The sequence below is a fragment of the Aegilops tauschii genome, chromosome 7, assembly GCF_002575655.3.
Source record: "Aegilops tauschii subsp. strangulata cultivar AL8/78 chromosome 7, Aet v6.0, whole genome shotgun sequence".
Lineage (NCBI taxonomy): Eukaryota > Viridiplantae > Streptophyta > Magnoliopsida > Poales > Poaceae > Aegilops > Aegilops tauschii.
In genome coordinates, this window is record NC_053041.3 from 152,139,068 (window position 1) to 152,211,156 (window position 72,089).

A 72,089-nucleotide genomic window follows, 5' to 3' on the forward strand; every position below is an offset into this window, starting at 1 on the left:
GGGGTGTCGTGTCGGTGTCGGGGGTCGGGGTGCCGGGTCGGGGTCGGGGTGCCGTATCGGTGTCGGGGTCGGGGTGTCGGGTCAGGCTCGGGGTCGGGGTGTCGGGGTCGGGGTCGGGTTCTCGGGGTCGGGGTGTCGGGGGTGTCGTGTCGGGGGTCGGGGTGTCGTGTAGGTGTCGGGGTGCCGTGTCGGTGTCGGGGTGCCGTGTCGGGGTCGGGGTGCTGTTTCGGGGTCGGGGCTTCGGGGTGTCTTCTTCTTCTTCTTCTTCTTCTTCTTCTTCTTTCTCCTCCTCCTCCTCCTCCTCCTCCTCCTCTTCTTCTTCTTCTTCTTCTTCTTCTTCTTCTTCTTCTTCTTCTTCTTCTTCTTCTTCTTCTTCTTCTTCTTCTTCTTCTTTTTGCTCCTCCTCCTCCTCCTCCTCCTCCTCCTCCTCCTCCTCCTCCTCCTCCTCTTCTTCTTCTTCTTCTTCTTCTTCTTCTTCTTCTTCTTCTTCTTCTTCTTCTTCTTCTTCTTCTTCTTCTTCTTCTTCTTCTTCTTCTTCTTCTTCTTCTTCTTCTTCTCCTTCTCCTTCTCCTTCTCCTCCTCCTCCTCCTCCTCCTCCTCCTCCTCCTCCTCTTCTTCTTCTTCTTCTTCTTCTTCTTCTTCTTCTTCTTCCCCCTTCTACTTAACCTAAACCTAAACTAAAAACCAAAACTAATTAAAACTAAACTATTTAAACTAATTAAACCTAAAGTTAAACAGAAAAAAAACAAAAAAACAGAAAAAACAAAAAAACAGAAAAAAAGGGAGGAGGGGCTCACTTTGGGGGAGGGCCGGGGCGGGGCCGGCGACGGAGGGCCGGGGCGGGGCGGCGGGGGCCCGGCCGGCGGGGGGCCGGGGCGGCGGGGGGGATGGGGGGCGGGGGGCCGGGGCGGGGCAGTGGAGGAGGCGGCGGGGGGCCGGGACGGCGGGGGGCCGTGGCGGCGGTGGGGCGCGGGGCGGCGGGGGGCCGGGGCGGGGGGGGGGGGCGACGGGGCGGTGGGGCGGCGGGGAGCCGGGGCGGCGGGGCGACGGGGGCGGCGGGGGCGACGGGGCGGCGGCGCGCGGCGGGCGGCGGCGGCGGGGTGGGAGGAGAAGGGCGAGGCGAGGACGAAGTGAGTAACGGGCGGGGGGTACCTGTCGTTAGGCAAGTGCCCTCTTTGCCGTCCGCCAGCCTTTGCCGTCCGCCTTTCTGCCTCTTTGCCGTCCGCTAGCGGACGGCAAAGAGGTCGGCCGTTAGGATTTTTTCAAACGAGCGGGGGGTGGGGGCCACCACACTCTTTGCCGTCCGCTGTCGGACGGCAAAGACCTGGCAGATGGCAAAGAGCTTCTTTGCCGTCAGCCTTTTCTTTGCCGTCTGTTTATGTGTAGCTGATGGCAAAGAGCTTCTTTGCCGTCAGCTAGCAGACGGCAAAGATCTGGCAGATGGCAAATTAGCTGATTCCAGTAGTGGTAACGGAACGTGGTTAAGCTATCGGGTCGGGTTTTGGATCCGATAACCCGTTAGCAGCCCCGACCAATGGGAAATTTCCACGTGTAAAATTCTTATTGGCCGGACGAAACACGTGTCAGCTCGTCAGTGGGTCCGATAGGCGCCTATGATATCTCAACACGTGCCACGGCCCACCACTGGCCCATTTAGCTTACAAAGCCGGCCCGTTTGACTTGGTCAAAAGTTAACGGGCTGGCCCATGAAAAGGTTGTTAATGGTCTCTTCGCAAATAGCCCATTTTACGGCACGTTAACTCACGGTCCGTTAGGCCCTAAAGGAAATTGGCCCAACAACGTCATGTGGGCAGTCGAATATAACACCAGCCCATTTCACTTTCGGCCCATGTATGGCCCACGACGTCTTTTGGCCCATATGAGGCCTTCGTATCTTTCGGCCCTTTACAGGCCCACGGTGACTCTAGCCCATAATGAACAGTAATTTTCTTTATACCCGTTAACGGCCCGTGATTTACATGGGCCGTTTCCAGCCCGTGTTAGCTTTCGGCCTATTGACGGCCCATACGTTCTTGGGCTCCTTTTCGCCCTCGATTACTTCCGGCCCGTTACTGGCCTGTTCCCCTAATGGGCCAAATTCGGCCCATGGCAAGAGTCGGCCCGTTACTGGCCTGTTCCCCTAATGGGCCAAATTCGGCCCGTGGCAAGAGTCGGCCTGTTACTGGCCTGTTACCCTAATGGGCCAAATTCGGCCCATGGCAAGAGTCGGCCCGTTTCTGGCCTGTTAACCCGTTGCGCCGTTTGCAGCCCGTCCTATATTCTGGCCCATTAACGACCCGTTATGCCTGTGACAGAATTAAGCCTTTCCTGTCCTACGGCCTGTTAACGGCCTGTTACCGTGTTGGGCCGATACCAATTACGCCCGATTACGGCCCATGTAGACCCATTTATCCGATGGCCCGAGGCCCGCCGATTACAGGCCCATTTATCGACGGCCCGTAGGAGACCCATGGATCCTACGGCCCATATATGGCCCATGGTAGTTACGGCCACTAGCAAACCAGGGAAAAAGAAGACTAGGAAATAAATAAGGCCGAAACTAACGCTAGGCTATTAAGGCGATTGCACAGATTACATCCACTCGGCATCAAAGATCGCCACCAGTGCAAATATAGGGAACACCCTACACTATACAAAAATGGCTTGCTGTTTTCTTCAGCCGGTGGCTGCATGTTAAGAATAAATTTTGTATCGCACCAAAACAAATTACAACTATATAACAAAAGGAAGGTTGGCATAAAACTTAACAGTCTAGCAGATAAATGCACCACCAGAAGATCAGAAGCTCAGTTCATTTGACCTGACTGTTACGTTTTCATGCTGTATTGTCCGTGGAGCACCATAACCCTCACCTTCATTTCCCCTAGGCTCCTAAAAAACATAGCAAATGTCTGATAGTCTGGTTTCAAAACCATGCATATCTTGATGACATTGAGGAATGTTTCTCCTTGTTTCACAAAGGGTCCCTATTAGGGAATGGACTTGTGTCTGGAGCGCAGATGCAACATTGCTTTGAGCTTGCATATCTTGATCATGAGGCAGTTTGGACGATATTGCCTTTACAGTCAACCCAGTATTACGCAGGAACGTGCTTTTGGCACTGTTAGTGGACAGGTACTGACCCACTGCAGCAAGAGCTGACATTGCGGTTATAGTTGCCTCGCCACCTTCAGAAGGTAGCGGTTCCACCATTTTTTCCATAGCTTGCTGAAAAGTTGAGGTTTTACATTAGTAGTACCAGAACAGAAGATATTAAGGAGGCAGCAAAACCAAACAAAATAGCTTTGGTCTATATACAGAACTTATTTTGTGAACCCATGTAAAATATTAGTTGTATTTTATTGCAAAGTACATAATAAAACCAGGTTCCAAACATATGACCATGTAGCATCGCTAATGTATTGTCTATTTCTTCACATTGTATTGAGGGCTAAGGATAAAGAGACGAAGTTTATAATACGGTAAGCATAGTATGATATCATTCATATCACAAAACAACTGAGAACAGACAAACACGCAATTGTAACATTGTGTGGGCAAGTCCAGCACGGAACTAGATTACGGGTCAAGATCAAAGGAAAATCACTCCTCTCTTTTAAACCTTGTAAGGTGCAATGTTACGCTAAGACAATTGTGTATAAAATTGAAAAGAGTAATAGACATTGGCTGCAAACCATGCAGTTCAAGGCACAAGTCAGAGTAAGTAGTAGTTAAAAGGCATGAGGATTAAGGACTTACAACAGCGGCTTTGACTGGTGTAGTCATGCCCTTCTTCTTGCTGGTGTGACAGTCCTTGAAGATTTCCACAGCATTTGGTTCAGGTACTTTTTGGTCCTTGCGGGCTTTCCTCTGCATTTCAAACAAGTCAATATAGATCTGATAATATGGTACAGCAAAAAGAGTGAAACAGCAGCTAATTACAAGAGCCTCGCAGTGTGCAATATAGCTACGAGATCCTGTCGTCTGTTGGAATTTCACTTTCGTACGGTTGGCCTTGTTCTTTGAACAGTTCACCTACAAGAAGATAGATTTGTGTGGCACATGCGTAAATAGGACTTCAACATGTGATCTGATCACATATATATAATGTACCTGGTACTTCGGATCAGACCAGTGTTTAACAAGCCCCCTCTAGTCTTCATCCGATATATTTTCCACTAGAGATGTTTGGGAAAGTTCACTGTTAGCCTTGCCTTCAAAGTGAGGTTTCCTCAAGTTATACCGATACTGTCGCAGAGCAGACTTGAAAACATGGGTGCAAGCTTGTCTGGTTGCATCATCTTGGCTATCCAACTTGAACCTCATCTGTTGAAAATTATGGGAGTCTCATTATTAGCAACCTAGAAAGTATGGGACGGAGCAAGGCGATATTACTAGTTTCCATACATAACCATACTTACAGATAAATGGTCGAGGAAGGTGTTGAACTGGGTTTTGTCTTTGTCATTCCTGTACTGAATCCATGTTGGGAGGATAGGTACATGACACCTAACGGCAACCGCTGCCTCTGATACTAACTTGGCTGACTCTGTAGCATCACGTGGCCTTTTTAAACCTGCCTCAAAACGGATCTCCATTCTTCCTCCTCTAGATTTAGTTAACCTATCGAGCATTATCCTTGATGTTTGTTTCCTCTTGCGCCTAGGTGCTAGTCCAACAACGAACATAGGAAGTGTTAGTGTACATCAAACTGTGAGACTACATATAAAGAAGCATGCAACTGTAACTTGACTCCAGCAACTACATTCTTGCTGTTGAAGCTCACAAGGTTCATCTGATATTGCCAACTCATCTTGTGTCAAGAGTGATTGGGAAGTAGTGTCAGGTGGCAAGGGAGCTTGGGAACGTGCTGCTAGCTCAGTTGACGCACGAGTAAGTCGTGCAGCTGGTAGTACTGTGGTAGGTGTTGCAAGAACTAGGGTTGTCTCTGCTTGTTTGGTGGCAGCTATTTGTTTCTGTTTGGATTTTTTTGCAACTCGTGTAGCATGGGATGCCGTGTTTGTAGAATTTTCCGCTAGACTTTGACCTTCTATTGCACCATCAGTACCAGCAGAATCTGCAGGATTCATCCGCTTCTCATTCCTTGCCATTCTGTGTTTCTTCCTCTTTCTCTGTGCCATGTTAAGTCAAGCCGACAAGAAAAACGAATAACAATTTAGTTCTTCAGAACAAATTGATGCGTGATGCAGACGAACTGAACTTTGATGTTAGACAACCACATGATAGGAGGATGTAATATGTATGAAAAACAGGACGGAAGAGATAACCAGAACTATGATGTGTAAACTAAGAAGAAGACATTTCATCAAATTAGAAGCAATGCAATGGAAGGTAGACACCATATGAAAGATGCTACAAATATCGCTCTGCCAAGTTAACAGTGTCTCATCATAAATGGCATTTAAACAAATGTGAAGCAGTACAGGAAATAAGTCATATGCAAGATGCAAACAACATCACACTACCATGTTAGAGGTCTCTCGTCATTAGTGCCATTGCATATTCACAGCATTGCATATTCAGAGCTTATGATGTGTAAACTAAGGAGAAGGCATTTCAACAAATTAGAAGCAATGAAAGCTAGACACCATATGAAAGATGCAACGAATATCACTCTACCAAGTTAAAACTGTCTCGTCATAAGTGCCATTTCAACAAATTAGTAGTACAAGCTAGAAAAGAATGTGAGATGTAACCTATATCACACTCCAAAGTCAAACATGTCTTATGATAAGTGATTGTTGCAGGTTTACACAACAGTAGTAATTTGATGTAAGAACATGGTGTGATAGACAGATATTGTATGTTCTAGAAACAGGAACTCGTGTCTTATTCAAGTATAATGTGTAATGTAAGTAGATGGAATTCAACAAAATTAGAAGCAATAAAAGCTAGACATCACACATAACATGCAACCACATATAACAGTGCCAAGTTAGAGGGAGCACCGGTGATGCTGCACTAGGGGAGACGTGCTCATCATAAACACAGCTTTGTTGAGTTTCTATGCATGTGTTGTCTTGGAAATCATCTTGGGGGTGTGGAGGAGTAGAAACTGTAGAGGCCCTCCGTTCGGAAGGAGCACCTTTATCCGCTGCCTTGCTAACTTCCTTCCGCTTTATTGATTTTGAATTGTCAAGTAAAACCGACAAGAAAAAGCAATAAAATTCTCTCTTCAGAACTCATTCATGCATGATACTGACAATCACTACTTTGATGTAAGGCAAACACATGATACCAGGATGGAATATGTACGAAAAACAGGACGGCATGGCATGTTCACAACTGTTTGTGTAAACGAAGCAGAAACCATTCCAGCAAATAAGAAGCAATGCAAGCTAGACACCACATGAAAGATGCAACCAATATACTCTGCCAAGTTAAAAGCGTCCCATCATAAATGGAATTTCAACAAATTAGAAGCAGCGCATGCTATAAATCATATGAAAGATGCAACTAATATCGCACTGCATATACTAAAGGTGTCTCGTCATGTTGATTGATACGGGATACAAAAAAACAATAGTTTTATGTAAGGACATGCTTAATAGACAGATGTACTATGTACTAAATACAGGAAGGCATGTCACATTAACAGGTATAATGTATAAGCTAAGCAGACTAGCACATGCAGTTTAACCAGATTGGAAGAATTACAATCTAGACACCATATGCAACATGCAACCACATATCACGCTGCCAAGTTAGAGCAAGCACCTGCAATGCTAGTGTAGGGGAAATGCTGTAATCAACTACAGAGCTACGTTCACTATCTTCATCTAGCATTTCTGTTTCTTGAGAATCATGTCGGGAGGCTGACGCTGCATTCTTTAAATGAGGAGTAGTCCCCTTGCCTGCCTGCCTCGTCATAAGTGATTGATGAGGGATACACAAGAACATTAGTTTGATGTAAGAACATGGTTAATACACAAATGTACTAGTATGTACCAAAAACAGAAAGGCATGTCATATTCAAAGGTATAATGTGTAAGCTAAGCAGATGCAATTTAACCAAATTGGAAGCAATACAAGCTAGACATCCGGCTGGAGTGGTGAGCATGATCATCTAGGACCTGAGAGCCTGGTGGGAGGCGGGCTGCTTTGCCACCATCGCAGCTTTTTAGTTGGCCTCCAGGTGATGTCTATCTTTGCTGGGCTTGTCACTGGCTCGGCCAGTGCCCTGACTAGCTATTTGTCTTCTGGTGCTATAACGGGATGGTAGTTCATGTAAAAAAAATATCTTTCCTTATCTTACCGACTTCGGCCTTTCGAATACAAGCTAGACACCATATGGAACATGCAACCACATATGACACCGCGAAGTTAAAGCAAGCACCTGGGATGGTGGTTCATTGCGAGTGAGGTCATCAACTCCAGAGCTACGTTTACCGTCTCCATCTGCTGACACTACACCCTTTATAGCGCTGTAACGTGTCTTGCCTACCCGCACACGAAGCTGGAGCGACTTCTCTCTTTTCTTTTTGGCTTCTCTCCTGGCAGCAGAGTCTGAAATACCCTTGCATAAAAACACAATAGTGAGAGTAAGGGTGAAGTGTGTGCAGAACTAGTGCACTGTAAAAGTAGCAGATAGTAGGTGGCTGAAAAATAAATGATAGGAGACATATGATAGCTCTACAACATTGCATGGAAAACAAAATTAGATTCTACTCCGTATGATTTTGTAATATATGAGCACAGGAAATGTAGGTACTCCTCCAGCACACCACCACATGTGGTCATATCTAAGATAACAGTCGACTGAAAATAAATAGGTCAGTCGATTTTTTTAATGAACCGTCCGATCTATAAGGAACGGGCAGATGGCCTTCGTCTACCTCCCGCCAGTCATTGTTGACGATCTTTCTCGAACCGCCAGCGACCACCGGCCCAGACCCCTGCCTCCGCCGCCCCGCCCTCCCATCGACCTCACACCACCGCCGTGCTTGGCAGCGCCCCCAGGCAATCCCTTTAATCCCGGCCGACCTCCAGATCGGGCGCCGGTAGCTCTAGGCCGCACACGCCCCTAAGATAAACACCAAGGCGCTGCTTCCCCGACGTAATAGGTGTACTAGCGCTTGTTATGCCGGGGAATGCTTCCGTTAATTGGGATTCAACTGGCCAGAAATTGAAATTCAGGGGGGCGACGGACCTCTAGCTAAGGTGAAATAGTAGATGAGGAGAAACCTTGTGCATCGCGAGTTACTAGGAACATCTAGTATCATGAAGAAGCGGTCAACTAGTGTCTTCTATGGGATGAATACCGTGCAAGCAGAGACGTAAGATTTGCACGAATAAGGGAAGAGGAGTACGTTTTTCGGTTGCCGGTGTGGTCACCTCCACATGTCGCGCCGATCTTCTTCTTTTTACTGGGGAAACCGATGTTCTGGAGGGTGCAGGCTTGGACGAACCCATGGCCAAATTGTTGACTGTGTTGCCGTGGCCGTATGTCGGCGGAGGGGAAGCAGATCCGAGGCGGCGAAGGACGGCGTAGCAGGAACAGCTCCGGTGCGGTGGAGGGTGGCGAAGTTGGAGCGGCAGCTGTGAGGCGCAGGACGGCATGGTTGAACTGGTTCGGGTACGGACGGCTCGGCCTCGGCTTCAACTACTAGCCGTGGAGGGCGTTGCGGTTGAGGTTGCGGTGGACGACGACGTCGGGGTATCGGCTCCGGCGTCATGAAGGAGGGCGGCGGTTGATGGGTGGGATGGGGTGGCGGACGAAGGACACCGGGGTTCGCGGCTGGTGGAGAGGTAGTTTTGGCGCCCACGGAGTATGAATGGGGAATGGAACGGGTGGGGGGAACCATGTTTCGGTCTGGGACGCGCTTGTTTTTGGCTTTTTTGAACAAAAGATGCGACGCGCTTGCTTGAAATTTGGGGAAAGTACAAACTTTGCCCCGCTCTTAAATTTCGGACCTACTGCGGGTCGGGGGTAGGATGGTAATCCCAGGTGTCCCAAATAGTGGGCGGGAGCGATTTCGGCCGCGCGCATGTGTGCTTAGGCGACCATTGTGTATGAATGTTTTTCGGATGCGGTTGCGTGGCGTCTAGATGAAGCTACAAACCTACCCCGGTTTAGACCTTTGGACGTCAGGCCGGTAGGTTTCACGGGTCGGAGTTATTAGAAAAGTAATTTCCTTGTACTACCAAACATTGGTCTCACGCAGTTTCGGGCGAGTAGAGGCTCTTTTGGTGCTTCATTCGAAATTTTGAAACACAAGCATTCACGTTTAGAGTACTCTTGAACTATGAGGATTGACCTAAATAGACAACGTTATATTTGACCTTTTATGTTTGAAAACCTCATTAAATTATCCGCTTCTTTTTGAAATTTTGACACTTGAAAATCCTATAACTACGATTATTTTGGAATGGAGGAGCTAAATTTCAATCTATTTTGTACACGACTACATATGCTATTATGTACAAAATCAGAGCAAAGATTGGTGCCCCCATAATTTAGGTATGGTTTACAAATGCCATGATATCAAATTCAAATAATTGAATGGACTTCATGTTGAATTCGATTTTTTAAACCACCTTAAGTTGAATTGAAATGTATGCTAGTTCATAGGTAGCTATTTATAATGTCCATTGTGTAACTTTCAGATGTATAATGTGCTTTACACACACAACATGAACTATACTCACGTTTATATTCGATTGCTAAAGCGATGCATTGTCTGGAGTTCAAAATACTAATTATGTGGATCAATTGTGTCGAATAATAACATAGACATGCTCAAATTCGATAGAATCTAGATGTCTGATGGATCAATGACCGCTCCTTACGCGAATTGCAAATATCATGATCTCGTCCTAATATTTGGATAAAATTTATATCTTTACGCGAATTGTGTAGAGCAGTCTTTTACGTGTAGTTTCACTCTCTATCGGTGGTCTCTCACACATGCTCACACACTCTCTCCCGAGGTGTCTTTCTCGCACACATGCTCTAGATATAACCCTCCCTCCCTCTCGTAACCATTTACAACTGTTTTCACTAACCTTTATCACAAGCACTCTTCCTCTCGCAAACATACACACACACAATCCTCATCGACCCTTTCTATATACATGGACCTGCCTACGTGTCTCATGTACGCACATTATCTTTACGCCTGTCTCTCACGCATTGTCTCACACCTCTCTTCCTAATCGACGAGTATGATTCTAGCAGAGCATTCTGTAGGAGGCCCCTTAAAGTTAGGTTGGATGAATAGTAATATCAGAGAAAAAGGGGTTACCTTAGTCCGAGAACCTAGGGTTACAAATCCTAGCCGGCTTTGTAAGTGGACATAGAGCCCTTCACAATTCTGCTATCTTTTTCTTGTACGACTAGTCATCCATGGGTCTTCCTAAATGCGTCACGGGCCGACCAATGTGGCGCAGGTTGGAACCGAACGAAGGGCCTCACCTCAACCCACTGGACCTCACGCGGTGACACACCCTCTGCCCCCACGTCTCATTATCTTCTCACACCCACACATACCAACACAAACACCACACACACAGACAATATCTCCTGGTGCCTCTATTCCCTCCCCCCTTGCATATACACACTCAAGGGAATGGAATCTCTTGTCGTGACGTCATATTCGTCTCTCTCTCTCTAGACCACTGTCATTTCTCGTGCTATCTCTCCCACGCCCCCCCGTCGGACCCTCTATCCATGCCTCTCTCGAATACGTAATACACACACATACCTCTCTAGGCCCCTCCAAATGCATCAACTACACATTCACACATGTTACATCACGTACCCCATTGATCTAAAAAGCCCTCTCTTCATGTTTATTTCGCATACAACATTCCTTTTGAATAAAGTGTGGCCAAAAAATTATTTTAGAGTTTCTACATATATACAACATTACAAAGTTATATGGAGGAGTACGAACGCTAATTTGCATTGCATGGTGCCCACAATGATATTTATTCCGCACTGTGAATTTGTATATTTTTATACTATATACAAAGTTAGTCATAATAAAGAGAAACGAAGAGCATCTCTCTCTCCATCGCATACCCCCCCTGTACGCCCCTTTCACGTTTGCACACAAAACTATCTCCAGGTCATCTAAAAGTAAGCCCCCAGAAAATTCACGCATGTTTCATCTTTCTCTCGCAATATATGCAATGACGATCATTGTATTTGAAGCAAAACCACGATACATACATTGGACGTCAGAATCCACTCATTACGGTCACCATTTATGTTTAGTGGTTATTATACAGTCACGGGCTCACCGTACAACTCTGTATTTGCTGATGACATGACTAGTTGACCAGTTAAACGCTCCACGTGGCACGTCTAGTGTTGCATCACATTATCTCACTACCATCGTGCCCACCTGTCGACTTGTATCTACTCTACATCTACACTCTTATAAAATACATAAAATACACTCTTATAAAAAATAGAGTTGGTGATGACGGTGTGCCTGCCATCCTGCAATATAGGTCGTCCGATTTATATCTGACGGATAGGAAAGAAACTATGGCAATTTTGCAAAAAGGTACCCACACACCTCTCAACATTTGCAAATAAGGCCTTCCCTCATTCATCCTTTTCTCTCACAAGATAAACAAGTCATACAAATGCATCTTGATGTTACGTGCAACGCACGGGCATCTTGCTAGTAAGAATGAAAACAAACGACAAAAAAATATTTGGACGGTGGTTCGAAGTCATGACCGCGGGCACAGCGGACAAGGTGGCCTTGTATTGGTATGCTAAGCCGTCTGTTTTAACACACAGGAGCTGGTGTGGTGATTATACACACACTCACGCATGCACACGAACTGCATCTACGCAACACTCACACAAACACATGCACCCACGCACGCACGCAACACTCACACGTACACACGCAGCTACACACGCACGCACGCAACACTCACACGCACACACGCACGCATGCATGCACACACCAGTACACCACACGACCAACACACACTCTCACACTCAAGTGCTCAACCTACACGTGCATGCGCACTCATCAAGCCCTGACAGACACATACACAACCAGGTGATTCCCGCGCACGGGTTGGAGCCTTGTCGCGCCTGCGTAAATTTGTGTTTATCTGACCTTTTGCCTATGCGAACTGACAGGTGGGACCCACAATGAACATGGTCAATTTAACTAGTCAACATGGCGCCACGCAGACTATTTGGCCGGTCAACAGAGTGCAATCCAATGCTGAACTGTGAGCAAGTGACCGTATAATCACCGCAAAACGTATACAGTGACCGTAGTCAGCTTATTCTGAAGTTCAGTGACTGTATTACGCTTTTCTCTCTGTAGGCCCTCCAAAACTACATCTGTACACGTTCTCGCATGTTACATCTAACAACTATGCAATACAGCACTACTAATACACTCTAACACAATAAATCATATGTGTTTTTAGTTCTACTAGATATCATATTGTTACTTATAATTATTCAGTTTGCATACATTAAAATTGCCTTTGAAATGTATGGCCAGTATCATCTACTGCGCGGGAAAAATCTCGCCCTTTCCTGTTTAATTGGGTTTGTATCGATGGATCGTTCGAAACAGCAAAACTATAGTACTATACAGTACTACAAGTGACAGTTCATTGGGCCGTCGTGTCGTCTACTCCTCCGTCGTAAGAGTGGAGCGCTCGCTTTCATAAATATTCTAGTCCCTTTCGCCGACATGTGGGACATCAAGCTACCGGGTCCACCTGCCATACCGGAATACAGTGCAGAGTAGCCGGGGTGAAGCACCCAGTCATGGGGCCGGCGTAGTAATGAGCAATGAGGCGTCAAATCACAAGCTGCACCTTTCCCGCAGTTAAGTTGGAGGGACGAAGCAATCATCATTTCACTCGTTGCTGAATCCGCTTCTGCCTCATCTTCTTCAACTTAACCACGTGTTGCTTCTGTCGTTGTTCTGCCTCATGTGGGACGCGGATCGGCTTGGTAAAGCACTGACACGTGGGACCGCATGTTAGCAAACCGCCAGGACAACGTCCTCCGAAATAAGAAGCCTAATCCTAGACTTACAAAGGGCTACGTAGCTGCTACGTATACTTTCCATCTAATCTATATATGCACCCCTGATTTTCAGGTGGGGTGGGCCTAATCCTCTCCTTTAATCCAATCAAATAGTCCCACATCACATCAGTTCGTAACTTTACGTAAACCATTACGTGGATGTAGCATTGCTCAAATAAGGAACCTCCCCCGCCATCCGCGCGGCAAAATCACCTCCTTTTTAGTAATCTTGATTCTATAATTTTTTAGATCAATATAATTGAGATTTGTATAGATAGCACACAGGAGCAAAACCAAGTGGTACGGTTAAGGGCATCCACAATGTGTAGCCAAATGTGAAAATAGCTTTTGGCATCGTGGGAACCATTGTGGACGGTGTTGCCAAAGCCAAAAAGATGGAACCGAAGCTCCCTGATTGATTGATTGATTGAAGGAATAGAAAAATGCAATGTCTCTCCTCTTTCTCCCATGCTTGGACGCATGTAGTACAGTATAGAGCACAGAGTCTACTCCCCTGTCCCTTCTATCACAAATCACAAAGCAGTGAGGCGTCAAATCACAAAAGCACGGACGAAGCAACCATCATTTCAACTCTTCGCTGACTCCGCTTCTCCATCGTCTTCTTTGAGAAACCATCTCACCGCACTAGTACTCCTAGTAGTACTAGTAAAGGACTTCCTGGATGCAAATAAGGCGGTTGTCTCGGCTTGCAGGCAGCACTTGCGAACGACTTACCGTGGTCTCCCTCAATGGTGTTCTCCGTCGAACGCACTTCGCCAAACCACCAAAAAAAAGATATCATCGACGTCACCGCAATGGGGAAGGAAGTCAAATATAGTTACTACCTCCATTTTTTTGTACACAAGGCCAGTATATCGAAATTACAATTTGCAAAGGGCCACTAACACTAATCGAGGCAAAATTGATGGGGTTAGCAACCAAGGACATTAATATCCCCTGCATGCATGGGGAAGTGAGAAGGTTGGTTTGCATGGCGCTGTATTAATCAAGCGATGAGGAGTGAGATGGTTAGCTCTTTGGTCTTTGGAGAAAAAAATACGCATTAATTGACACGTGAAACGAGGATTTGTAGCGATTAAATCCCGCAAAGGAAAACCCCGCCTTTCTTTTTTAACACTAGTACTCCTAGTACGTACGTACTTATCCTGTTTGGGTCTAGGCCTTGCATTGCCAAACTTCGCCACACATTTTTGCCAAGCTTCCTAAAGTTTTCAAAATGAGAAGGAGGTACACTTGCGCACGGCTGTCGTGGTCGCACCCTCACACGGTCGCTCCTGCACGCCGCGGTCGCACCGCACCCTCACACAGTCGCTCCTGCATGCCGCAAACCCAACCAAGGGAACGCACCCTCACTGACACGTGCTGTCGCATGTGAACAAACCAAACTCAGCCATCCTATCGCTGACACATAATTTTCGTTCATAGAGTATGTTTATCCAATCGCATGTTGGGGAGTATCCATACGGCCCGTGCGGTGGTCTGTTGGGGAAGAAGAAGAGGTGAGGAAGAAGGAAAGAAGGGTTAGGAGACGTATGATATTCATCCAACTGCCTGAAATGGTAGACTGGCCCAAGTCAGGCGACTTGCATAACAAATATATGTTTTTACACAGCAAAAGATCCATAAAAACAACAACATAAAGAAAAACTATCACTGCTCGCGGAAAGAGACGACCTCGTCGTCTTTGGCTGCCGGCGCGAACCAGCCGTCGCTGCCGACGTGTGTCTCCGCACCGTGGTTGTCCTCGGCCTCCAGCGGAGCGTGCGGGTGCTCTGCACGGACGAGAGAACAACCCGGTTCAAGTCGAGGACGTCCGGTTCCGCCTGTAGGAGGGCCTCGATGGCAGCGGCATCCGCGCACTCCGCGTCGAGTCAAGCCTCCGCCGCCCGGTTCAAGTCGAGGACGTCCGGTTCCGCCTGCAGGAGGGCGTCGATGAGAGCGGCATCCGCGCGCTCTGCGTCGAGTCAAGCCTCTGCCGCCCGGTTCAAGTCCAGGACGTCCGGTTCCGCCTGCAGGAGGGCCTCGATGGCAGCGGCATCCGCGCGCTCCGCCTCAAGTTGAGCCTCCGCCGCCCGGCGCACATCCACGACATCCGGTTCCGCCTGCAGGAGAGCCTCGATGGTAGCGGCATGCGCGCGCTCCGCGTCGAGTTGAGCCTCTGCCTCCCGGTCCTCCTTTAGTATCGCCATGTTGAACCTCTGGTCCGCCTGCACCATGGGGGACTCGGACGCCGGCACGAAGTCGACGTCCATCGTCTCATACCCATCGGGGGCCTTCTGCGCCGCGACCTCCGCCATGAACATTAGATCGGCTTCCTCCTCCTCGTAGCTTGGCTCCAGAGAACACGGGGATTGGCGCCGACCGCCGCCGCGATTTCTGCGCGGAGCTCCGGCGTCAGCATCTTGTACTAAGTGATCTTGCGGCGCACCATGGCTTTCCGGCGAACTAGGGGACGCTTGATGCGGGCTAGGGGATCGAAAGGCGGGGGAATGGGCTGGAGATTTGGTGTGGTTTTAGGGCCGTGGCTGGCGTAGGCCGAGCAGCGAAGGTTCTGGTGTGAATAGTGGTTCCGGTGACGACTGGTCAATCGGTTTTGACTGTACATCGCTCTTGTCGCGTTCGCGTTGCAGCCCGGCACGCTGGACCCTCCACGTCGCTCACGGAATGGAATGTGCTTCGTATTGCGTTTTCACTTGCTTGTGAGACCGCAGTTGAGAGCAAACCGACGTCCCTCCCCCTCCCCCGCCCGCGTCATTTATTATACCACCACTCCGTCCGTTTCATGCGGAGTAAATAAAAACAGAGGGAGTATACTACGGATGAGGATCCCCTGACGTGGCCGAACCCATTGAGTAACTGACATGCGGGGCCTAGCAAGCATGAGGTCCGCCAGTAAGTGACCGAAAGGCAGGGTAAGGCAGGGATACCTACGTCAGAGGATCCACTTCCACTATACTACTTTGACTAAATGTTAGAGTAATAATATATGACATGCACCTTACACAAATGTTAGAGTAATAATATATGACATGCAACTTACACAAAGCATACAGGGTCTAATGCGTTTTTCGAGGCTAACTTTGACCAAATGTTAGAGTAATAATATATGACATGCAACTTACACAAAGCATACTGTCAAATTCGTATGTGAAAGGAGTTTCCAATGATATAATTTTCACATTATACATCTCATGTACTATTAATCTTGTCAATAGTCAAATTGGAAACCATCTCGAGTACAAATCTAGGAGTACGTACGAATCTAACAATATTGATTGGGCGTTGTTGAATGTTGATACCTTTTTTATCACAGTAGAGATACTTTGACTACACATAAAACTTATATGTAAACTAGAAAGGATAGGGGGAGTATATTGTACGTTCAAAAATGAAACGAACATTGAATACCCTTAATATATGATTTGCGGATGGTATGATCACTGGTTCAAAATTTTGAATCCGCCTTAGGTATCACGTGCCCCCACTCGTTCCCTCTCGATTTCATCTCGGGGTCCGGAGATCTATTGAAAGAGGACTAGGGTGGGTACATGCTAATGATACTCGGCGGAATGTTCAAATGAGGCATGCGGGAGGATGGACTCGACTGGAGGGCGACATGATCGATGGAGAAGAGGGTTGGAGAGGAATGAGAAATAAGCAAACGCCACATGATTATACTTGAACGGCTCAAATAAACAATAAGTTGTGTCGCTTGGCCTACATAGTGAAAGGCCTAATGCGCAACGCGGAGCACTGACGCTCGAATATGGCCGGGAAAACAGGGAAACCGACGTGTGGGGCACACCCGTCGGGACGACGTAGCGCAGACTAGTCCAATGGAGGAGCTGGCCCACGACCTCCTCGCCACCGACAACCGTTCATGTGGGTCGTTGGGGCCAACAACGGGGCGCAGCTCCAGCACCGCCTCTGGACACGGCGACCGCGGTGAGCGACACGCTCATATCGTCGCTAGACACGGTCGGTTTCAGTGTGCCGAGGGTGGCGTTAGTGCTGTGGCACGACCAACGGTATGTTTGGTTTGTGCCCAAGGTTGCCCCATCAAAGCATTGGGTAGCCAAAATTTTGGTTGAGGTATTGGTTACCCATGATTTGGCCGACATTGGCAAGAAAAATGAACTAGAGTTGGCTAGAGTTCATTGGCATGCCAAAGAAATGGCAACCATCCAAACAAAGACCAATCTTTGGGTCATGAACAAAATTTTGGTTGAGGTATTGGTTGCCCATGATTTGGCCGACATTGGCAAGAAAAATGAACTAGAGTTGGCTAGAGTTCATTGGCATGCCAAAAAAATGGGAACCATCCAAACAAAGACCAATCTTTGGGTCATGACCAAAATTTTGGTAAGGTGCACTTTGGCCACAATCCAAACACACCCCAACACCCGGCTCGTCGAGGATGCACGGGGCGCCGCGACGAGTCCGCGGAGTGGTGTAGCGCGGCCAACTGCATCCTCTGGACCTGAGACCATGCCGGGTCATCTTGCTTTTTCAATGACATGCGGGGATCGCATGTGAGCAAAGGGCGTCTCGAACGTTGCCACGACCGCAGCTGACTACCCTGGCACACCTAAACCCTCGTCCCTCGCGCCGTCGCGCTGTGCGTTCCCAGCCGGCCCCAGCTGCCCGCATTCATGCCGTCCGTTCGTGTGTTGTCGTTAAGAGGCTCGGTGCCCGAGGAACCAACTCCAGCGACTTAGAGGAAGTATAGTAGAGCTGAGTCAGCAGGCTATAAGGAATAAACTAGTATATTTATGCTTAGTTGGAGCAAAGAGAAGAGGAGAGAGAAGGTAAGCGGGCTCGTTGTGAAGAGCCAGCTCTAGCACGTGCTCCTAGGCACTTTGTGAGAATGAAAGGTGGGCCACATAATAAAAAAGTAGTACACTCTTTTGATCTACTATTATACATGTTGGTTATAAGATGGGTTGTAGATGACATGGCATTGGCTTATAGCCAGCAGCTGGCTATACTATTAACCATGCTCTTAATGACGCACCCGGACGCTTGGCCTCACCGGAATGCGCTACTTAAAGCGGCAATGCCGAGCTAACCTCCACACCATAGCGCATCGTCCTCCTACCTGGCACCACATCCTCCATCACCGCAAGTGCGAACGCTCTGCGGGAGAGCTGACTTCGGGGATGAAGCTCGAGGTCGCCGCCCTCGCTCAAGTCACCTCTCGTGATGCAATAGCGGCGTAGCCGGACGTGGACGCGACCACACAAGCGGTGGCCACGCTGGCGGCCGACGACGGGAGCACCGTCAGCCATGCGTCCTACTTGCCGCCGTCCAACGTCCGGCACCGCCGAGGTCGGGGACTCCTCCGAGGATGAGTAGGGCATGGGAGGCGGCACGGCATGGTGTGCCAACTGGCCGGTCCGTATCCCGTGTTCTACTCTTCCTCGCCGGAGACCGCACCTTCACTTCACGGGTCTTGAACCCCGCCCCCGTACATAGAGATCGCAGATGGAGGACGTCGGTCGCCGCCGTAGAATAGGTTTAGGGTCGGGTTTCTTTTATTTTTCTGTCCTATAAAAGTTCGAAATGTAATGAAAATCTGCCGTGTTTGCAATAATCTCGGCCGGTGTATATGAACTTTCACAATAATGTACATGGTGGTGGGCCCCTCCCTCCCCCCAATCTACAATCAACAGCTCACACGTTTCACATTACGTTAATTACGTAACTGGGATTACGTAGGTGCAGCATTACTCGTCCTAAGAAACCCAACTAAGCGAACCTCCCAGCATCTCGCGCGGGAAAAGACCCGGTCGCGCCGTTTTAGTCGGGATTACCGGATTACTAGTAGTAGTATCGATGGATCGCGCGAAGCAACAATTTTTTTGAGGGGGCGAAGCACCTAGTTTAAAAGGAAAAAAGGCGGTACACTCACAGCACTCCTGTCGCGGTTGCATTGCACCCCACACACGTTCGGTCCTGCACATGGCTCATGCAAACGGAACGCGCTTCGGCTTGCCTCTTCACTGACATGTGGGCCTGCACTTGGAGAAACCGACCATGCGCCAAACTACCCCCGCCCACCGCGCGAAAATCCTCCCCCCCACACCCAAAAATTCCCCCCAAATCCGATTCAACCGCCCTTCGGCCAACTAGCCAATAATATTCCCCAAACCCCCCTCCCCCTGTCCCCCTCCACTCCATTCGCTCCGCCAAAGCCGCCCTTCCCGCCGCGCCGATACGTCGACGCCGCGGTTCGGCGATCCTCTCGCTCCCACAGTACGCTCTCGTAGACTGCCGTCCTCTAGCCGTGCCGCCACCTCTGGCTACGTTCTTGTGGAGGCGCACGACTGTCAGCGCCACCACCACTGGCGACGTTCGTGTGGAGACACACGGCGGTCAGCTTCTCCCACGGTACGCGCATTCTAGACTGAGGCCCCGTTCATGTCGGTGTAGCGCTGAATGTTAGCTGATAGACGCTGTTAATCTCACTGTTTGCCGAAGTAGTTTACTATCAATATGCTCTGCTTAAGAAGCTTCCTTGCCCTGTTCTGCACTCAATCTGCTTAGCTGAGATGGCATTCCAAGGACGATTAGTTGCTAAAATATCCTGCCATATACTTATTGTGACGTAGATTGCCATGGTCTAGTAGCCAATCTGTTAGGTGAAATAGCTCTACATCGTTTTATACTCGATCTTTGTTGCTGCAATGGCCTTTGATAGTTCGATGGCTATGTGCTCGGCCTCATTGACTGCTGAAACAGCCTGCCATAATTTGGCACTCAAATATGATTGCTGAATTAGCTTTACATATATTTCGTTACTTAGATCTGCTCGTCCAAATATCTTGCCATAGCTTTAGACATCGACCTAGGTATTTTTTTTCTAGACTTCATAAAAAAGCATATATGTTTTTCCTCTAATATCTAGTGGAAGAACTAATTTGTATGTCTAACAGATGGACAGGACTTGGATAACTTCTGCTCGAAGATTCTCCGTTGCATATGTCGAGGGGGTTGAAAACTTCATAAACTTTATCAGAGCTGAGTACGGTGGTCCCAAATCAGATGTGCTCTGCCCGTGTAGCAGTTGTATGAATTCAGTTATAGGACCCCAGTCAACTGGTTATGGCAGGATTTGCGAAATGGTTCAAGAACCATGTAAGCTTTTGAAGTGCACTGTCAGTTTTTTTAATATATTGAGTACATAAGATGATCAGCTTGTCTATTTTCTAACCATAGGTTAAGAAGATGCAGGAGGATGGGCAGGCAGTTGATGATGCCCTTTACTCACTAGCAATGGGTCCTGATACTCGGGTAAGACATTATGAATCTTGCGTTGTTGGAGATGTGCGCTACAACACCCTTGCACGAGACGAAGGCAGGAAGACACAAAACAGTGCCATCATGAGCACGGATACGTATGACAAAGAGACAATTGAAATGTATGCTAACAAAACGGACATTGTTCAGTTGCAGTATATCTCCAGGTTCGAGGATCATCGGTGCGTGGTTCTGTTGTGCTGTTGTTGGTATAACCTGTTTTCCAGGATCGCAAAACCCAGAGGTGATGATTATTTCAAATCCATCAATGTCAAAGCGGCCTACCAGACCAACGAGCCTTTTATTTTGGCAAATCAAGCAACACAGATATTTTTCTTGGAAGACACATTTGCACGTAGCGATGACTGGAGAGTATTGCAAAGGTTTGAGCAGAGGAATTCGTTTAATGAAGTTGCACAACAAGATGATGCTTACACGGCTCTTGATGTACAAGATAACACATATGTTCCTAATATCTTTGAGAACCATCACGTCAATGACGCCGGTGAAAAGATTGCCTGTCGTGCTGTGGACATACAAGAGTTCATCAAGAAGAAGCCAACGTTCGAGGACGCTGAGGACGAAGAAGAAGATGACACCGTGGGGAATTACGATTCAGACTGATACACATGGCGAAGATGTTGACGCTGCTGCTGCGGATGATGATTACATTGTTTTTGTCGTATATGCCTGTCAGAAGACGTTTTTTATCTACTATGTGAAATTGTGTTTGCTATGACAACTGAAACCTGATGAACATGTTGTTTAGTATTTTGCTGTGAGAACATCACTTGTTATGTATGCTGATTTGTGTTTGGTGATTGTATGACAACTAAAACATGATGACATTGTTGTTTAGTTGTACTCATATTTGGCTGTGAAACTTGAATTTGATGACATAGTTTGCTGTTGGACTGCAATTTGCTCGACGTCTTCGAATGAGAACAAAGCTGACCCGACAGGGCCTCTGCTATTTATTTATTTATATGAGGAAAAGGGGATACCCCCTGATTTCCATTAATAGAAATCATTAGATGTTCACAACACTACGCCTAGCCTGCTACACAGGTTTCATTCATTACTAGTTTCAGCAAAGTGCTCATGTCGTAGCCACTGAATACATCACGAGTGCTACATACACTGCAAATAAAGAGACAATCATCCTACAGAGCACATCGATTCCCCCACATCAGCAACTTCCCAGAAATACAAATCACACAAATCTTCCCTTTTCTGCACGAATCAAATTGGAAGATCATCAACCAAACTATTAAAAAAATCAGCAACTGAAAGCAGCAGAACAACACTTAAACATATTATTACCCCATGATTCGGGCATTTGTAGAAGACTCGGCCAGGGTTGCGGATTGTGGTTGAGACGCGACGAATGACTCTGCGTGATTTGCAGCAGTGGCACCACACCAACGGCAGCGGGTTGCGATGAGCAATCGGCTGCGGTGCGCGTGCCGGCGGGGGTGTGATGAGACCCATAGGCAATGGTACGGGTGGCGACTTGGCACATATCTGGTTGTTGCCTGCTGAAGAGCAGGTGGACGAGCAGCCAACGGACATGGTTGCTGCGGCCAGAGCTTCTGATGCTAGGCAGAGTAATTAGAGAAGAGGAGAAGCGAACGTTGGATATGTCAGTTTCATTACTTGCAGAGTAGCATAGCACCATATATAGTCATAGTCTAGGTTTGGATTCGAACCAGCTACAGGAGGGATCTCCTTGTTTTGCGAAAAAAATTATTTCTCCACCCGACAGCTGGGACCCACCGGCTGTATCTTCGCACGGAAGGAAGTGCCTCCTTGTTTTGCGAAAAAAATTATTCATCCCGTTGACAGCTGGGACCCGTCAGATTTTGTGACTGACTTGTGGGCCTACTAAGCGGACGTGTACGCACGGCTTTGTCAACTTAATCAACAAATGATTCTAGCAGCTGGACCGATGGATGTTAATCCAACAGTCGTGCTCCTTCTTCAACCTCTGTTCTTGCTCCTGTCTCCCGTGGGCGGCACCACGGCTGTGCTGCCGCGCACCCGAACCAGTGAAGTTTCCCACTCCTCTCCATCTGCGACTCCACTGCCCCGTCTTCCCCATCTCCGGGTCGTTCCAGTCTGGGTGCGCTCGGCACGGTGTGGTCAACATGGTCAACAACCGAGAGTCATCGGAAGATGACTGTACGTGAGAGGCTGACAGTGGGGACGCACCACGCCCATGGACGCATCCATGCAACGGAACGGGGCGAGGTCAACGTGGTCAAGGAATGACTTCCATCGGAAGTATACTGTACGTGGAGAGTCTCAGCAGGGTCGACGGCCGCAGCAAGTAAGTGCCTCCTTATTACGCGAAAAATAATGATTCCTCCAACTGACAGCAGGGACCCACTGGACGGGCCACCGTATTTTGCGACAAAGACGTTTGCCCCCTAACTGCTGAGACCCACCTGACGGGCCACCGTATTTCGTGAAAAAAATGTTCCCCCCGCTGTCAGCTCGGACCCACCGGAAGTGCCTCCTTATTACGCACAAAAAAATGAATACTCCCCCGGCTAGCTGGGACCCACCTTGGTGGGAGGCTGACTTGTGGGCCTACTAAGTTGACGGCGAAGGGCTTTGTCAACTTAGTCAATATGAACGATTCTAGCTCTAGTGACCGTACGATGTCCATCCAACGGTCGTAGTGCTTCTTCAACCTCTGGTCTTCTTGCTCCAGCCGCCCAAAGCAGCGCCCGGTCGTGCCGCATGCTCCTGCCTCTCGTGGCCGGCTGTGCTGCCATGGAGGCCTCACCGCCCCTACTATTCCCACCGCTGGCCAGGCCCTGCGGCGACGGCAGCCTCACACCGCTGCCGAACCAGTGAACCCTAGTACTCCTCTCCGCGCGGGCTTCCACTGCCGCGTCTTCCCCGGCTCCGCGTCGTCCCCTTCCTAGGCCTCGTCGTCGTCCACCGCCGTGGTGCTCTCCGCGTGGCGTGGTCAACGTGGTCAAGGAACGACTTCCATCGGAAGAGTACTGTACGTGGAGAGGCTGACAGCTGGGTCCAAGGCCACAGCCCATTTTTTTGTGATTTGCCAAGTAAGTCCCTTTGTCAGGCCTGTTGGGCTGCAAATCTTTCAAGACGAGGAGACCTTTCATTCGGCTGGCCGAGAAAATGGCCCAGCAGTAATGAGAAATGGGCTGTACATTTTTAAAACACATCAAAGCGGCAATTAGTTTCAAATATCTTTCTTTTTTCATTTCAAGATTTTAAATTACATTAATTTTTATGCGTGGAGAATTTGTTGGATTTTATATTGATATACATTATTTTTAAAATCAGTTTGAATGTGAGTCGAAATTTCGGGATTAAAAACAGTTCGGACCGCACCGAAATATGCCAAATTTCGTAGAATTTTTTAACCGTGGCCACAATATGGGCTGTAATGCTAACAAAAAGAATATGGGCTACAAAAAAACCTTAATAATTAGCAAATGGGCTGTAAATTATTAGAAATAATGGCAGATGGGCTGTATGCTGTTTTCCACAGATTTGAGGCTTTCCTAAAAAAAGGTTGACGCACAAGCAGTGACTGTTGGATGGCCATCCAACGGCCGTCGTGCTTCTTCAATCTATGCTCTTCCTGCTCTAGCCGCTCAAACAAGCGCCGGCGGGACTGCCTGCTCCCTCCTCCCCGCGGCCGGCTCTGCTGCCGCGCAGGCCTCACCGCCCCACCTTACTCCCGTGGCTGGCCTAGCCATCCCTCTACTCACCCACACGTGCTGTTATTCTCCGGCGACGGCAGACGAACCAGTAAACCCTCGTACAGCCGTACTCCCCTTCGCGTGGGAAACAACTGCCGAGTCTTCCCTACCTCCGTGTCGTTCCCTTCCTAGGCCTCGCGGTCGTCCACCGCCCTGGTGCTCTCGGCGCGGCCTGGTTAACGTGGTCAACGACCGACATGCATCTGATGTGGAGTGTACGTGGAGAGGCCGACAGTTGGGTCCACGGCCGCACGCAAGGAAATGCCTCCTTATTACATGCAAAATAATGAATCGTCCACCTGACATCAGGGATCCACCGAAAGGGCCTCTGTATTTCGCGAAAAAAACGTTACCGCCGCTGACAGCTCGGACCCAGCAGCTATATCTTCGCACGCAAGGAAGTGCCTCCTTATTACGCACAAAAAAATGAATACTCCCCCTGTTAGTTGGGACCCAGTATAGTGGTAGGCTGACTTGTGGGCCTACTAAGTTGATGGGGACGGAGGGCTTTGTCAACTTAGTCAATATGCACGATTCTAGCTCAAGTGACCGTACGATGTCCATCCAACGGCCGTAGTGCTTCCTCAACCTCTGGTCTTCTTGCTCCAACTGCCCAAAGCAGCGCCGGTCGTGCCGCATGCTCCTGCCTCCCGTGGCCGGCTGTGCTGTCGCGGAGGCCTCACCGCTCCCTACTATTCCCACCGCTGGCCAGGCCCTGCGGCGACGGCAGCCTCACACCGCAGCCGAACCAGTGAACCCTCGTACTCCTCTCCGCGCGGGCTTCCACTGCCGCGTCTTCCCCGGCTCCCCGTCGTCCCCTTCCTAGGCATCGCCGTCGTCCACCGCCCTGGTGCTCTCGGCGCGGCGTGGTCAACATGGTCAAGAACGACTTCCATCGGACGTGGACTGTACGTGGAGAGGCTGACAGCTGGGTCCACGGCCGCAGCAAGGAAGTACCTCCTTATTACGCGGAAAATAATTATTCCTCCCCCTGACAGCTGGGACCCACCGGACGAGCCACTGTAATTCACGAAAAAACATTTCCCCCTGACTGTTGGGACCCACCAGCTACATCTTCGCACGCAAGGAAGTGCGTCCGGGCAAAAAAAAAACGATTCGCCCCCCTGACTACTGGGACCCACCAGCTACATCTTCGCAGGCAAGGATGTGTCTGACAGTCGGGACCCACCTGGTCGCGAACGTGTACGTACATATATACTGGTGGATGTAGAGGCGCGCACGTGTCGTAGTAGAGGCGCGTACGTGTCGTAGTAGAGGCGCGCACGTAGCATGTACACGTACGTACAGCGGCCAGGGTGCAAGAAAGAAAATACGGCCACGTATGTGTACATACGGGCGGGGTCTCGAACGCCTACTCGCGCATATGTACGGCCAGGGCTCGTGTACATGGCTGGGTCAGAACGGAGAAACAACGTCGTCATCATGTTCATGGGGAGGCAACGGAATGCGTCGTGTTCATGGGGAGGCAACGGAATGCGTCGTGTTCATGGGGAGGGGTGTGGCATACCGCAAAACGGAGTAAACGGACCTCCTACGGTCGAAACGGGGGTCCTGTTGATCGGGAGGAGTGTGGCGTAGCGCAAAACGGACGAAACGGACCTCCTACGGTCGAAACGGGGGTCCTGTTGATCGGGAGGGGTGTGGCGTACCGCAAAACGGAGGAAACGGACCTCCTACGGTCGAAACGGGAGTCCTGTTGATCAGGAGGGGTGTGGCGTACCGCAAAACGGACGAAACGGACCTCCTACGGTCGAAACGGGGGTCCTGTTCATCGGGAGGGGTGTGGCGTACCACAAAACGGGACTCCACGGGATACTGTTCATCTCCACCATCGACCTCCTCCAGCCTCCACGGGCTACCGTCGACCTCCTCCAGCCTCCACGGGCTACCGTCGACCTCCTCCAGCCTCCACGGGCTCCTGTTCATCCAGCCTCCACCGCGCGCTACTCCACCGGCTACTGTTCAACCACCCCTCCACGGGCACCCCTCCATCGTCTATTGTTCATCCATCCCTCCACACCACGGAGTCCTGTTCAACCACCCTTCCACTGGCACCCCTCCAGCGTCTACTATTCATCCAGCCCTCCACACCACGGGGTCCTGTTCAACCACCCCTCCACAGTCTACTGTTCATCCAGCCATCCACCACACCACGGGGTCCTGTTCATCCAGAGGCAACGCCACCGCTCACTGTTCATCCAAACCCCCCTGCAACTCTCACTGTTCATCCCAGAGGCAGCATCGATCGGCTTCTGTTAGCAGCAGCAGCGAAGGAATCGCTCGATCGGGTTCAGTTAATAGCCATCGATCGATCGCTCGGGTTCAGTAACGTGTAGCCTGCAGTGCAATCGCTCGGGTTCAGTTAGAGCCCAACGCCTCGCTCGGGTTCAGTTAGAGCCAACGCCTCGCACACACGCGCGTACCTGTACAAGAGAAACGCGCATCGCTCGGCCCCCGACCTCCCACCTTAACCGGGAACTCCCCAAAATTTTCCTCCCCCTCGCTTCTACCACGGTTTGTTCCGTCATGGACGGCCCAAAGAATGTCATGCAGCTGTGTCTCCGGCCTGCCCAGGACGAAAAGCCCATTTTCTATCATGATTTTTTGTCATAGAAGTAGGAGCCCACCACATCTATGATGATACCGGGTTTTGTCACAATTATCGTCATAGAAGTGTCATATGTATGACAGAAAAAAAATTCGTTCGGCCCAAAATGTCACGGATGTGTCTTTTTTTTGTAGTGTCCGTTCCAGCGGTTCCAAATGGCGAAAGAGATCGAGATGCAGGTTTTTAGCGTCCAACATGTCCTCGTCGAAGGCTCGATGCGCATAGTTGCCACCGTCACCGTCCACCCAAGGGTTGTTCGGCAGTGGATCAACAATGTATCCAACTCCCTCGAAAAGGTAGAGACGAGGGTCATCGGTCTCGACGCAGAGTACATGGAGCGTGCCCCTGGGAAGATCCAGCGCGCCGCCGTCCTTCAGCTGTGCCTCGAAGATGATGTTTTGGTGTACCACATCATACACTCGCCCTCCATACCAGGTGAGCTTCATGATTTCTTGTCTTGGGAGGATGTATACTTCTGTGGGGCAGCCATCGAAGGGGACAAACAGAAGCTGGAGCCGTACAACCTTGATTTGAAAAGCATCACTGACCTACAAACCAGAATCAAAATTCTTGTAGAAGATTGTGATAAACAGACACCATCCCTATTCGACGTAGCAAATTTTGTGCTCGGTACAAATCTTCAGAAGGGTGACGAGACGGTGGCATTAAGGTCGTCTGGATGGGAGAATTAACCCTTGACGTACGAGCGGATAAAATATGCTGCCCTCGATGCCCGTGTGTGTTTCGAGATAGCTGCAAGGTCCAAAGAGCTTGTTGCGAAGCCGTCTCCCACAGAGAATGAGAACAAGAAGAAGAAGAAGAAGAAGAAGAAGAAGAAGAAAATGATGCACCAGCAGGAGGGCATTATGGATGGATGAACTATTTCCTCTCTTGTAAAAAAATTATTCCCTCTCGGTGTATATTGATATAGATGGACTATTTCGATGGTGTGCATGTCTTTGGAACAGAGTAGTAGCATGGGTCCGCTTGACTATAAGGAACTATTTATCCGCATATATAGCTTTCTCTGCTACTCCTTCCAGTGATCGGTATGCAGTGCATGTGTCCGTAGACATGACAGCTTATCCATGGAAGTTCAACTACGGCGACCATCACGTTTCATCTCGCGATTCCCGCGACGCCTCTCCAACCCACGGCACTACGCCCCCCTCTAGGCCCCACTGCCCCTCTGCCTACGGGAGCATTACATGTGGACCAGTCACCTATCGGGTCCACATGTTATTGACTCAAAGGTAGGTGTAGTAAGGCACTGAAGCTCAGTCCCGACGGCCCTGCGAGGGAAATGTAACTACTGCACCAGGGCTTGTGGTGCTCCCGCAGCACGAACTCGTGCCAAACTCGAGATTTGTTTCTTTACTATACATGCACGCAACGATTTAATGGACATTGTAATCTCAACATGTGATGGGGAGCTCTAAATTTGAATTTGAAACTTATAAAACGAAAAGATTCAAAACAAATAAACTGGGAGAGAGGGAGTATATCGTAGGATGTGTCCCATACAAAATAAGTCCACTGGTTTGTCACCGCGAAGATGCGGTTAGAAAGGAGCATAGCGTCTTCCTACTCGTACGGCAACAAATCGGCCGCAGACAGCATGGTCCGCCTTTGACCGCCATATGCAAGGTTCGTGCTATCTTATTCAATCTCACTGTGGTTCCATTGTACCAATTCATGTGGTGGCCCGTTGCATGGCTGATCCCAATGTTGGACAAAGGTTCTACGGGAACGGTGTCACCGTTGTAAATGTTGTGCAAATTGATGTTGGTACCCTCCCGTACATATGCAAGCCAATCTCCACTCGCACCGAGCCTAACCTGTGAAACAGTGGGCAGGGGGAGAATTAGGAAATGGACACGGAAGTAGTCTTTAGAATGCATTTACTATGTGATCAAACTCATCTTACCTGCTCATCAGAGGAAATCCGAGTGCCCCTCAACGTCGGCATCTCAAGGGGCGTCAACTTGCAACTACGGCCACGCCGCGCTAGAGAGACCCCCAAGGAAATATCCTCGTGCGTTCCATGGAACATCAAGATGCATTTGTATGAGTAGTTTATCTTGTCAGAGAAAAGGATGAACGAGGGAAGGCCTCTAGAGATAGGGATGGACACTACTACTACCAATGTGCTGGCCCGTGCGTTGCAATGGATCCAAAGTAGTAAAATAATACTTGTTCACGTGCTTGAAATATAAACACTCTAGTTTTGATATACATGTGTCAGCAGACATGGCAGCTTGTCCATGGAAGTTGAACCACGGCGACCCTCACGTTTCTTGTTTCTACCACTTCCACACCCACACGCGATTCCCACGACGCCGCTCCAACCCACGGCACGACGTCCCCCGACGTGGACATGGATCCTCTGACGTGGCTATCCCTGCCTTGCCCTGCCTTTCCTTCACTGACAGGTGGGACCCACGCTTATGTGTCCCACATGTCAGTGACAGAATGGTAGGATTGTTCGCGTCAGAGGATCCTCATCCCCCCGACGTGCCCCTCATCCCTCTCGGCCCCACCGCTCCTCTGCCTTTGTGTGCATGACATGCGGGCCAGCTGAACTGCGGCGACCATCAACTTTCTACCACAGACACACCCGATTGGACGCAGTTTGCCTGCTCCGTTGCTGTGCTCCGATCCATACTCTTGCACCATCGAATTTTCATCCAGCGGCTGTGACACATTTTGTCCCGGGCATCAAACCTCAGCTGGAGTACTTATGTACTACAGGTAGTACCCGCCGGTGTGTCCATCTACACCTCGTAACGCCCCGACGCCCAGCTGTGGCACCCTCGCCACGGCCATGCCACCACCGGCTGGTTCCTCTCGAACGAGTGAGTCGCGAACCACGCCACCACCATGAGAATGACATGTGGGCCAGCCGCATTTAAGGTCCGCATGTCATTGACTCATAGGCCGGGCACTAAGCCTCTGAAGTTCGGTGCCGTGGGCCTCGAGAGGGAAATGTAACTCCTGCGGCAGGCCTTGTGGTGCTCCCGCAGTACGAGCTCGTGACAAAACTGGAATTTGTTTCTTACTACTACCAACTAGTACTAGTAAGGTACACGTGCATTGCACGCATGAGATTCCGGTGGTTTGTGCATTATGCTTCTACATGTGGAGCTTTCTGGATTCTAACATGTGGCAAAGTCTGGTGGAATGTAAGGTTAGGCAAGTTTGATTAACTTAGGTGAGTGTTTGGTTCAAGCCACACCTTAGGCAAGCCACACTAAGGCCCCACATGACATACACACACAAAATGTGGCAAGATTCCCTTAGGCTTGCCAACTTGTGGCCCTAATTTTGAAGAACTAATAACTTTGCCTAAGCTTAGTTGTGGCAAAGTTAGTCATGAATTAAGTTCAACCATGGAGTCTTCTAGATTATACATGTGGCAGAATCTGGTGGATGATATCCAACGGCCAGTAGTGCTCGGATTTGCAATCTTTGTACCGTCGGATTGGCTTCATCCAATGACCAACTTTCAAAGTTTTTCACACACTATATAGGGGGTATAGATATAGATGTGCCGGTCCGTTGCAATGGATCCCAAGTATATCTATTTAGTGGAGTGCACTCTAAACACATTATCTATTTATTTTTCTCTAACCTTCTGTAGCCATGCAACCAAGCCACATAAGCTTCATGGGTGCCCCCCACATCATATTATTCATACTACGTTGATTGAAAAAAAAGATAAATCACCCAAAACAAGATCTTCCTGTTTTTTGTTCCTACAATGTTGTGTCGTGCACATACCTACTAGTTGTATAGTGGTAGTACTAGTAATATAGTATTAGGAGTACAAACTTGGTACTAGTAGGAGTAGTACTAGTACGGAATGCTCCTACTCTATCAACGAGCCCCGTCTGACACCAAATTTCTTGGCTTCCGTGCTACATCTAGACCTTCCCCTCGTTTCTGTTTTCCAACCCGGCGGCGAGCGGGGTGTCCGTTTGCTCAACGGCGGTCCCACATGAAAATGAAAATGCTAGGCAACATGCCTTCCCTAAGCTATGTGTCGTGCCGGACGGTCCGTGTTGTACTCCCGATTCCCGGGCGTGTGGGGTTGCGACGCGAACGCGGCAGGCCTTATCCTTTTACCAGCAATGTGCCCGTGCGTTGCGACGGGTCCAAAGTAGTAGAATAATAGTATTTGTTCACAAAATTAAAAGAAATCACTATTGTTTTGATATACTCCTAATATATTACTCCCTCCGTACCTAAATATTTGTCTTTTTGAGATTTCAAATGGACTATCACATACGGATTATATAGACATATTCTAGTGTTTCTAGCAAGATGCCCGCGCGTTGCACGAAGTTGATGGAAAAGGTAAGCACAACTTATAAATTGACGGATGGAGTACTAGTTTCAGTGATGCATATAATTAAGCAAAGGGATCGCACGTGTCGGTATTGACTGGAACGAGAATGCAACAGCACAATAAGAATTAAGGCCACGATGATGCGATCGCAGTGGTGGTTACAGAAGGCAAGAAGAAAGATGGATCCACGAACGTACAATCTCCGACTCCTCAACTTAGTGCGCCGGGCCACCGACCGGCGGCTAAGGAGTGGCGGCTTTTGTGGCGAGGTCAGGGTGCTTCTCAACAAAGGCATCCAAGGCTTCCAGCCGGTTGAGGAAGGCCAACGTCGTAGCGTCCTCATTGGCCTTGTAGATACCTATGTACACGATTTGCTCGTACACGTGGATGTGTAGGTCGACGAATTCTTGCAGGGCGAGGCGCCTCGCGGCGAGCACGACCTCCAGGTGGACATTCTTCGTGGCGTCGGCGGGCAGTCGCAGGGCCACCGGTGCTTGAAAGAGGTTCCGGCCATGGAGGCCGATTAGGGTGGCAGGCAATGAGGAGCCCGGGTGCGCGGGCTGGAGGAGTACAGCGATGTCGTCCGCGAGCTTCTTGAGGACAGTGAACTTGTTGCTGGTGGCAACGATCATCTGGTCCAACTGAGAGTCGTAGTTGGCGTCGACGGCGGCCATCCACCAGCCGGTCTCCAACACCGTCTGGAGACGATCCTCGGCGCCATGCCGCAGGCCGGCGTCTTGGACCATCTGGCGCAGCCGCTGGCCGCTCACGCGCATCGCCCCCATGGGTGTGGAGTGAGCTCTTTTGCGCTTAGTGTAGGTGCTTAGGCAAATGCTTTGGTGCGTACGATGTGGTAGATGCATTGGAATGGAGGGGCGCCGTTATATGAGGGCAATGAGGGCAAACCGCGTTGCATTCACATCGTGCAGCCTCTTTTCCCGGACCTCCTCCCATTACTTCCCTCATGCATTAATTGAAGGAGGATGCATTAGCCATTCAACATATCTGGAACCGCTACTCCCTCCCTCGTCTGCATTAAAGCCGTATTGGGAACTGCGCCGCCCGCTGTCAAATCGTATACTCCCTCCGTCTAGGTGAGTATTATGTCATCTTACGAAAACCAAATAGTAAACACATAGGCGTGGTGCATTAACTCTCACGTTCTTTCTTATTTTTTGACATAAATAGAAGAATCAACCAAGAAGAGATGTGGGGCTTCTATGCTTTTAATGACTTGAGACTATCAAACATGATATGCAGTGGTCAGTTCGTTGCACAAGAACAAATAAAACCCACGTCAGCACACACGCATCTTATATAGCATCACATCCAATGGCTATAAAAGATGAATGAGACCAAATTATATCTCATCTAGATGAGTTCTAGGAAAACTGTATTAATAATACTTAGTACTCCTGCGCCATGTATCATATATTAGTATCATGTAGTACTTTATTTATTGCCATGTATGACACATAGTACTCAACTCTCTCTCTTTCTTCATTTAATTCTATGAGACCTCATCAAAATTGCTAAGGCTAGTACCATTACAACCAGCCTTAGCAAATACTAAACATTAAGTTATCTCGTTTTCCTCTCCACCTTGGTCACCTAGACGGAGGGAGTATACTGCGCGGGCATTTCCTGCGCGGTAGGCGGGGCAGTTCCACCTAGTCGGTTCGACAGAGACGCGAGAAGACGAGGGAGTAGGCTGCTGCAAATGTAGGGATGTGTGATTTGACAGCGAGTTACTGCTGGACAGGTGGGGCCCCGTGATTTGACTTGCCATTATCATTTTAACTGCGGCGCTACGACCGGCGTGAGTCTCCCGATTCCTGACCACCTCCATACAGGTGCCTCTCCCAATGCTCCACCATGTATTAGAGGCTGGCTCTTGCATGAGAGCCCACTTCTCCACTTTTTCCTTGCCTCTCTTTCCTCCACATATGCAAAAATGCCATGTAAAGCGCACTATTGTACTTACTGGCTCCTACAGGTGCTTAAGCTTGCCACATAGGCATAAAGTCTGATGTGGCAAGTTAATCAAGGAGAGAGAGAGACTAGTTTGGTGACCCAAGGAAGAAACGGTGCTAAGGGCGTGTACCTAGGTGAAAAGACAATTTTGAGTCTATAGCTAATTAAATGAAGCAAACTTAGCAACACCATTTCATCATTAGAAGAGGTCACTCCTTGGCAAATGCAATAAATACTTGTACTCCCTGTGTCCCATAATATAAGAACGTTTTTGGCACTACACTAGTGTCAAAAACGTTCTTATATATATTATGGGACGGAGGGAGTATGAAGAAAGAGATAGAGAGAAATATAAAAAAATACACTTATAGCCAACCTTATAGCCAAATCCTTGTTGTAGTATGAGTGACTAAGTGATGACTATGTATGACATGCCAACATCAGATAGCCTAACGCACCGTGTTAAATCTCCAAGGGCGCGACCGCACGAGCGGCCCGACGGTCGTGGTAGGCGCGACCACGATACGGGATGCTGGCAGCCCTTGGATCTGAGATCAAATGGTCGCATGCTAAGTTGCTGAAAATTTGCAGAATAACCCTCCAGGATACGATATTCACCCATAGGTCTAGAATCACGCCATGCAACCGTTCGATCTCAGATCCAAGGGCTCTCGGAAGCCCGTATCATGGGAGAATGGAAAGCCACTACCCTGCCGTTCGCACGCTGGCAGTTCGCTCCTACTCGTCCCCGCACGTCCTTCAATACTACGGCGGTTCGCTCCTAGTCGTCCCGTCCGTTCACATTACGACAGTTCCACTAATCCTAACCCTCGTCCCAAATCCATGGCGTCCCAAATCTCCCTGATTGGCGGTGAGTACAAGGTTAGAACCATCACCGGCGATGAGTTCAACGTCATCTACACCCGTTCTTCCGCGACGGTGAAAGGATGCCTTTCTCGCTTCAGACGCATGTTGGAAGACTCAGATGATGAGTGGGTCGCTGGGCTAGATGTTGAGTACACCATAGTCCTTGTCACGACCGGTTTTCCAATAAAACATTTATTGAGAAACCGATCCCTTTTACGGACCAGTAGAGAAGAATTCCTTCTTACTGGTAGACAATTTCTTGATTACAGAAAAAAAATCCAGGAGTACTAAATATAATACAAGGTAGAGCGGAGGCTGCTCAACAATTTATTACAAGCATGCCGATAATAAACATAAAGGCGGATATGGTGGCATAACTACTGACTCGTAATAAAAGTGGTGGTGGATATGTCACAGTGAAGTGGGTGACATGACTCCTAAATCTTACAGCTCATCGAGCGTCGGAGTGAGGCTCGAGGACTCTATTATGGGTGGCGGAAGCGTATATAATACAAGTGACCGAAATCCAGGATCGCACGGGACTGACTGGGACTCCTCTAGGCGTCGGACTCACTATCAAACTCTTCATCCATGAGATCGCCTTCGTCAACATCTGGCCAAATCAACAAGCCAGGTGAGTACTATGAAAGTACTCGCAAGACAGTTTGGACATAAGATATAACAAATGCAAACATGATACATATGAACAGATTAATAATGCGCACTCAGATAATAAAATAGCAATGCATGGGAAATAAAAAGGAAGTCGGGCGGTAGTCCTCCCGAAATCCCAATGTAATACTGAAGGCCAATCGAGTGTCTGAATGACTCCTCGAAAGGATACAAATAAATTAACAATGCCGTAGTCGGGCGTCAGGGCGACACCACATAAAGGGCTTATAATGGAATATAAATGACAGTGCGTGCCACAGTCGGACGTCTGAGCGACATCACGTAAAGGGCTTATATCAAAAGAAAATAACGAGCGTGCCATAGTCGGACGTCTGAGCGACATCACATAAAGGGCTTATATCAAAAGTAAATGACAAGAGTGCCACAGTCGGACGTCTGCATAAAGGGCTTATATCAAAAGTAAATGACAAGAGTGCCACAGTCGGACGTCTGAGCGACATCACATAAAGGACTTATATCTCATAACTTAAAATTTCAGTAGCTCATGAATTTAAATCATTTCCAAGATAATACTCAGGTACGAGATAATAAAAGGGTTAGTCCATCCACAAGAATAACATTCAACCGGGTTTACCACTCAAGCTTGTTTACCGGGGACTTTCACGGAGACTGACACAGGGACTGACATGGATATGGATATGCTGGCCATCGTCTTTGACCATGGACACGATGACTCGGAAGGATTTGACTCTGCAGAGTTTGTACTCTTAACCACAGCCAACGGATTTCAGTAGTCACAGGGGACTAGTTCCGTTTACGGTATTTTAGGAGAAACACATCTAACTAGTACACACCCATTCCAAATTCCGATGCCAGGAATCACCCCAAGCAACGTTCAAGAAAAACTTTGAGACGGGGAGGCTACAACCTCGCGTAGCATGGGATCAAATTTATATCGCGCGCTCTAAGGGGTGCCCCCCTCTCAGTCCCAACCGGAAACACCCATGCCCCCTGACCGGATGACTGGCTTTAATCCAGGGCCATGGAATCCTCATCCCGGCCCCTCTATTTGGTGTGTACAAGGAAAGAGGTTATCAACTTACTAAACCGCATTCTTTGCAGAAAACGTGTGGCAGCACGAAAACGGAAGAACGGTAACGTGACTCGGTCCACGTTAACGTTGGAGTTTATCGGATGACATAAGACTGGCATGCTACAACAATACCATCTTACTACCTCTCATGTCACCACATGATCAGGTCATCTCTCATCAAGAGATCACAATAAAACTTCGAAGCACACGGTTAGTTGCCTTGCATGCAACGTAACACTCACCGATGCTCATATGCCATGCACAAACCATTCAAGCAAACATGCAAAACACTCATCATATCAAAGGTTCAAACATGCTTGCCTGGTTCGGAGAAGTCAGAGTCTAGCTCGGCGAAGTTCGCGACTCTGTCACCTCCTCCGGAACCTACGGTACAACGAAACCGTATACAAACATGAAAACCGTCGCGTGTATAAAAATTGTTCCAAAAAATTTCCAAATAAATACTATAAAAAACTAGACAAAAATATAAGACTGTCAGAAAAAGAATCAATCAAAAAACATATTTTATTTAAAAGATATAAGGGTTTTAGTCCAAGGACTAATCTGTGATGAAACAGAAAAGATCCAGGGACTTGTTTGAGAAAACAGAAAACGGTTCGGTAGGAAATACGTTAGCCCAGAGAGAAAACACATTCTGCCCGAAGGCGCTTCCAGAAAACGGTTCGAAGGGGAAAGGCAGAGAGGCTGACGGGGGGGTCCCACCCGTCAGGTTCAAAATCCAGCCGAGCTCGCCGGCGCCCGAAGGCTGCGATGGTCGCCGGCGTCGATCCACGGCGAGGTAGGGTGATCGGAGGGTACCTACGGGTTCAGGGTGTACTCCCACGTCGGTGTGTGGTGGACTTGACCGTCGGAGAGGACCACGTCGACGGCGACCCTATCTCCGGCGGACGGTGGTTCGGGCGAGGGTGGAATACTCCGGTGGATGCTGCAAACTCCAAATTGGCGCGCGGGTCAGCGATGTGGATGCACTAGGAGGCTACTGGTAAGAGTTGAGAGGCAGGGGTGCACGCACGGGAGTGAATCGTGCTGGATCCCGAAGCGGGTCGAGGCGGCCGGAGTTGGGGAAGAAGACTCCCTCGGGGGCTGCCCAGTGGCTTTGCGTGGTACTAGTGGTGTGTAGAGATGGTGCGGGTTCGAGTTCGAGCTCGGGACCTCCTTTTATAGGCGATCCGTGGAGGTGGCCGTGAACGGGATAACGCCGGCGAGAAATTACGGCGAGGCAGAGGTTGGGCAGGGGGTTTAGGTGGCTAGGCATCATCATGGTGGATCACTAGCGCCGTTTCTCTGCTCAAACCTTGGTCGGGCATGCGTAATGCACTGGCCCTTGACGGAACGGCCGTACGGGCACGGCGGCGGCAGGGAGCGCGCTCCGCGCCTACCAGTTCACGACGACGGACCTGCAGCGTGCACAGGTGAGTGGACGGCCACGTGGTGGCCTCTGGTGGCTTGGGCGGCGCATCTTGAAAAGGAGAAAAGGTAGTTCCTTTGTAAATCTCCAAGGGTCAAAATAGAGGACAGAAAGAGTATTTGATTGGAAACAAATGGAAATAAAATCATGGGGGAGTTCAACTTGCTGGATTTGAAGCACATCTTGACACAAGGAGGAGAGATGGCTTTTGGGATAAGTTTCCCACTTATGCCATGGCAAGAGGAGATTTTGAAAGGGGAAAGGATCACTCCATAAGCCATAGGGCCATTTTTAAAAAAGAAAGATTTTTCAAAAACTTTCCCAAGGAAAAACACTTGTGTTGAGTGATCATAAGATGAAAACCTCCACGACCAAAGATCAAGCTTTTGGATGAAACCAAATAAAATACTTGTTATAAAAAAGAAAGTTTTTGATAAGGAGAGTCCTTTAGAAGAAAAAATTTAAATACCCTCCTTCAAATCAAAATAAAGATTTTGATAAAACCAAAAATAAAATTTTTGGGTGTCACAACACCTACCCCCTTAGGAAAAATCTCGTCCCCGAGATTTCAGCTGATCCTCAAATAGATGTGGGTACTCTGCCTGAAGAAAATCCTCTCTTTCCCATGTTGCCTCATCCTCGGTGTGATTGCTCCACTGAACCTTGAACAATTTAATCGTTTTCTGACGGGTCCTCCTTTCAGACTCTTCCAATATTTTTACTGGCCGCTCTCTGTAGGTGAGGTCTGGTTGCATGTCAATGCTTTCATGAGATACATGCTTTTCCGGGTTGCTCACACATTTCCTCAACTGTGAGACGTGGAACACGTCGTGGATGTCTGACAGCTCTTTGGGTAGGTCTAGCTGGTAGGCTACTGTGCCTCTTCGTGCAACTATACAGAAGGGTCCAATAAATCTTGGGGCTAGCTTCCCTTTAATTTTGAACCGTTGCAGGCCCCTCATAGGGGACACTCGTAGGTACACATATTCACCGGGTTCAAAGCTGACCTCACGATGTTTTCGATCGTAGTAGCTCTTTTGTCGGCTTTGAGCTGTCTTGAGTCGGTCCCTGATTTGTTTAACTTTCTCCTCGGCTTCCTTGAGCATGTCTGGGCCGAAAATACGACTGTCACCTGTTTCTGACCAGTTTAATGGGGTACAACATCTTCGTCCGTACAATGCTTCAAAAGGTGCCATCTGTAGGCTGGCATGGTAACTGTTGTTGTATGCGAACTCGGCATACGGCAAACTTTCTTCCCAACTGGATCCATAGGTGAGAACACAGGCTCTCAGCATGTCCTCTAGGATTTGGTTCACGCGTTCCGTTTGTCCATCAGTCTGGGGGTGGTACGCTGTACTGAATGCTAGTTGCGTTCCCAGAGCTTGTTGTAAGTGATCCCAAAATTTAGAGACAAATTGAGTGCCTCGGTCGGATATTATAGTCTTTGGGACTCCATGCAGACAAACTATACGGGCGAGATAAAGCTTAGCAAGCCTCTGAGTGGAGTAGGTCATCTTCATGGGAATGAAATGTGCTACCTTGGTTTTGGGCACTGTTTGGCATAGTGCCCTTCCTCTCCACAAGCATAGCAAGTGACACTTGGACGGTATGTAAAGTCCTTGTCCCTTGAATGAAACTGTCTGGTTGGCCTTAGAGCAGTAGTCGTGGATTTTCTCGCTTCATTCCTCTGAACATCAGTCTTGCTCCGGTTGTTGCGAGCAAGAGTCGTCTTGTCCCTTTTTCACTTGCGAATATCCTCCAGGCTACGGCGCTCATTCTCCAATGTAATAGCCTTGTCAACCAGAGTTTTGAAATCGGGAAAAGTGTGTACGACCAGTTGGCATTTTAGTGCTGGTGCCAGGCCGTCCAAATTTTTTTCCATCCTTTTATTCTCAGTCATATGCTCATCGTAGGCATAACGAGATAGCTGGGTAAACTGACTGTTGTATTCAGTCACTGTCATGCCTCTCTGCTTGAGGTCATCAAACTCCCTTTTCTTGATCTTTATAATGCTTCTGGGGATGTGTGCCCCACGAAAGCCTACCTTAAACTCTTCCCAGGTGATGTTATGTTCACTGGGGTGCATGTGTAGGAAATTTTCCCACCATGCGGCAGCTGCTCCAGTGATGTAGTGAGGTGCATAAAGCACCTTCTCATGATCTGAACATTGTGCAATAATCAACTTCCTTTCGATGTATCGAAGCCAATCATCGGCCTCAAGCGGCCTATCCGTGTGAGCGAACGTTGGAGGACGTGTCTTCTGTAGTTCAGACAACTTGGAATGCGGTTGGTATGGCTCACGGTGATTTCCCATATTGATGACGTGATTCATCATTTCTTGGTGTTGCTGTTGGCTTTGTTCGAAAAGGCGGCATACTTGAGATAATGCTGCCTCACTGTCCTGCTGACTAGACTGCCCCTGTGTGAAGTTGTTGCTTGTCTGGGTCCCATAAACTTCTTCCGGTGGATTTGGCATGGAACGAGTCCAGGGACGAGACATTTTCCACTCTGGGGTATTATTTTGCAAAACTCATGAGAAGAACTTGTGTGGCACAAGGAAAATTTTGCAAAGGCAAAAATTCGAAAGACCTCAAAGTTTTTCAAGAAAATATTTGATTGCGCACGGAGAAGGACTGCTCAGTACATATCTTACACGCGATACGCAAATGTACGATACATCACTCAGGATGTGCGTACACATCCTGACATGTTATTTAGGCTAGTGCACTCCTCCGGGTCCTACATGATGCGCACACAACCTACTTCTCACCAAACCTATGTACATATAAACATATCATACACGCGGGTACAACACAAGGCTGCTAGGCGCGCTCAGTCGGAGATGGTGAGGATGTCCTTCTGCCTGCCGAGGGTAAGACCCAGCGACACAGGGGACTCAACCTCCACCTCCTCCCTAATAGGCTCCAGACGCGCAGCACTGCGCTGAGGAGAAGGCGCGGGTGCGACAGGCGGTGTAGCTCTGACTGGAGTGGGAGCAATGACCTAGTCAAATTCCTTAGTGGTAGGCAAACGGCAAGCGGTGGCCAAAATGGCAGGTGAATAGGATGCTGAGGACGAGACGAAAGTCAGAGGCGGTGCCATGTGGAGAAGCTCCCTCCTGTTGGCAGAACAGCCCCGAACTAAGTCCATACGGGCAGCCACAAGATCGTCCACGAGGTTGTCGAAAGCTGCCTCCAGAGCTTTAAGATACTCAAGAAGCATCTCGATAGCTTCATCCCTCTCTCCCCTATGGCAGGCGAATGCATAGTGACAAGTATATGGCACATGGCATGGGAGGTAGCGGTAGCGACGAGTCTTCATTGCAGGAAGGATATCCCGAAGGCGAGCTATTGCCTCACGGGCGGCCATCTGCACGGCATGCCTCTCCGTAGGCATGGCCCTTCCCACAAAACGGAAGTGGTGAGACGCAGAACGTTGTCCCTTGAATTGCACCACGGCCTGGTGCATAGACACGTCGTCGCTGAGCTTGTGCTGGTAAAGCATGAACTCCGGACGAGTCGCTGGCCCGATCGTGAGCTTGGTGATGGAGACGAGGAGTTTGACAAACCCCTCGGGCACATTAGTGAACACCCGAGTCTCGCAGTTGCTGCCAGCCATCTACAAAAGTAGGCAAAAATTCTAAGTAGTCAAATCATACATTTATGATGACCAACAGAAAATGGCTACATTTGCAAAATGCTGAAAAGCACTAAAAATGCTAATAACCAATTAGTGATCGCACCTAGTGGCTTCCTACAGTCAGCCTGGCTCTGATACCAAGCTTGTCACGACCGGTTTTCCAATAAAACATTTATTGAGAAACCGATCCCTTTTACGGACCAGTAGAGAAGAATTCCTTCTTAATGGTAGACAATTTCTTCATTACAGAAAATATCCAGGAGTACTAAATATAATACAAGGTTGAGCAGAGGCTGCTCAACAATTTATTACAAGCACGCCGATAATAAACATAAAGGCGGATATGGTGGCATAACTACTGACTCGTAATAAAAGTGGTGGTGGATATGTCACAGTGAAGTGGGTGACATGACTCCTAAATCATACAGCTCATCGAGCGTCGGAGTGAGGCTCGAGGACTCTATTGTGGGTGGCGGAAGCGTATATAATACAAGTGACCGAAATCCAGGATCGCACGGGACTGACTGGGACTCCTCTAGGCGTCGGACTCACTATCAAACTCTTCATCCATGAGATCGCCTTCGTCAACATCTGGCCAAATCAACAAGCCAGGTGAGTACTATGAAAGTACTCGCAAGACAGTTTGGACATAAGATATAACAAATGCGAACATGATGCATATGAACAGATTAATAATGCGCACTCAGATAATAAAATAGCAATGCATGGGAAATAAAAAGGAAGTCGGGTGGTAGTCCTCCCGAAATCCCAATGTAATACTGAAGGCCAATCGAGTGTCTGAATGACTCCTCGAAAGGATACAAATAAATTAACAATGCCGCAGTCGGGCGTCAGGGCGACACCACATAAAGGGCTTATAATGGAATATAAATGACAGTGCGTGCCACAGTCGGGCGTCTGAGCGACATCACGTAAAGGGCTTATATCAAAAGTAATTAACGAGCGTGCCACAGTCGGACGTCTGAGCGACATCACATAAAGGGCTTATATCAAAAGTAAATGACAAGAGTGCCACACTCAGACGTCTGAGCGACATCACATAAAGGGCTTATATCAAAAGTAAATGGCAAGAGTGCCACAGTCGGACGTCTGAGCGACATCACATAAAGGGCTTATATCAAAAGTAAATGACAAGAGTGCCACAGTCGGACGTCTGAGCGACATCACATAAAGGTCTTATATCTCATAACTTAAAATTTCAGTAGCTCATGAATTTAAATCATTTCCAAGGTAATACTCAGGTACGAGATAATAAAAGGGTTAGTCCATCCACAGGAATAACATTCAAACGGGTTTACCACTCAAGCTTGTTTACCGGGGACTTTCACGGAGACTGACACAGGGACTGACATGGATATGGATATGCTGGCCACGGTCTTTGACCATGGACACGATGACTCGGAAGGATTTGACTCTGCAGAGTTTGTACTCTTAAGCACAACCAACGGATTTCAGTAGTCACAGGGGACTAGATCCGTTTACGGTATTTTAGGAGAAACACATCTAACCAGTACACACCCATTCCACATTCCGATGCTAGGAATCACCCCAAGCAACGTTCAAGAAAAACTTTGAGACGGGGAGGCTACAACCTCGCGTAGCATGGGATCTAATTTATATCGCGCGCTCTAAGGGGTGCCCCCCTCTCGGTCCCAACCGGAAACACCCATGCCCCCTGACCGGATGACTGGCTTTAATCCAGGGCCATGGAATCCTCATCCCGGCCCCTCTATTTGGTGTGTACAAGGAAAGAGGTTATCAACTTACTAAACCGCATTCTTTGCAGAAAACATGTGGCAGCACGAAAACGGAAGAACGGTAACGTGACTCGGTCCACGTTAACGTTGGAGTTTATCGGATGACATAAGACTGGCATGCTACAACAATACCATCTTACTACCTCTCATGTCACCACATGATCAGGTCATCTCTCATCAAGAGATCACAGTAAAACTTCGAAGCACACGGTTAGTTGCCTTGCATGCAACGTAACACTCACCGATGCTCATATGCCATGCACAAACCATTCAAGCAAACATGCAAAACACTCATCATATCAAAGGTTCAAACATGCTTGCCTGGTTCAGAGAAGTCGGAGTCTAGCTCGGCGAAGTTCGCGGCTCCGTCACCTCCTCCGGAACCTACGGTATAACGAAACCGTATACTAACATGAAAACCGTGGCGTGTATAAAACTTGTTCCAAAATTTTTCCAAATAAATACTATAAAAAACTAGACAAAAATATAAGACTGTCAGAAAAAGAATCAATCAAAAAGCATCTTTTATTTAAAAGATATAAGGGTTTTAGTCCAAGGACTAATCTGTGATGAAACAGAAAAGATCCAGGGACTTGTTTGAGAAAACAGAAAACGGTTCGGTAGGAAATACGTTGGCCCAGAGAGAAAACACATTCTGCCTGAAGGTGCTTTCAAAAAATGGTTCGAAGGGGAAAGGCAGAGAGGCTGACGGGGGGGTCCCACCCGTCAGGTTCAAAATCCAGCCGAGCTCGCCGGCGCCCGAAGGCTGCGGTGGTCGCCGGCGTCGATCCACGGCGAGGTAGGGTGATCGGAGGGTACCTACGGGTTCAGGGTGTTCTTCCGTGTCGGTGGGTGGTGGACTTGACCGTCGGAGAGCACCACGTCGACGGCGACCCTATCTCCGTCGGACCGTGGTTCGGGCGAGGGTGGAATACTCCGGTGGGTGCTGCAAACTCCAAATTGGCGCGCGGGTCAGCGATGTGGATGCACTAGGAGGCTACTGGTAAGAGTTGAGAGGCAGGGGTGCACGCACGGGAGTGAATTGTGCTGGATCCCGAAGCGGGTCGAGGCAGCCGGAGTTGGGGAAGAAGACTCCCTCGTGGGCTGCCCAGTGGCTTGGTGTGGTACTAGTGGTGTGTAGAGATGGTGCGGGTTCGAGTTCGAGCTCGGGACCTCCTTCTATAGGCGATCCAAGGAGGTGGCCGTGAACGGGATAACGCCGGCGAGAAATTACGGCGAGGCAGAGGTTGGGCAGGGGGTTTAGGTGGCTAGGCATCATCATGGTGGATCACTGGCGCCGTTTCTCTGCTCAAACCTCGGTCGGGCTTGCGTAATGCACTGGCCCTCGACGGAACGGCCGTACGGGCACGACAGCGGCAGGGAGCGCGCTCCGCGCCTACCAGTTCACGACGACGGACCTGCAGTGTGCACAGGTGAGTGGACGGCCACGCGGTGGCCTCTGGTGGCTTGGGCGGCGCTGGACGGCGCCGTCCAACGCTGCGCCTCTCTGGCAGCCGCAAAGGGCGCTGCTGCTGCCATTCACGAGGAGGCGCACCTCTGCCAGCTCGTCGCCGACGCCCGCAAGTGTCCAGGCGATCGTGCGGCGCAGGGATAAGAAGGAAGGAACAGGGAGCAAGGCGCCACCGCGGCTACTGGCGAGATCGAGGAGAGGTTCTGAAGAAAACGACGGCGGCTCTGAAACTGTTTACTGAACTTTCTGAATTTCGACAGTAACAGTGCACGCCAGGTGTTTGATGATATGACTTGGCATGAGGAAAAACATTTCTGGAGCTGGGGCTTGGTGAGGTGACCTCTCGATGCATCCAGAGGCTGCCTGAATTTCCTCAGATTTTTAGGAGGAGAAAACAAATGAATTTCATCAAATTTGACAAATATGCTCCAAACTTGCAGCAAGCACAATTTGAAATATTTGAACTGGAGACCAGTGGATCTTCATGGATCTTGGTTGAGGGCTCTAAGGACTAGCCAGGGAAATTTGTTTGGAGGCAAAACTCAAAGGAGAAAAGGTAGTTCCTTTGTAAATCTCCAAGGGTCAAAATAGAGGACATAAAAAGTATTTGATTGGAAACAAATGGAAATAAAATCATGGGGGAGTTCAACTTGCTGGATTTGAAGCACATCTTGACACAAGGAGGAGAGATGGCTTTTGGGAGAAGTTTTCCACTTATGCCATGGCAAGAGGAGATTTTGAAAGGGGAAAGGATCACTCCATAAGCCATAGGGCCATTTTTAAAAAAGAAAGATTTTTAAAAAACTTTCCCAAGGAAAAACACTTGTGTTGAGTGATCATAAGATGAAAACCTCCACGACCAAAGATCAAGCTTTTGGATGAAACCAAATAAAATACTTGTTATAAAAAAGAGAGTTTTTGAGAAGGAGAGTCCTTTAGAAGAAAAAATTTAAATACCCTCCTTCAAATCAAAATAAAGATTTTGATAAAACCAAAAATAAAATTTTTGGGTGTCACAGTCCTGGGACGAGAGAAGGATCTAAAGGACGAAGAGAGGAAGAAGCCCGCCGTGATCCAGGTTTGCGTGCATGACCTATGCTTGGTCTACCACATATGCCATGCCGACGTTGAGTTCCAGGATTTTAAGGACTTCCTTGATGGCAACCTAGTCAAATTCGTTACTGTAGACTTTGGTAACGACAAAGAAGTCCTGCATCGGATAGGCCTCGTTGTAGGCAACACCTTCGACCTCCAGAAGAATCAGCTGGTGTCCTCTCGTCAGCCTTCAATGCTGACCCTGGCAGGAGGCATGGTTCATCCTTCGTACGGTAAACTAGAGAGACCTCCATACACGTTTCATCGTCATGCACGGCAGTGGAATGTACTAGATATAGACCACATCCACTACGCTGCAATGGATGGCTACCTTTGCTTCAATATCTACAAGGGTTGGATGAAGAGCAACAGCCAAGTGTGCGGTTCAAGCAAAGAAGTATCGACCAAGAGGAAGAGGGACAAGGACGAAGTCGAGGACGTGCACGAGGACTCCGAGTAAGGTGGCAGTGTCGTTGCTCATGGTGATTCCAATGCAGTGTCTACCGGAATAGTTGCAAAGTTTAATTTCAGGTGTGCTTAATTTAATTTGAGGGGTGTGTTGTGCTGAGCCCCCAGCAGAACTATGTTATGTTTCTTCTTGTTACTTTAACTCTTCAGTACGTACATACTAGTATTTCTTACATTTCATCTTTTAGTTGGTATAGTACTACCACTCGTTTCTTCACATTATATACGTACAATATATATGGCCAACATCATATAGCCACCAGTTTAGTTGTCAAAGAATTTCAGGGTGCTTAGTTTTGTCAAAGAATTCCAGGGTGCTTAGTTTTATTTGAGGGGTGGGTTGTGCACTTGTGCTGGACACCATTATTGTGACAAGCGTTTTTAATAGTACTATATGCATAATTTGGCGACGAGCGCTCTCTATATGTACCACCTTTTTTTAATTTCAAGTTTTGCTCCATGGCGCAATCCATCGATACTACTACTGTATAAAAGTGGAGTATATACATTTTTTAAAAGGCTAGAGGGCGGGGCAGTCTAGCTCGGTCGGTTTCACGAGAGGCGAGGGCCTTTGTGATTTGACGGCTGATTACTGCTGTCAAATCGAATAGTACTGCGCCACCCGCTACACGCCCGGCGCCTCCATTAAACCCCTCCGTTGAACCCGCATGCAAACCGAGAATCCTACTCCTGCCACACGTCCATTCATGAACGGGCCAGAATTAAATGCAACACCGGCCAAGCTCCTCCCGTCCACCCTCAGTTTAAACGAGGCCAGACACCGGCCAAGCTCCTACCATCCGCCCTCTATTTACACGAGGCCAGACAGACAGCGGGCAAGAATCGCACCCCTCCGCCGCTCCCCCATCTCCTCCTTCACCATTTTCTCCACTCTTCCGATGGCTTCCGATGAGCCGTTCTCCGGCATATTACCCGGCTGGGTGGCCCGCCGAGCCCTCCGGATACGAGCGAGGCCGCTCGGTGCTTCACCAACCTCGCTTGGCCCGACGGAGCCAGTTGCCGCCCCAAGCAGGCGCGTGGTTCAGCAACTAGCCACTCTCAGTTCAGCTCGATGAGGAGTGGCGAGTTGCTCCACGCCGGCACGGCGGCTAGCACGCCGGTACGGGCGCCGTCGCTGCCGCGTCGTACCGCGCCACCAGTGTCTGCGGTGGGCGCGCCTCCCGTTTCTGTGGGCGCACCTCCCGTGCCTATGGCAGCGCCATGCAGGCAGAGACAGAAGCCGGGTGCATGGAGAGTGATGAGTCGGTGGCCAGCTTCTCCATGTTCGCCGCCATCATCGAGGAGAAGTAGAACACGGGAGGCTGCCGCCACTTGGGACCTATGAAGGCCACCGCCGAGGCGACGACCGTGGATTCAGGTGGTTTCTTTGCTGCTTCGTCTCTTCCATGGACCTTCGTCGACCCCGCAAGTGTCTGACGGACATGAGGAAGAAAAAGGGATCCGTGGGCGGCCATTTAGAACTAAAATAAGTCTAGATACATCCATTTCTAGGACAAGTATTTCCGGACGAAGGGAGTATTAATTATACAAGAGAGCCGGATTGGCACCTCTTAGTTCATGTAAATGTAATGAAATCCATCATGTTTATATGAAGATCCGGCTTTTTTATACGAAATCCTTCATGCTTATATGAAATCAGTCCGTGTTTGCATGAATTTCATCTGGTTGGTTAGAGTTGTAAAAATGTATGCCGCTGGCGTTTGAAGTCGTCCTCCGCTTAAGGAAGTGGGAGGAAATTTGTCGGCTGCCGTTGGAGATGCTCTTTATGCTGGAAATAATAGAGTGACATCCAATCCATTTGAGTTAATTGCCTCTATGATTGTCCCTCTATAAAAAGTTAATTGCATGTATAGTGTACACATGACTTGCAGGGTGGCTACAGCTTCGTACAGAAAGTTAAAAAGAAACAAGTCCATCCTTAATCTTGTATTCTAAGTACTTTGTGGGTTCCCCTGTCAGTACAGTAGCGAAAGAAGTATATATTAAATAAGTAGAGTAATATATAATATAAAAATATAAAGTTAAAAGACAGAATTCGAACTCATGTCATCGCGTTGCGAGCATCCGGCGCTAACCAGCCCAGCACATTTTTGTTGTAGACCATGCTGGAGATATATCTCCATGTCTACTCTTATATATACTCCATTCGTTCCTAAATATTTGTCTTTTTCAGATTTCAAATGGACTACCACATACGGATGTGTATGTAGACATATTTTAGAGTGTAGATTCACTCATTTTGCTCCGTATGTCTTTTCAGGAAGGGGTCAGATTTGTCCTTGATTTATTTATGAGGTATCCAGATGGCACTGCACCGCCAAGAAAAGAGGGTAACATCAAAATTATGGACTACTTTTTTGAGTATGTTGGAAGGTCCGGTAATAGTCACTTGTTGAAATCTCTAAAAAGACAAATACTCCCTCCGTCCGGAAATACTTGTCATCAAAATGGATAAAAGTAAATGTATCTAGACATATTTCAGTTTTAGATACATCTCTTTTTATCCATTTTGATGACAAGTATTTTCGGACGGAGGGAGTAGAAAACAGAGTTGGTGATGATGGTGTGCGTTCCATCCTGCAATATAGGCCGTCGAATTTATATCTAACGGATAGGAAAGAAACTATGGCAATTTTGCAAAAATATACCCACACGTCTCTCCACGTTCACGAATAAGGCCTTCCCTCGTTCAACCTTTTCTCTCACAAGATAAACTACTCATACAAATGCATCTTGATGTTCCGTGTAACGCACGGTCAGCTAGCTAATTTCTTTAAAATAGTTGCTGTGATAATTGGGTTGAGGTGATATATTTTATGTCTGCCCCGAATGATTTCAGATTCACTAATTGTAACAAAGAAAAGGTTGCCTTGTTAATTAACATAAAACAGGGTGAAAACTATCACATGAGGCTGGTAAAAACAAGGCACACTGGGTTCAGCATCATCGTCACTACAACTTTGTGCGCGCGAGAAGTCTACATATCGAGGGGCTACCGAGCGAGGCACCGAAACACAATGTTTGAGAGAGAAACCAATTGAAAGATTATGATCAGATCGAGTTTTCACCCTTCTGTTGTCATTGTTGGGGGGGAGGGAGAGAAAGACGTATCGAGAGTGTGCGCGGTAGGCACAGAGGCACAACTAGCGAGTGTGTGTGTGTGTGTTTGAAAGAGGAGTAGATAGATTATTATTAAGATCGATGTGCCACCCTACTCCTTCGGTGCCGGGTAGTGTGTGTGTGTATGTTTGAGAGAGAAGCCAGTCGATAGGTTAGGATCAAGATCGAGGTGTCACCCTACTCCTTCGGTGTTGGGAAGTTTGGGTGTGTGTGGGGGGGGGGGGGCAATGACACTCACATATCTCTACTCTTATAAAAAAACAGAGTTGGTGATGATGGTGTTCCTGCCATCCTGCATGGGCATCTTGTGAAGGAAATATGCCCTAGAGGCAATAATAAAGTATTATTTATTTCCTTATATCATGATAAATGTTTATTATTCATGCTAAAATTGTATTAACCGGAAACATAATACCTGTGTGAATACATAGACAAACAGAGTGTCACTAGTATGCCTCTACTTTGACTAGCTCGTTAATCAAAGATGGTTATGTTTCCTAGCCATAGACATGAGTTGTCATTTGATTAACGGGATCACTTCATTAAGAGAATGACGTGATTGACTTGACCCATTCCGTTAGCTTAGCACTCGATCGTTTAGTATGTTGCTATTGCTTTCTTCATGACTTATACATGTTCCTATGACTATGAGATTATGCAACTCCCGTTTACCGGAGGAACACTTTGTGTGCTACCAAACGTCACAACGTAACTGGGTGACTATAAAGGTGCTCTACAGGTGTCTCCAAAGGTACATGTTGGGTTGCCGTATTTCGAGATTAGGATTCCGATAGTCGGAGAGGTATCTCTGGGCCCACTCGGTAATGCACATCACTATAAGCCTTGCAAGCATTGTGACTAATGAGTTAGTTGCGGGATGATGTATTACGGAACGAGTAAAGAGACTTGCCGGTAACGAGATTGAACTAGGTATCGAGATACCAACGATCGAATCTCGGGCAAGTAACATACCGATGACAAAGGGAACAACGTATGTTGTTATGCGGTCTGACCAATAAAGATCTTCGTAGAATATGTGGGAACCAATATGAGCATCCAGGTTCCGCTATTGGTTATTGACCGGAGAGGTGTCTCGGTCATGTCTACATAGTTCTCGAACCCATAGGGTCCGCACGCTTAAAGTTACGATGACAGGTATATTATGAGTTTATATGTTTTGATATACCGAAGGTTGTTCGGAGTCCCGGATGTGATCATGGACATGACGAGGAGTCTCGAAATGGTCGAGACATAAAGATTGATATATTGGACGACTATATTCGGACACTGGAAGTGTTCCGGAGAAGTTTTGGATAAAACCGGAGTGCCGGAGAGGTTACCGGAACCCCCCGGGGAAGTATTGGGACTTAGTGGGCCTGAGGGGAGAGAGAGGGCAGCAGCCAGGAGATGGCACGCCCCCTCCCATGAGGAGTCCGAATTGGACTAGGGGAGGGGGCGCGGCCCCTCTTTCCCTCCCCCTCTCCCTCTCTTTCCTTCCCCCTCTCTCTTCCTAGTTGGACTAGGAAAGGGGAGTCCTACTCCTACTAGGAGGAGGATTCCCCCCTCTCCTTGGCATGCCCCAAGGGCAGCCGGCCTCCCCCCTTGCTCCTTTATATACGGGGGAAGGGGGGCACCTCTAGACACACAATTGATATACGATATTTTAGCCGTGTGCTGTGCCCCCCTCCACCATATTACACCTCGATAATATCGTTGCGGAGCTTAGGCGAAGCCCTGCGTCGGTAGAACATCATCATCGTCACCACGCCGTCGTGCTGACGAAACTCTCCCTCAACACTCGGCTGGATCGGAGTTCGAGGGACGTCATCGAGCTGAACGTGTGCTGAACTCGGAGGTGTCGTGCGTTCGGTACTTGATCGGTCGGATCGTGAAGACGTACGACTACATCAACCGCGTTGTGATAACGCTTCCGCTTTCGGTCTACGAGGGTATGTGAACAACACTCTCCCCTCTCGTTGCTATGCATCACCATGATCTTGTGTGTGTGTAGGAATTTTTTTGAAATTACTACGTTCCCCAACAGTGGCATCCGAGCCTGGTTTTATGCGTTGATGCTATGCACGAGTGGAACACAAGTGAGTTGTGGGCGATATAAGTCATACTGCTTACCAGCATGTCAAACTTTGGTTCGGCGGTATTGTGAGATGAAGCGGCCCAGACCGACATTACGCGTACGCTTACGCGAGACTGGTTTCACCGTTGAGAGCACTCATTGCTTAAAGGTGACTGGCGGGTGTCTGTCTGTCTCACTTTAGTTGAACCGAGTGTGGCTACGCCCGGTCCTTGCGAAGGTTAAAACAGCACCAACTTGACAAACTATCGTTGTGGTTTTGATGCGTAGGTAAGAACGGTTCTTGCTAAGCCCGTAGCAGCCACGTAAAACTTGCAACAACAAAGTAGAGGACGTCTAACTTGTTTTTGCAGGGCATGTTGTGATGTGATATGGTCAAGATATGATGCTATATTTTATTGTATGAGATGATCATGTTTTGTAACCGAGTTATCGGCAACTGGCAGGAGCCATATGGTTGTCGCTTTATTGTATGCAATGCAATCGCCATGTAATTGTTTTACTTTATCACTAAGCGGTAGCGATAGTCGTAAAAGCAATAAGTTGGCGAGACGACAACGATACTACGATGGAGATCAAGGTGTTGCGCCGGTGATGATGGTGATCATGACGGTGCTTTGGAGATGGAGATCACAAGCACAAGATGATGATGGCCATATCATATCACTTATATTGATTGCATGTGATGTTAATCTTTTATGCATCTTATCTTGCTTTGATTGACGGTAGCATTATAAGATGATCTCTCACTAAAATTTCAAGATAAAAGTGTTCTCCCTGAGTATGCACCGTTGCAAAAGTTCTTCGTGCTGAGACACCACGTGATGATCAGGTGTGATAGGCTCTACGTTCAAATACAACGGGTGCAAAACAGTTGCACACGCGGAATACTCAGGTTAAACTTGACGAGCCTAGCATATGCAGATATGGCCTCGGAACACGGAGACCGAAAGGTCGAGCGTGAATCATATAGTAGATATGATCAACATAGTGATATTCACCGTTGAAACTACTCCATCTCACGTGATGATCAGACATGGTTTAGTTGATATGGATCACGTGATCACTTAGAAGATTAGAGGGATCTCTATCTAAGTGGGAGCTCTTAAGTAATATGATTAATTGAACTTAAATTTATCATGAACTTAGTCCTGATAGTATTTTGCAAATTATGTTGTAGATCAATAGCTCGCGTTGTTGCTTCCCTGTGTTTATTTTTATATGTTCCTAGAGAAAAATTATGTTGAAAGATGTTAGTAGCAAAGATGCAGATTGGATCCGTGATCTGAGGATTATCCTCATTGCTCACAGAAGCATTATGTCCTTGATGCACCGCTAGGTGATAGACCTATTGCAGGAGCAGATGCAGACATTATGAACGTTTGGCTAGCTCAATATGATGACTACTTCATAGTTTAGTGCACCATGCTTAACGGCTTAGAATCGGGACTTCAAAGACGTTTTGAACGTCATGGACCATATGAGATGTTCCAGGAGTTGAAGTTAATATTTCAAGCAAATACCCGAGTTGAGAGATATGAAGTCTCCAACAAGTTCTATAGCTAAAAGATGGAGGAGAATAGCTCAAGCAGTGAGCATGTGCTCAGATTGTGTGGGTATTACAATCGCTTGAATCAAGTGGGAGTTAATCTTCCATATAAAATAGTGATTGACAGAATTCTCTAGTCACCATGACCAAGTTAGTAGAACTTCGTGAGGAACTATAGTATGTAAGGGATGACGAAAGTAATTCCCGAGCTCTTCACGATGCTGAAATCGACGAAGGTAGAAATCAAGAAAGAGCATCAAGTGTTGATGGTTAACAAGACCACTAGTTTCATGAAAAGGGCAAAGGGATAGAAGGGGAACTTCAAAAAGAACGGCAAGCAAGTTGCTACTCAAGTGAAGAAGCCCAAGTCTGTACCTAAGCCTGAGACTAAGTGCTTCTACTGCAAAGGGACTGGTCACTGGAAGCGGAACTGCCCCAAGTATTTGGTGGATAAGAAGGATGGCAAAGTGAACAAAGGTATATTGGATATACATGTTATTGATGTGTACTTACTAGTGTTTATAGCAACCCCTCGGTATTTGATACTGGTTCAGTTGCTAAGAGTAGTAACTCGAAACGGGAGTTGCAGAATAAACAGAGACTAGTAAAAAGGCGAGGTGACGATGTGTGTTGGAAGTAGTTCCAAGATTGATATGATCATCATCGCACACTCCCTGTACTTTCGGGATTAGTGTTGAAACTAAATAAGTGTTATACACACCAACGAAAATGGTTTGTTGGATCTCGATCGTAGTGCTACACATATTCATAATATTGAAGCCAAAAGATGCAAAGTTAATAATGATAGTGCAACTTATTTGTGGCACTGCCGTTTAGGTCATATTGGTGTAAAGCACATGAAGAAACTCCATACTGATGGGATTTTGGAATCACTTGATTATGAATCACTTGATGCTTGCGAACCGTGCCTCATGGGCAAGATGACTAAAACGCCGTTCTCCAGAACTATGGAGAGAGCAACAGATTTGTTGGAAATCATACATACAGATGTATGTGGTCCGATGAATATTGAGGCTCGTAGCAGGTATCATTATTTTCTGACCTTCACAGATGATTTGAGCAGATATGGGTATATCTACTTAATGAAACAAAAGTCTGAAACATTTGAAAAGTTCATATAATTTCAGAGTGAAGTGGAAAATCATCGTAACAAGAAAATAAAATTTCTACGATCTGATCGTGGAGAAGAGTATTTGAGTTACGAGTTTGGCCTTCAGTTAAAACAATGTGAAATAGTTTCACTACTCACGCCACCTGGAACACCACGGTGTAATGGTGTGTCCGAACGTCATAACCGTACTTTATTGGATATAGTGCAATCTATGATGTTTCTTACCAATTTACCACTATAGTTTTGGGGTTATGCATTAGAGACAGCTGCATTCACGTTAAATAGGGCACCATCTAAATCCGTTGAGACGACATCTTATGAACTGTGGTTTGGCAAGAAACCAAAGTTGTCGTTTCTTAAAGTTTGGGGTTGCGATGCTTATGTGAAAAAGTTTCATCCTGATAAAGCTCAAACCCAAATCGGAGAAATGTGTCTTCATAGGATACCCAAAGGAGACAGTTGGGTACACCTTCTATAACAGATCCGAAGGCAAGATTCGTTGCTAAGTATGGATCCTTTCTAGAGAAGGAGTTTCTCTCAAAAGAAGTGAGTGGGAGGAAAGTAGAACTTGATGAGGTAATTGTACCTGCTCCCTTATTGGAAAGTAGTTCATCGCAGAAACCAGTTTCTGTGACGCCTATACCAATTAGTGAGGAAGTTAATGATGATGATCATGGAACTTCAGATCAAGTTATTATTGAACCTCGTAGGTCAACCAGAGTAAGATCCGCACCAGAGTGGTACGGTAATCCTGTTCTGGAGGTTATGTTACTAGACCATGACGAACCTACGAACTATGAGGAAGTGATGATGAGCCCAGATTCCGCGAAATGGCTTGAGGCCATGAAATCTGAGATGAGATCCATATATGAGAACAAAGTATGGACTTTGGTTGACTTGCCCGATGATCGGCAAGCCATAGAAAATAAATGGATCTTCATGAGGAAGACGGACGCTGATAGTAGTGTTACTATCTACAAAGCTAGAATTGTCGCAAAAAGGTTTTCGACAAGTTCAAGGTGTTGACTACGATGAGAGTTTCTCACTCGTATCTATGCTTAAGTCTATCCGAATCATGTTAGCACTTGCCGCATTTTATGAAATCTGGCAAATGGATAAACAAAACTACATTCCTTAAAGGATTTATTAAAGAAGAGTTGTATATGATGCAACCAGAAGGTTTTGTCAATATAAAGGTGCTAACAAAATATGCAAGCTCCAGCGATCCATCTATGGACTGGTGCAAGCATCTCGGAGTTGGAATATACGCTTTGATAAGTTGATCAAAGGATATAGTTTTATACAGACTTGCGGTGAAGCCTGTATTTACAAGAAAGTGAATGGGAGCACTACAGCATTTCTGATAAGTATATGTGAATGACATATTGTTGATCGGAAATAATGTAGAATTATTCTGCAAAGCATAAAGGAGTGTTTGAAAGGAGTTTTTCAAAGAAAGACCTCGGTGAAGCTGCTTACATATTGAGCATCAAGATTTATAGAGATAGATCAAGACGCTTGATAAAGTTTTTTTCAATGAGTACATACCTTAACAAGATTTTGAAGTAGTTCAAAATAGAATAGTCAAAGAAAGAGTTCTTGCCTGTGTTACAAGGTGTGAAATTGAGTAAGACTCAAAGCCCGACCACGGCAGAAGATAGAAAGAGAATGAAAGTCATTCCCTATGCCTTGGCCATAGGTTCTATAAAGTATGCCATGCTGTGTACCAGATCTATTGTATACCCTACACTGATTTTGGCAAGGGAGTACAATAGTGATCTAGGAGTAGATCACTGGACAGCGGTCAAAATTATCCTTAGTGGAATAAGGATATGTTTCTCGATTATGGAAGTGACAAAAGGTTCGTCGTAAAGGGTTACGTCGATGCAAGTTTTAAAACTAATCTAGATGAGTCTAAGTCTCGGTCTAGATACATATTGAAAGTGGGAGCAATTAGCTAGAGTAGCTCCGTGCAGAGCATTGTAGACACAGAAATTTGCAAAATACTTACGGATCTGAATGTGACAGACCCGTAGACTAAAATTATCTCACAAGCAAAACTTTATCACACCTTAGTACTCTTTGGGTGTTAATCACATAGTGATGTGAACTAGATTATTGACTCTAGTAAACCCTTTGGGTGTTGGTCACATGACGATGTGAAACTATGGGTGTTAATCACATGGTGATGTGAACTATTAATCACATGGTGATGTGAATTATTGATGTTAACTCACATGGCGATGTGAACTAGATTATTGTCTCTAGTGCAAGTGGGAGACTGAAGGAAATATGCCCTAGAGGCAATAATAAAGTATTATTTATTTCCTTATATCATGATAAATGTTTATTATTCATGCTAGAATTGTATTAACCGGAAACATAATACATGTGTGAATACATAGACAAACAGAGTTTCACTAGTATGCCTCTACTATGACTAGCTCATTAATCAAAGATGGTTATGTTTCCTAGCCATAGACATGAGTTGTCATTTGATTAACGGGATCACTTCATTAGGAGAATGACGTGATTGACTTGACCCATTCCGTTAGCTTAGCACTCGATCGTTTAGGATGTTGCTATTGCTTTCTTCATGACTTATACATGTTGCTATGACTATCAGATTATGCAACTCCCGTTTACCGGAGGAACACTTTGTGTGCTACCAAACGTCACAACGTAACTGGGTGATTATAAAGGTGCTCTACAGGTGTCTCCAAAGGTACATGTTGGGTTGGCGTATTTCGAGATTAGGATTTGTCACTCCGATTGTCGGAGAGGTATCTCTGGGCCCACTCGGTAATGCACATCACTATAAGCCTTGCAAGCATTGTGACTAATGAGTTAGTTGCGGGATGATGTATTACGGAACGAGTAAAGAGACTTGCCGGTAACGAGATTGAACTAGGTATCGAGATACCGACGATCGAATCTCGGGCAAGTAACATACCGAAGACAGAGGGAACAACGTATGTTGTTATGCGGTCTGACCGATAAAGATCTTCGTAGAATATGTGGGAACCAATATGAGCATCCAGGTTCCGCTATTGGTTATTGACCGGAGAGGTGTCTCGGTCATGTTTACATAGTTCTCGAACCCGTAGGGTCCGCACGCTTAAAGTTACGATGACAGTTATATTATGAGTTTATATGTTTTGATGTACCGAAGGTTGTTCGGAGTCCCGGATGTGATCATGGACATGACGAGGAGTCTCGAAATGGTCGAGACATAAAGATTGATATATTGGACGACTATATTCGGACACCGGAAGTGTTCCGGAGAAGTTTTGGATAAAACCGGAGTGCCGGAGAGGTTACTGGAACCCCCCGGGGAAGTATTGGGCCTTAGTGGGCCTGAGGGGAGAGAGAGGGCAGCAGCCAGGAGGTGGCGTGCCCCCTCCCATGAGGAGTCCGAATTGGACTAGGGGAGGGGGGCGCGGCCCCTCTTTCCCTCTCCCTCTCCCTCTCTTTCCTTCCCCCTCTCTCTTCCTAGTTGGACTAGGAAAGGGGAGTCCTACTCCTACTAGGAGGAGGATTCCCCCCCTCTCCTTGGCGCGCCCCAAGGGCAGCCGGCCTCCCCCCTTGCTCCTTTATATACGGGGGCAGGGGGGCACCTCTAGACACACAATTGATATACGATATTTTAGCCGTGTGCGGTGCCCCCCTCCACCATATTACCCCTCGATAATATCGTTGCGGAGCTTAGGCAAAGCCTTGCGTCGGTAGAACATCATCATCGTCACCACGTCGTCGTGCTGACGAAACTCGCCCTCAACACTCGGCTGGATCAGAGTTCGAGGGAAGTAATCGAGCTGAACGTGTGCTGAACTCGGAGGTGCCGTGCGTTCGGTACTTGATCGGTCGGATCGTGAAGACGTACGACTACATCAACCGCGTTGTGATAACGCTTCCGCTTTCGGTCTACGAGGGTACGTGGACAACACTCTCCCCTCTCGTTGCTATGCATCACCATGATATTGTGTGTGCGTAGGAAATTTTTTGAAATTACTACGTTCCCCAACATCTTGCTAGTAGGGAGAAGGAGTTTGTGTGACACATATCTAGCTATATTAAGGGATAGGTATATAGCATATGTGTGAGAGACATTATTATACTTTGAGACATTAGTGGCTGTGGGTGGGCGGAATTAAAGGGGTGGGCGTGTTAGACATAGAGAGCGTGTGTGTTTCTGTGTGAGAGACTTGTAGGACGGGGTAGAAAGATAAATTTAACCCTGACGGAGGGAGAGAAATACACGAAGTGCGCGTGTGTGATTCCGATGCCCACAGGGAAATGAGATATGTGTGCGTGTGAGAGAGATTGCACAATTCATTCACGTATCACTATCTAGCGATCGTGGACGTGCATCGCTTGAACATAAGTCAATATCTACTTCGTATCGTGGCCAAAGGTACAATATCGATTCAACGCTATAAAGATTGGACACTCACATATCACATTTTTTTCTATTTAAATAAACCTTTTCAGTTGTGCATGCCAAAGTTACAGTGATGTTTCTTCAAACAACCAATGTAGCTATCATGTATATGCACCATTGTTACTCTTGCATTCAAATTCATTAGTCTTGGATGATTTAAGTTTCTATTTTGAAGTAATATATGTAATATTCATATATGAATTCAACGGGTACGCAATTTATGAAATGGAGGCTATGTAATCATATGAGGTAACACTTTTAAGTAGCTGACTACAATATCCATTTCTTTTTGTGCGCCTCTACACTAACACGTCAATGCATTATGTTTAAACTAAATAACCAATGGCACTAAATTATCTATTTACACGAGAAATACATAGGCTGAGTGTTTGATCCCTTTTTTGTGAACGCGCCACTACACCCATACGATTGGCCGCGCCCGTGTGAACTTCCAAGTTATCGGCGCATCATCCCGAGTTATTGTCTTTTTTTCTGGGGTGGACTTCACACCAGTTATTAACTGCTGACGCGTGCCCCGTGTACACAGTCTAGCATGACCTTCCCGCTAGCATGGTCCAAAATTAGTTGAAACTGGATACGAACGATCCCGCGGGCGGCAAAATCACCCGCCTCCTTCTAAAATTTCCGCCACCTTAGTCTTTAGCATGCGAAATCCCCCTTTTGTCCTTGGTGCACGGAGACCAACAGTTACAATACCCCGCTCATCTACATGATAGGTCGGGGCTGCTTCAGTAACTTCCGGTTCCCCCACTACACGGCACCCCCATTTCCTCTCCCCCTCCCGCAAAAACGACTAACTCCACAGCACCAGAGCATCTTACATCACGCCGTCCGTACTTCATCGCCCTTTCTCCCCTCCCCTCTCGAAACCCTAGACTGCTCATCCACCGGCGTACCATAGCCCATTCACTCCAGCGGCGTCCACCTTGCCGGATCTGCTTCTGCGGCCGCATCTACCCCTCCCACCTCCCCTAGAAACAAGTAGACTGCTCATCCACCACTGTACCACAGCCCATTCAGTGCCGGCCTTGTCCACGGCGCCGGATCTGCTTCGCCGGTACTCTCATCAACCGTCGCGCATCTGCAGCGGCTCATTCGTACTCCCCACTAGAGACGCTTCGTCCACACCCCCCGGAGCCGCCCCACCGACACCCCCGTTGAAGGCCTCTTATCCTCTTCGCCGACACCTTCCTCAACCCTACGAGAGCCGCTTCGCCGACACCTTCCTCAACCCTACCGGAGCCGCTTCGTCGACACCATCGTCAACCCTACCAGAGTAGTTTCGCCTATACCATTCTCAACCCTACCGGGAACGCTTTGCCAACTCACAAGTCCACGGCCTCAGATCCGCTTCCTCGCACCCTCATCCAACCTACCAGAGCAGCTTCTGATGCCCCGTCCACGGCCGCAGATCTGCATCGTCGACACCACCCTTAACCCAACCACCGGAGCAGCTTCTGACGCCCCGTCCACGGCTACAGATCCGCATCGTCGACAACATCCTTAACCCAACCACCCGAGCAGCTTCTGACGCCCCGTCCATGGCCGCAGATCCGCATCGTCGACACCATCCTTAACCCAACCACCAGAGCAGCTTCTGACGCCCCATCCATGGTGCAGATCCGCGTCGTCGACACCATCCTTAACCCAACCACCGGAGCAGCTTCACCTACGCCTTTGTCCACGGCCATAGATCCGCTTCGCCCACACCGTAGTCCACCCTACCGGAGCCGCTCCACAAACACCCTACTCGACGGTTCTAGATCTCCTTACCGGACCCCGACAGCCAGCGCAGCGTCATCACCCTCGACGTTTCTAACCTGATTCCCACCGTCTGGAGAGATGCCAAGCACCCGCCACGGCCTAGGTACTTGTCACCTTTAAACCCGTCCAGCATCACCTGCCCGATGTACTTCAAATATACTAACCAGTCGCTGTTACCTGTTATGCAGCTGGCAAAAGCTACAAGGACGATGTTTCTTCTGGATCTAACAGCTTGGCCAACCAAGATCCTGGATTGAGGCATTGCTATGATCTTGTAAGCGCGTCTCTCTCTCTTGTATTTTTCTGTGCCTGCCAGCGTGCTTTGCTAGGATTTTCGACCAGTAATCCCTTTGTGCAGACAATGATTTCTACTACTGGCTGCTAAATTAGATATGTAGATGTCATACATGATACTACCTCGTACCTCCGTTCCTAAATATAAGTCTTTCTAGAGATTCCACTATAGGCTACTTACGAAGAAAAATGAGTGAATCTATACTCGAAAATGCATCTATATACATCTGTATATGGTCCATACTGGAATCTCTACAAAGACATATATTTAGGAACAGGGGCAGTACATTACACAAAATCGTAGGTGGCATGTAGGAATTCCAGTGCACTACATTAGGCTCCCTTAGAGTGCCTGCTAGTCCAGCATACAGAGTCATGGCTAGTTTATGGTACGCACACAATCGTTAATTGGTGGTTTAAATATGCGCAAGGGATATGCAATGTAGTATCATGTAGAGATGTCTGAAATTAGCCGTGTCAACTTGCAGATAGGGTTACACAATGAAAAAGTACAAGATGTATGTGGCAATTTCATGGAACATCGCAAAAAAAGGAGAGGCATCGGTGAGCCTATACAGTGTGCTATGGTACGTCACTCCTCCATTGCAATCATCGTGACATGTTATTTGTATGCCAGTTCTATTAGCCAAGTTTCTTAGGGACAGTTATTACGAGTTATCCTAAGAAAATAAGTACCTATGAATATAAGCTCCATGTAATAAGCCAACCAGTTCTTTTCATTGCATTTTCAGGTTATCTTTGGTATGATCAGTGGAAAGTCTAGATTGCATTATATTTTTTTCATTTTGCTGCCCATATTGAAATTAATTTGACTTGCAAACATCACAAATTGAACCCAGTGCAGTAATTAATATGATAGGAAAGCAGACCATCACTATTTGCTCAAAATGCACATACAAAGATACAATCTACTTGGCACAATCTACTTTGGTCAATGTTTTCCATAGAGATCCCATTGCCTAATTTAAACGAAGAACGCATGACCCACATTTAAATGAACAACAATTATTTATTGAAATTCAATGGTCCAAGTGGCTGGTTATTATCGTATAGCAGCACCACCTGAAAGCATCATATAGCAGCAGCAGCAGCTCATAGCAACTCATCATACATCAGCAGCAGTCTGCAATTCATCATATACCAGCAGCAACTCATAGCAATTCATCATATAGCAGCAGCAGGAGCAGCTCAAAGCAATTCATCATATAGCAGCAGCAGGAGCAGCTCATAGCAATTCATCATATAGTAGCAGCAGGAGCAGCTTGTAGCAACTCATCATATAGCAGCAGCAGCAGCTCCTAGCAATTCATCATATAGCAGCAGCAACTCATAGCAACTCATCATACAGCAGCAACAGCTCATAGCAATTCATCATATAGCAGCAGCAGGAGCAGCTCATAGCAATGCATCATATAGCAGGAGCAGAAGCAGCTCATAGCAATTCATCGTATAGTGGATCAGAATGAAAATTTGGCAAAAAATCAGAGGAGATCCTCACGTTGTTGGATGAGCTCATCCTTCAACAGCACCTCAAGGCCATAGCCTGGGAGGAGGGGAGGGGGAATAAGGTGCCTTCTGCCGCAGTGTGGCATCAGCCGTATTTGTGCAGCGCCCGCCGGAGTAGTGCGTTGGACGAACCACAGTGGAGCAGCTGCTGGAGACCATGAGAATGAGGGGCGGCGCCAGAGGGAGGAGCAGCCAGGGAGATTTGCCCCTACCCGCCGGCCATGTAGCCTAGCTGGACATAGCATCGTCGAGGACCAGGCCAGATGGGACCAGTGGCGACGGCTCGCTGGAGGAACCCTAGTGCTGCAGGCAGGGGATCGAGGTAGAGGGAAAGGGGAGAGGAGATGCAAGCGGGCAGGGCAATGAATGCTTGCGTGTTTGTATTTACTTGAGGGTTAGGTGTGACACGGGCGTCAGCAGTTGCATTTTGAGTGTAATATAGGCAGACAACAGAGTCATTTCACTATTCCCCTTCCCTTCAATTTTTAGTGAGGTTCTACCCGAAACACCCCCCTCCAAAGAGAAATTAGTTAAGCCCAAGCCCATAACTCAAAAATGACTTCTTTACATCTTTTATGGCTTATTTTGACAATATGCCCTGAAAAGGCGAAATCGAACTGGCCCTTAACCTGCAATTCAATTGTGCGTGCAATGATGAATCACTCCTGCCTGCTATCTGTACATTTAGGCATCATCATACATGGCATAACCTAATACATGTGCATTCCATTGTAGAATCTGGACTATGCAATGTTTATGTTAGTTCATACGTTGCACATGATGTTTAAATGCCCCTTAAATCTGGTCAGTCAAGTGATGGTCTTTAAGCCTCCTTCTTTGCTTATTTTCTTGATATGTAAGATTTGCTCACACATCTGTTAAATTGCTTGTTTGCATAAGCCGGCCATACTAGGACTGTTTGCTTTGATTACTTGATGTTCTTGACCTAACACTCGAACAGAGCTTGTCAACGATTTAAACACTAAGGGCTGCTGTAGTGGGCCTTGTCTAACTCATAGGTGACATAATGGTTTGGCTGTACACTACAGTAGGCTCTCCAAGAGTACCCAGAGATACAGTTCGAAGGTACGCCTAGTTTTTACATAGTGGAGACATAGTAAATGATCATTTCATTGTGTGCAAGTGCAAGAGATGCGGCATGTTTCATTATGTGGTGTTGTTTTGTTATCATCTCATCCTTTTGTGTTCACAGACTGGAAAGTATGCATATTTATCTTCCAAGGAGACGAGTAACTAGTTTGTGTCACCTTGCAGAGGGGGTGCAATGAAGATAAGATTGAGGATTTCCAAGTAAAAGATGTTAGGAAGGAGCCTTGCAAGAGAAGTAGGTGCTGCGCTGAGCCTCTTCAACCTGCTAAGGTAAGTCACTGTATGCAACTCAACAGTTCAATTCCTTATTTGTTTCAGGCATAGTTAATTTTCTCTTTTCAATTGTTTTATTTGTCCTCAGTTAATGAGATGCCCAAATAATCATGCCTGATGTTCGGTACTTGTATCACTATTAGTTGACATAATTAAAGGCCTTACCATTTAATTACTCTGCCGAAGTGTGCCTGAAGCTTTGAAGTCTATTAACCAACTATTATTGCATAAGGCTCACAATCTAGTTTATACTACGCTAATGATTGCATAGTTTTGCCTGCTGTAGTATGTTTGTATGAAACCCTCTGCTGTTCATTATTCTCCCTAAGACTTTAATTGAGGCAAAGAATGGCCAACTGCTTGCTTACTTATACGCAATGTGCTGTCTAAATTTGTAACTTGTCTGTGTTTTCGATTGGGCCCCAACATCATGTTCCTCTGGTGAGCTAAGAGGGATTTCTGTATGCAGGCTGCACAGACTATCTTTTTTATAATTTTTGAAATATCACCTACTTATGCTTCATGACGTGTAACATTTTTTTTTGAAAGTGACGTGTAACATTATTGTTAGTCCTGTTTTGCCATGTAGTGCAAAATAGTGTCTTGTTCGCTTCACTGTTGTAACTATATTTTTGCCCTAGTCATGTGTACTTACAGAAACATTTCAGGATGAAGTGACATCAACACAAAGATCTGCGAGCAGTGCGGCATGGCCGTTACAGAATGATTATGGATTGGAATTGGAATGTGCTGATGTTCTCGAGCATCAACTAGAGGTGGCAAGACAACGTGTACATGATTGTCAACGTATAATCAACAAGTTGAGACTGGACATGCAGGTATTAGATGCAGGAGTCAAAAAATGAAACAAGAGACTGAGCTAACCATGAAGGAATTGGAGATTTTGCAGACTGAAATTTGTGCTATCTGAATCCGGCCAATCCTATTTTCTGAAGAGATTATAGTTCAAATGGAGTTAAGTTGATGCGCGTCCATGATGTATGAGCTGTATTTGCCCAGTGTATGTAATTTGATGTTTGTGTATGCTTTATTATCACCTGTGCCGAACCATAATGCCAGTGGGTATAATCGGCTGTAATTTCTTTATTGTATAGTGTAGGATTATTCTACCTTTCTATGCCTTGATCTCTTTGTTGTATAGTGTATGCTTTTTAGAGGTGATAGTATAGAGTAGGATAATTCTTTGAATATGCTATATCGTTCAAACGGGGGCCAACTCGCCCGACCATGGCCCTTCACGGGCCGTCGGATCCATGGGCCTTCTACGTCTCGTAGGATCCATGGGCCTTCTATGTCTCGTAGGATCCATGGGCCTTCTACGTCTCGTAGGATCCATGGGCCTTGCACGTTTCGTAGGATCCATGGGCCTTCTAGGTCTCATAGGATCCATGGACCTTCTACGTCTCGTAGGATCCATGGGCTGCTGACTCATTTACGGGTCTTGTACAGGCCTTTAATGGGTCGTAGACGGGCCTTTAATGGAAATCGTACATTTTATGGGCTGACCATAACAGGCCGTTAATAGGCCGTATTTGGTGATGCTATGAAAATGGCCCAACAGACTAACGGTCCACAAATGGGCCGACTGTAACGACGGGCTGAATTTGGCCCACAAGCAAAAAATGACAGTAACGGGCCGTAAGTAACCGAATGCTGCAAATGAGCCCAAGAATAAATGGGCCCTCAGAAGGCCGAAAGTTAACTTGGGCTGGAAAAGGCCCAACGGAATAACGGGCCGTTAATGGGTATAAAGTGATACACTGTTCATTACGGGCCAGTTTCACCACGGGCCGTTAATGGGTGTAAAGTAATACACTGTTCATTACGGGCCAGCTTCAGCACAGGCCGCTAATGGGCCAAGAGTTACAAAGGGCCTCATATGGGCCGAAAGACGTCATGGGCTATACATGGGCCAGAAGTGAAAACGGGCTGGAATCATATTGGATGGCCCAGATGACGCTACTGGGCCTAATTCGGATAGGGCGTAACGGGCCTTGGGTTAGCGGGCTGTAAATGGGCTATATGCAAACAGGCCGTTAACAGGCTTTCCATGGGCCGGCTCGCCAGCTTTTGACCAAGTCAAACGGGCCGGCCTTTTCACAGGAATGGGCCACTGTTGGGCCGTGCCACGTGCCGACGTATCATAGGCCCCTTCTGTCCAGTGAGTGGATGACATCTGTCCCAACGATGATCCGACACGTGTTTCATCTAGCCAATGATGATTTTACGCGTGGAAAATCCCCATTGGTCGGGGCTGTTAACGGGTTATCGAATCCAAAACCTGACCCGATAGCTTAACGGCATTCCGTTACGGTGGATGCCACGTGTCGGTCACCCTTGACGAAAGCACTTCTGTGACGCGCGATTTATCGTCATGGAAGTGGACACTTTCGTGATGATAATTTTGGTAATGTCATGGAACACTTCTACGACAGCACAGGTATGACTATCTTGATTCTGTCATAAATTTGTCATGGATGTACATGCATGACAAAAAACGCGACCTACTGTGACAAACACTTATCATCACGGAAGTGTATTTTTTGTAGTGATAGATGAAACCCACTAGCATGAGTAGGAGTTGTTTGAGCCCTGATGTGCCTACTCATTCATGCTTGTTTGTCATGCCTGCTACTGCTTAGAGTTGAGTCAGGTCTGATTCATCGGGGATGAATTGGAATGGTGATGAACATGTCCTACTGTGTGTGAGCTAAGTGCGTGAACATGATTTGGTAAAGGTAGCGGTGAGAGGCCATGTAGGAGTAGATGGTGGGTGGTCTCATTGAAACCGTCCTCATGAACTGAGTTCTGTGTTTGTGATCCATGAACAGCTACTACCACACGTTGGGCCCTGAAATATGACCCCGCTCGACTTATTAACCGCCCTGTCCTCTGTCCAGGAGTTGCAACTAGTTTTTGGTGTTTGTAGGATATGTGTTGGAGGCCATGCGTAGCGCTGACCCTAGGGGTGGGCTATGATGCGGTAGATACACCGCGGCATGGTGTACAGGGCGCCGTTTGGTGTCTCGGGAACCCTGCACACATCATTTGGGGCTGTGAGCGAAACCCCGGCCGGATCTCCTCGCGGAAGGAACCCGAATAGGCGATAAACCTGGATTGAGACTTGTGTGGTTAGTCAGGTCGTGGTCTACACCCACGTCGGCTTTCGCTTGAAGTCTGCTGAGCACATGTCGTGTGCAGACGCTAAGTGGTGGAAACATGTGTGAAGAAGTACACCCCTGCAGGGTTATAAATGATCTATTCGAATAGCCGCGTCCGCGGTAAAGGACTTCTGGGTTGCCTGTACAGTTCATAGACAAGTGAAAGTGGATACTCTAAAATGCGCAAGATAAGCATGAGTGCTATGGATGGCGTTCTCGTAGGGAGACGGGAGCGGATCCATAGTGGTGTATTGATATGGTGAATATGTGGACTCATGTGTGCCACCTCAAAAGAGTTACTTGCGGTCGTAGTTCAGGATAGCCACTGAGTAAAAGCTGGCTTGCTGCAGTTAAACTCCACCACCCCCTTTGTTGATACCGATGCATATGTAGGTAGTTCTGATGTAAGTCTTGCTGGGTACATTTGTACTCACGTTTTCTTAATTTATGTTTTTTAAGAGACACTTCGGTCTCGCTAGTAGTTCCGTGTGGACTTCGACGTTTAGCTTGATACCTCAGCTACGATCTTGTGCCCTCGGCAGGATCTGGTAGATAGTCAGGCTTCTCAGCCTTTTTCATTTGTAGATGTCTGTACTCAGACATGTTAAGCTTCCGCATGTGTTCTGACTTGTATGCTCTGAATGTTGGGTCATGAGACCCATGTTTGTAATATCTCGCTCCTCGGAGCCTGTTGATTAAATACTTTGAGTCGTAGAGTCATGTTGTGATGCCATGTTGTATTTACACATATCGAGCATATTGTGTGTATGATTGAAATGCTTGGTATGTGTGGGATCCGACAACCTACTTGTCTATCCTTGGTAGCCTCTCTTATGGGGAAATGTAGTCTGGTGCTTCCACTGAGCCATGGTAGTCTGCTAGAGCCCGGTTTATCGGAGTCCTGTTAGCTGAGTTGCTACTGCTCCGGAACACTTAGACTGGCCGGCATGTGTCCTTCGATCCTGCGTCTGTCCCTTCGGGGAAATGTCACGCGATGTCTTTCGGAGTCCTGTTAGCCTGCTACAGCCCGGATTCCCGGAGTCCTGCAAGCCCAGTTGCTACAGCCCGAATTCACTCGCTGATGACCGACACGTTCGTTGCTGGGTCATGTATTCCTGTCCCTGTAAGTTAGTGCCACTTTGGGTTTACGACTAGTCATGTCGGCCCGGGTTCTCTGTCATATGGATGCTAGCGACACTATCATATACGTGAGCCAAAAGGTGCAAACGGTCCCGGGCTAGGTAAGATGGCACCCGTGGGAATACCGTGCGTGCGGTCGCAAAGTGATATGATGTGTTACATGCTAGATCGGTGTGACTTAGGATCGGGGTCCTGACACGCGGTCTTTTCTTTGTCTTCCTTCATCATGAAGATCTGGAGGACTGACAGCAGGTCACACCCGGCAGTGGAGTCCACAATCTGGTCAATGCATGGCAGAGGGAAAGGATCCTTTGGACGGGCTTTATTGATATCTGTGTAGTCAATACACAGCCTCCACTTCCCATTTGCCTTACGCACTACCACTCGATTGGACAACCACGTGGGGTGGAGCACTCCTCTGACCAAGTCTGCTGCCTCTAACTTCCTGATCGCCTCGATGATGAACTCTTGCCACTCCAAAGCTTGCTTCCTGACCTTCTGCTTGACGGGCCATGCATGAGGACTGACAGCAAGATGGTGCTCAATCACCTCCCTGGGAACGCCGGGGATGTCGGATGCTTGCCATGCAAAAACGTCAACATTCACCCGCAGGAAGGTGACGAGCATGCTTTCCTATTTGCTATCAAGGGTGGAGCTTATAGTAAAAGCCCCGCCCGTGCTGTCCTCCTTGACGGGAACCTTCTTGGTCTCAGGTGGTGCTGCCCTGGATTTCCTGCTCTTGCCGGTGGAGCTCTCTGGCACGTCCTCGACGTGAGAGCAGCACTCCGAAGAGGCGCGCTTGCCGGAGTGGGTGCAGGAGGTCATGCCGGAAGAGGTCTCATCAGAAGGGGCCTTGCCGGCAGAGGCAGAGGTCTTGCCGGTCTTCTTCCCTCCCGGGGCTTCAGCTGCAGGAGCAAGTGCCTTGGCCGCAGTTGCTGCAACTGTCTCCCGGTAAAGTTGGTCTGCGTAGATGAGCGCATATTTCTTGTCAGAGGGGACGGAGATGATGCTCAGTGGCCCGGGCATCTTCAACGTGTTGTAGGCGTAATGTGATGCCGCCATGAACTTGGCCAGCGCTGGGCGGCCAAGGATCCCATTGTAGGGCAAGGGGATCTTGGCGACATCAAAAATGATCTTCTCCGTCCTATAGTTGAGTTCGCCCTCGAACGTAACGGGCAACGTGATTTTACCTTTTGGCTGGCTCCTCCCTGGGTTGACCCCTTGAAACGTGCCTGTCTCCTTGAGATTTCCATCGGGGCTTTGCAGCCTCTCGATCACGGCGGGCGAGATCAAGTTCAAACCGGCCCCACCGTCAGCTAGCACTTTTGTCACCTTGAGGTTGCATATTGTTGGTGAAACCAACAATGGCAAACACCCGTCCGTAGTTGTGCGATCAGGGTGATCCTCGGTGTCAAAAATGATACGCGTGCTAGACCACTGCTAGGCATCAAACGATGGCTCCGCCGCAGTGACCTCGCGCGCCCACTGCTTCAGTCTATGGTGAGAAGTGTGCAACGACGCGCCACATGGCCTCCGTAGCTTTCTGGAACTCGTGCTCGCCGGACTCGTCGTGCTCATCATGATCATCATCTCCCTCCTTCTTGTCGCGGCCCCGAGCAGCCCTCTCTTGTTGATTATCTTTGCCGCGGCGACCTCCTTGGCCGCCATGCTTCTTGTCGGACCCCTCAGCACCATCCTGACCCTTCTCCTTGTCCCGCCTTTCACATTCAGCTTTCTGCTTTTCTGCAAGCATCTCAACCTGCCGGCAGTTCTGGAGGTCATGGCCCTTGGTGCGATGGATCTTGTAGTATTGCTTGTCGGAGCCTCCTGGCTTGTCGGCAGCCGCCAAGGCCAGACAGGCGGTGCACCCAGCAACTTCCTTGCCGGGGCCGTCAGCCTTGGCCTTCTTGGCGGCGCCGAGGTCGCCGGATCCCTCAATGGTAAGCACGGTCTTGCCCTTACGCTTCCTATTGCGGCGCCGGCCCTTCTTTGCCGGGGCGATGGTGTCTTCTTCCGTGGAGTCGGTTTCCGCGCCGGTGTCTTTGCCAGGGTACTTCCTCCCCTCTTTAGCCCGAGCACATCTATCGGCCAGAACATAGAGCTCGGCTACATCCTTGACCTTGTTCATCGCCAGCTCCTCACGCAGGGACATAGAGCTCGGCTACATCCTTGACCTTGTTCCTCTTGTGCACATTCTGATGAAATGCACTGATGAAAGCGGCGGGATGAACATCTGGGATGTTGTACTACACACGGCTGAACCTTTGTATATACTTGCGCAGGGACTCGCCGTCCTTCTGGGGGATAACATGCAAATCACTCACCTGATCAAGCAAATTTGTATGTGCCATCTCTCAAAATAAATTTCTCTTTTTTGTGCTCGTACCGCTCTTGAGGCGGTGAGGGGTGGCCAATATTTTCCATGCTAGATGTGTTATTCTCACGATGAGTGTTTATTCACTTGTGATTGCACGAGAGTAAGCAAAGGTATTAGGGATGCCCGGTCCCAAAATGAAAAATTAATTTACTTTATGTTGTCAAATAATAAATTCCTTGTAAAGTGTTGGTATGGAGGGCACCCGTGGATACGGTTAGCCATGGAAAGTGAAAGTATGGTGGAAAAAGGAATAAACTTTATTTTCTATTTGGGAACCGCCTATGATATATCTAGCATGGAAAGTGTTGGGAGCTCTAAGTCATTTTGTTGGTAGGAAAACTATGCCTCTCAAAATGTTTTTATCTCTCAATTTTCGCTTTGAGCTCTTGCACCTCTACAAATCCCTACTTCCCTCTGCGAAGGGCCTTTCTTTTACTTTATGCAATTTTTATTTTTCATTTGAGTCTCCATCTTCTCTTATAAAAGCACCAACTAGGGGGCACTATGATTGTACTTGAGTAATGGGTGTAGCTAATATGCGAATGTGTTTCATGAATGGATCAATGATTGAGCATGATGGGCTAGGGATAACTTATTTTAGCGTTGATATTTTGAAAGACATGGTTGCTTGTTGATATGCTTGAGTATTTAAGTCTCATGTCAAAACTAGACTGTTGCGTTGAACCATATAAAAGTCCAAATATCCATGCTACAAAGAAAAGAATTTGAGATGAGATGTTAGGCAGCATTCCACATCAAAAATTATGTTTTTATCATTTACCTACTCGAGGACGAGCAGGAATTAAGCTTGCGGATGCTGATACGCCTCCAATGTATCTATAATTTTTTATTATTCCATGATGTTTTACAATCATTTTATAGTCATTTATATCATTTTTGGTACTAACCTATTGACAAAGTGCCAAGTGCAAGTTGTTGTTTTTGCATGTTTTTTACATCGCAGGTAATCAATGTGAAACGGAGTCCAAACACCACGAAACTTTTTGTGGATTTTTTACGGACCAGAAGACTCACGTTGGGCCAAAGCAGCACCTGGGGGGTGCCCCGAGGGGGGCACAACCCACTAGGGCGCGCCTGGGCCCAGGCGCGCCCTAGTGGGTTGTGCCCACCTTGGTGGCCTCCCGCACCCCCTCTTTACCCTATAAATTCCCAAAAATTCCAAAACCCTTCGAGGTTAACCTAGATCAGAAGTTCCGCCGCCGCAAGGCTCTGTAGCCACCGAAAACCAATCTAGACACTGTTCCGGCACCCTGCCGGAGGAGGGAATCATCTCCTGTGGCCATCTTCATTATCCCGGCGGCCACCACGATGAGGAGGGAGTAGTCCACCCTCGGGGCGGAGGGTTTGTACCAGTAGCTATGTGTTTAATCTCTCTCTCTCTCTCTCTCTCTCTCTCTCTCGTGTTCTTGTGATGTCACGATCTTGATGAATCGCAGGCTTTATTAATATAGTCGTATCATATGGTGTTTTCCCTCTCTATCTTGTTGTGATGAATTGAGTTTTTCCCTTTGAGATTTCGTTGTTATCGGATTGAATACTTTTATGGATTTGAGAACACTTGATATATATCTTGCAATTGAATACTCGTGGTGACAATGGGGTATCGTATTGATTCACTTGATATATGTTTTGGCACTCAAATCGCGGATTCCCGAGGTGACATTGGGGTAATCTATGCATAGGGGTTGACACACGTTCTTGTCTTTGTTTCTCCGGTAAAAATCTTGGGGCACTCTTTGAAGTTCTTTGTGTTGGATTGAGTATTACGTATATGAATTTGCTTTGGTGTTATTTTAGTATGAACTCTAGGATGGATCGAACGGAAAGAATAGCTTTGTGTTATTTTAGTACAAACTCTTGCATAGATTGAACGGAAAGAATAGCTTTGAGGTGGTTTCGTACCCTACAAACAATTTATTCTTATGTTCTCCGCTAGATAGGAACTTTGGAGTGATTCTTCGTCGCACTTTGAGGAATGGTTATATGGTCCAATTATATTAGCATTGTTGAGAGGTTGCACTAGTGAAAGTACGGACCCTAGGCCTGATTTTCAAGCATTGTAATACCATTTGTGTGCCTATTTACTATTTGCTATCTTGTTGTTTTGATTTATTCAGATTATAAAAATATATTTCTACCATCAATATTACACTTTTATCACCATCACTTCGCCGAACTAGTGCACCTATACAATTTGCCAATGTATTGGGTGTGTTGGGGACACAAGCGATTTCTTGTATTTGGTTGCAAGGTCGTTTGAGAGAGACCATCTTCATCCTATACCTCTCACGGATTGATAAACCTTAGGTCATCCACTTGAGGGAAAATTGCTACTGTCCTACAAAACTCTGCGCTTGGAGGCCCAACACGTGTCTACAGGAATAAAGTTACGTAGTAGACATCACTAGCAGTACGGAAGGGGGCACCCCCACGGTGCAGTCGCCGCCACGGCAGCCAGCATGGGCGCAGCAGATTCAGGAACCTGACAACATCTCG